The sequence below is a fragment of the Lactuca sativa genome, chromosome 9 (genome assembly GCF_002870075.4).
Source record: "Lactuca sativa cultivar Salinas chromosome 9, Lsat_Salinas_v11, whole genome shotgun sequence".
Classification (NCBI taxonomy): Eukaryota; Viridiplantae; Streptophyta; class Magnoliopsida; order Asterales; family Asteraceae; genus Lactuca; species Lactuca sativa.
The window spans coordinates 39,271,011-39,343,099 of NC_056631.2; positions in this window are offsets into that span (position 1 = coordinate 39,271,011).

Genomic DNA, 72,089 nt, shown 5'->3' on the forward strand with positions numbered 1-72,089 from the left:
GTAAAAGATGTTTACTGAAAACCCGGTTGCCCTTGTGAGTTGTAAAGTTTAGTTATCTGGTTTATTACACAAATCTGGTTATGTACAAATGCTTCCCCAGGAAAATCCTATATTTTCCCAAAAGTTGGTTACCAATCCGAAATCTAATGTAAAAGATGTATACTGAAAACCCGGTTATCCTTGTGAAGTTTATGTTAGTTGTAACACGTATATAAAACTATCAACATAGTAAACTAATTTCAAAGTTTATTAATTTACTATAATCATTATTACTAACAAGTAAATCTCTGTTGTCCAAATTGCGAGTTCCATAACCATACGATAGACTAGATATGGCAATAAGTAGTCCAAATCATTTTATGACCTTCGTCACCCTTGAACCTTTCGGTTCGGCTGTAGCTAGCAGCCAGGTGCGGGGTAATCAGCACCGTATAGATCTATACACTCAAGTCACGCTCCCTATCTAAGAGATTCTGGTTACAGAGGCGATCCCCCACTCGCGTATTTCTATGGAGTGTTCTCCGAGGACGTGTCTCCAATTTATAGGAATAACAAATCTTCAAGTAATAATGTGGAAAATCCTATATAAATTCTATTTATAAAGACGATCCTCCACTCACGTATCTCTGTGGAGTGTTACCGAGGACAAAACATATGTACTAATCTAATGCTTTTAACAATAATGATATGGAACAAATCATTTGTGAAGTATATAATATAACTTTATGTAATAAAATACGAAATCAGTATATAACTGATTTTGCAAGTCAAACAGTTGGTTAATACGGTTTCAATTGTTAAAAGCAAGTGAAATATGAAACATTTCAAATGAAATAATAATGTTTAAGCACAAGATATTCCTATACTTTTGCCTGTATCCCCCCCCCCCTGAAAACATTGAAAAACCATTGAAAAACGGTATGGGTATGAACTCACCGGACGAGGAAATGTGTCGACTAGGATGCTAAACGTTGAATCGAGGCTTGAATACGAGTGAGGTTCCTATGTAATATTAAATAATACACAAATGTATCTAATTAGATTTTAAATCACTAATTAGATATGATTATACACTCCAAGACGCGAAAACACTTCAAATCAAGTGTTTGGAGTGACCCGGGTGACATATAATGAAGTATAATGAGTGGATATGAAGTTTACTCTTCAAGAGTAAACTCCCAAGGGCGTTCACGGCCCTAATGACCACTCCCCATGATTTTACGCCCGTAAACTCATGGTGGGGTGTTCTAAAGTGCTAAATCGCCTTGTAACATTTTAGGGGTGATGCTAGAATTGGTTTCAAGGCATTGGAATGAATTGTGAACATGATAGGGACTAATTGAGGTGTTTATGGCAGTAAACTAAGTGTTTACGGCCTTAAGCTTCCTTACACACATTCATTTGATGTTTTGGTGGCCTAAAATCAATCACATGTGATTCAACTCATTTTTACAAGCCAAGGGGTGAATTTAGGGCACCATTTAACCCATTTTTAGGATTTTACGGCCCATGAACCCATTCTTGGGGGGTTTATGGCTGTAAACACCTAAGGGAAGGATTTTCATCATGTTTAAGGCTTCTAACTCGATTGTGGTTGCTTCTAGATTTTAATCCAAGGCTATTGGTGTGTTTAAATGACATTTTAACACTTTAACATGAGTTTACTACCCATGAATTGGAGTTTACGGCCCAAGCATGTTCTTGGGAAGTAAACTCTTGTTTACTCCCAAAAAATTGAGTTTAAGGTGTTCTAAGTCCAATCCAATAAGTCCTTAAGCCATATCTAAGCTCCAATGGCGTTTTGGAAGGGTTTTAAGGCTCAAAAACCCCATTTTTATGTGTTCACAGCCCAAGAGTGTTCTAGGGATGTAAACACATGTAAATGGTCCTAAATCATGATTTGAACTCGAAATTGAAGGCTAAAGATGATATACTAGGAGTTAGGATAGTTAGCTTGGTGATTTGAAGCTATAAATGAGTGATTTTGGATCAACAAGTTGGATTTGAGGAGAGAGGTTAGAGAGAGAGAGTGAAAAGGTTTCAAATGAGGCTTAATCCACTTTAAATATGGTTTGAATTCGAGACACGGTGGAATTCTACCCGATACCGACGTTAACCGGGGCTTTTGGTCGCACCCGATTAAGTTGTCGTAACCCGATATGGTCGAAACTAAAATTTTTCTAATTATTAATTTGGCGCGTTTTCATGTGTTTCTAACGTGTTTGGATGCTTACAAGGTCAAAATAAAAGCCTTAAATTAAATGACCTTATCCAAATACGAAATCGGAACAATTCTCTTAAGACAAGTTTTACGGACGAAACGGGTTACGGCGATTGAACAACTTTGGGTTGTCACAATATCATGAGTGGTTAGACTGTGAATTGAAGTTGAGATTGAATGGTGGTTTGGTAAACTGCTAATTTTTTCAAAATGAGGTTTGTGGTAATCGATTGAATTGTTGACTAACCAGGGCAATGTCATTTTGGAATTCTTCTTCATCATCCATTTCAGCATCTACTTCATATGCCTGCGGTGGGTTGTCATATGAAAGTGGGTAGGATGATTCGGTAGGATATGAGTACTGTGAGGTTTTGAGTTATGGGGTTTGAGCTGTTAGGGCAAGTGGACCACCGAGATCACCACAAACTTTCAGCACAGTTGATTCTTGTGCCTGCAGTTCTCCGTATAGCTTGAATAAATACAAAGTATGAATCTTTCTATCTCCTTGCACAATCATCTTTGCGGTAGACCAATGTCTTCCCAAACCATTAAGAAACTGTAGATTTGTTTCATGGTTGCTTCGAACTGTACCGACATTTGATAACTTCGTGATGATTAGATTAAATCGTTTGAACGAGTCATCAAGACTTTCACCAAGAAGAGCTTTAAAGTTGTTAAACTCATTGAGAGCAGTGCTGAGTTTCTTATCCTGAGCTTGTTCAAAACCTTGATAGAGATTTTTGAGCACATCCCAAATCTCCTTAGTAGATTTGAAGTTGATGATGACGTCAAAGGTGTCTGGAGCTACGCCGTAAGATATTTCATGCAAAGCTATATCATCATTTCCATTTTTTTCAAGATCATCTTTGGTTGGTCAATTCATTGCAGCTTGACCTCCACCCAGTCATTCTTGAGCACCATCTGTTTGAACAGGAGTAAGAATAGGGACTCGGGGTCCTTCTTTCACTAATCTCCAAACATCATTTCCGAGTCTCTTAAGATACCTTTCCATTCTTTAGGACCAATGGTAGTATTCATGTGCAACAAGTATTGGTGCTCCGTTCGAGCCTCCAACACTATTCGAAACGTTCAACGATAAAGCTTGTGTAATTTTTCCTTTGTTTTTTTTTTTTTGTTTTTTAAGAATGAGCTTTAGTGGCATAGATGGCTTTTGAAAATCAGAGTTTTGTTTAAAAAGCAACCACTTTGGATCTGATACCAATTATTGAGAGAAAAACTTTTGAGAAACACTTGAAGAAACATTTGTACAAGGTAATGGTTGCGGAATAAGTTAATATCAAAGGATCATGTAAGCTCAACAATAATAAGTTAGAGTTGTTAGATAGTTAGTTGTGGAAATATAAAGTGCTACAAAGTAAAGGAAATATAAATGACAACAAGTTATATGAAGTATACACTAAACTTATTCATAACGAGGTTTGCATTCAAACACAAGTTAGTATGTGTGATCAGTTTAAAGTGAATAGGATCTCGAATATTAGATAAGATAAGATAGAGATATGATAGATTGATCTTAGTATCTCAAAGTGAATGTTCAGAAAGATTGTTATGGTTGGTGAGATTACAAGAAGACGAAAACTCTATTTATAGAGTCTCAAAAAGTTACATCTTGAATAAACAATAATAAACTACTGACTTAAGTGACCATGCAAGGTTCACAGGACAAAGTAAAGCTAACATGTTAAGCCAGTTGATGTAACAAAAAGGTCCGCATTGCGGTAGTAGTAGTTGCGGTTCACTCTGATTTCAGAATAACTTCTTTATCTTCAGACTGCAGTAGGCACACATCACCGTGGTAGTAACATTGGTTGTGGTAGAAAGAAAATATGATTGCAGATCCTTCAAGTTTAAGAGGGTCACTTTATGTAACAATAGTTCCAGGATCCCTAGGGTCCCAAGATCCTCCTTCCTCAGTCTCTAATAAGGAACTCTTCTCCATGATGAAGTTTGTTGACACAACAGGTGGCTCAGCAACAGGAAGACAATATAACACTACTTAAGGAAGTAAAACGGATAAGGTCAGAGATCTGTAAACCCCAGGAGACGACACCGTTAATTTTACAACCAAGGATTCTGAATTTCAACAATACAGGATCCATAGGCAAATATCAGGAATCAATAGCTCCAATATCTTTTACTATCCCAAACGAGGGAGCGATCCCAAACATCCAAACTCTTGTGACCTAGGATCTTAACGAAACCTTCTATACCCCAAATAACAGAAATATCAGTAACTTCTTCAATACTAACACTATTAATACTAACTCTTTGGATCTTGATGCATAAATAAGTCTATTCATGGGCAAAGAACTCCAACTACTAAGACAGATGATCTCAAGTGTACCGGGGGTGGTCCAATTTATACCGGAAGCATCCCCGACCAGTCACATGATATCGAGATTCATCCCCTCGATTGACGACATTGAAGTTTGAAAGCGCTTCCCAAATCCTAGCATGAAGCCTTACGATGTAACCACATATCCCGAAGAACATATTCCACAATATAGAGATAGGATGGAAATCATTCCCATTCCGTCACACTTAAAGGAAGCCTTCTTATGCAACAACATTAAATTTGAGACTTTTAGCCTAAACCAAATTCATAGAGAAGAAAACTCTAAAGCAGACATGGTAGCCAACCTAGGATCCCAATAATCCATGTGATGATCCAGACAGTTGAAGATCATGCCAAAAGACTAGAGGATACTGACGATCATGATCAGATGGCCAACATTGTAGCAATTGAGGATCCTAATCCTTAACCCCGTTTTCAAGATCCTAACAATCGGGATCTTGATCAAAATAATTAGGATCCTTCGAGATGCTCTAGATCCTAGACCAAACCGATTGTAAAATACCTTCGAAATGACACAATCCCAAAAGAGAAAAAAATGACATAGCCTTCAAGATGAGGGTCTCATGCTTTTTGATGATCGAAGGGAAGTTATACAAGAACTCCATGACAGGTCCATGTCTAAGATGTTTAAAGATCACGAAGCTGGAAAAGTACTAAAAGACAATACATGGATGAGATTGCGGCAACCACATTGGGGGAAGATCCTTATGCTAAAAAATATTAAGGATAGGGTACTACTAGAGAACAATGAAAAAGGATGCCTTCTTACATGCATAAAAATGTGATGCTTATCAAATACATAGCAACATCCTTCATCAACCGATGGAACCTCTACACCCTATCATCTCCTCTTGTCCATTCATGAAATGGGGAATGGATATAGTTGGCAAGTTACCAAAGGCTCCCGGTGGAAAGATCTTCATGCTAGTAGCGAAAAAATATTTCTCCAAATGGATAGAGGTTGAAGGCTTTGTTCAAGATAGAGACAAGGAGATAGTCTCGTTCATAAAACATAATATCCTAAGATTTAGATCCCGGCCAAAATCATATGTGATAATGGATCCCAATTCATAAGCAAAAGAACTAGAGGCTTTTGCACGAGTTGGGGAATTAAAATGATAACGTTCACGCCTGCTCAACATCAAGCTAATGGTCAAGCAGAATCCCGCAACAAGACAATAATCAACAATTTGAAGAAAAGGCTACACAAAAAGAAAGGAAGATGGGCTGAACAATTTCCTTTCGTCCAATCGGCAAATAGGACTACATTAAAACAACCACAATTAAGACTCCCTATTATGTGGTCTTCGGAACAGAGGCCATGATCCCAACTTAAGTTGTGATCCCAACGGCAAGATACCAATTCCATAATCAGAAGAAAATCAATGAGATCCTAGCCCAAGATCTCAACACTATCGATGAACTCAGGGATCTTGCCAGGATACACATTGCTGCTCACCAACAAAGGAACTCCAAAGCATACAATAAAAGAAATCAAAGTCAGAAAATTCCAGGTATGTGACTTGGTCCTTAGGAAAGCATTCCAAAATACCAAGGATCCTAATGCAGTCAAGTTGGCATCCAAATGGGAAGGGCCATATCTAATAGATTTGGAAGCATGAAAGGGGGCATATTGGTTGGCTACCCTCGAAGGAGATATCTTGCCAAGATCATGGAACCCTATACACCTAAAAGCATATTTCATGTAAGTTAAATCTTTCATTTTGCAACAAATTCGACGTACACATTCTTGACCCTTTACTTTTGTCTAAATTCTTTTATTTATTTTTCTAAAAATACCATAATTGACTTAAGCATCAGAGGGGCATTAGCTAGGCTAACGCCCACCGCAAGCTAACGTTTGTGATTTGCAGAAATTTAACGATCCCAACCACTACGAATAGAGACAGATCATCTCTCCTCTGACTAAGGGTACATTATCCCCTCTAAGGTTTAAAGAGTTAATGACCTCTTTCTCAGGAGTTTAGATTTTTACAATTCGATTCAAGACATGATATCTAACTATGTGATGTGAATAAGGGTATTATTTCACGCTTTAGTGACTTGGAAAACCTCTTATTTATGAACATATTTTAAGATTCTAATGTTTAATATACGGTTTATAACATTGTCATGTTATCTTAAATTGGGATCTTCCCCGAAATTTCATAAGTTGGGATCTTCCCCAAAATTTCATAAGTTGGGATCTTCCCCAAAATTTCTTAAGATGGGATTTTCCTTAGAATGTCTAATTTGGGCTCTTCCCCAATATTTTTTAATGTATGGATTTTCTCCAGCAAAAGCTAAACATGACTTCCCCCATCAAATTGCTAATTTGGATTTTCTTGAGAGGGATCCTTACCTATAGGAGCTTCAAAATCATTATAAATTGTTGGAAATACAATATGAAACTTCTCCTAAGTCAAAAGTTATCAAAATATCAAAACTAAACCTAAAGTTCATCAGGTTCTATCTATCCTTGTTTCTTGAAAACTATTTTCTTACGTTATAACTAAAAGTTGTTTTTTAAGGATACTAACTGTTAGGGATGGGATCCTGAAACTAGTATAGGATCCTTAAGCCTAAGGATCCTCAAAATCTCAGGATCCTCAAACCTGAGGATCTCAAATATACTTCAAGATCCTGATCGTTCTTATTTTAGTATTTATAATCATTATATATTCCATTATTTTTTAATATGTGAAGTAATAATAGGTCAAAGTCTCAACGAATAGTCATAGCCATGCAAAAGACCTGGAGGACCAAGTCATACAATATCTATAAGCTGATCTTAGAGGATCTCTGAATTTTCGGAATTATTGTTACTAGGCTTTGACTATATAAATCACTTGTATTCATCAAACTACACGTGATTTATTGGCAGAATACTAGCACTTGTACTTGTACTCATTGCATTAAATTTGTAATCATTCATTTCAATCAATAAAAACATCAAGGATGGTGATCATTATCACCTCCCAAGGTTTTATGTCGGAGATGCTAGCAAGGATCAAGGGCTTTCCTTGTAAGCAAATTGTGTTGCTTTGATCTACATTACATACTTGCTTTATACTGAACATCACAGCCTCTCATACACTTTGGTCTATTTTAGTTCGAAATTTTTTTGACCAAAACAATTTGGTGCCCACCGTGGGGCCATGGTGTTCAAATTCCCATAAAAAACCATGTCTACTCAACCAACTCTGTCCTCGTCCTCCTCGATTCCTCCCATTTCCTTCTAAAACCTTCCACCACCACCGGCTGGAGCTTCCAAGAAAGGCCCTGAAGCACCAAAGAAAAATTCCTCTTCGTTCGTTACCCTGGGACTCGAGGATCCCCTTTATAATGATCTCCAATAGTGAGATCTTTGTTATAATGAAGAGGCTGGAACGACAAGTCGCCCAACAGAAGGAGGATAACAAGACACTTCTTAAGGAGGTGGAGAAAATGAGGATGGAAATTAACAAACCTCAGGAAATAGCACCCTCAATCCTACAACCCAAGATCCTTAACTTTAACAGTGTAGGATCCTCTAGGGATCATCGGGAGACAGAATCCTTGGCGCCAACGCCCGTCCTTGTCTGGGATGCGACTCCTGATGAACGAAGTCACATGAACCAGGATCCCAACAAAACCTTCCTTACACCTAACATCAAGGATCCTAGTAAATCTGTCAATAATAATACATTTTCTACTAACTCAAGGGATCTTGATATAGGTTTTAGCCCAATCATGGCTAAGGAGCTACAAGAACTGGGATAGATGATCTCAATCATACCCGAAGTAGTTCAACCGGTACCATAAGTATCCCCCACAAGTCATAGGATCTCCATATTCATTCCAAGGATAGCCGATATTGAAGTTCCCAAACGCTTCCAGACTCCCAGCATGAAACCCCACAACGGGACCATGGATCCTGAGGAGCACATGGCACAATATTGGGAGAGGATGAAAATTATTCCCATCCCCGCTCACTTGAAAGAAGCTTGCCTATGCAAAGGCTTTGGATCCACGCTCATATGATCCGCTCTAAAATGGCTCCTTAATGTTCCTCCTTATCTAATCACATCATTTGATCACATGATTAATTTATTTAATAATCAATTTTCTTGTAGCAGAACATTATACAAGATCACTACTGATCTATATCGATTAGTTCAGGATCCTAAGGAATCCCTTCGGACCTTTGTGAACAGGTTAGGCAGGGAAGCTCTGAGCATCCCTAGCATTGACATGGAAATGGTAGTCAAAGCTTTCAAAATAGGCTTAGAGAAGGATTCTCCCTTCTATTAAGATCTCGTAATGACCATGTGCAAAGGGATGGATGAAGTCCGAAGCAGTGCATTGAGATTAATTAGGCTCAAAAAAGACAAGGATATCCAAAAGAGAAGCAACCCATCAAGCTCTTACAATCGCCCCAATAGGAAGGCCGATTCCTCGTCCCAAAGATCCTATAAATCAAAACCTTATTCCAAACCTGACCACTACAGGGTTAGTGCCCTTGAAGATGAGGGAGAGGAAGAATATTTCCCAACGATTACTAAATATTGTTTTTCTGTGGATGTTTTAGGTGTAATCTTTGCTATGCAGGATCTTGGTGTCACACCCCAAAACCGTAACGGCGGAAACGTTCTGGGGTGGATGACGTCATGTCAAGTATCACAACATATACAATATAGTAATCAAAGTACAACAACCATTGCATTAATAGTAATAATTTTACATAGTTTACATTTCATATTAACATCAAAGTAATACAAGGAATAGTATAGATGCAGCTCGGTTCTAGACTGACTTCGCAAAGCTCCCGGGATGTACCTGTCTGTCACACCCCAAAACCGAGAACGACGGAAACGTTCTAGGGCGGAGGACGTCATGTAATGTATCACAACAATGCAAAGTAGTAAACAAAGCAACAACATCATCCATTGCATTAATAGTATAATTTTAATTACATTTGAGTTCTTTCATAGTATTATTCTACAAAATGAATGTTCAAAAATAAAAGACGAGTCTTGATTTCTCCGTCTTCATAGAATCTGGTAGTCGTACCTGTCTATTCGTATCCTGGGAATACAAGTTATTTTGAAAGCGAGTATCAGCAATAATGCTGGTGAGTTCATAAGTATTTATGCGACTTTGATTTGTAAAGCTGTAAAGAAAACCTGTAGATGTATGAAGGAAAGTTTGTACCAACGAACATGTTTGCAAGTAATTGTAAATGTTTGAAAACCTTAGAAAATCCCATATTTTCTACTAGTATAAATTGTAGTCTGCTACCAAGACTCGATTGTTTTGAATAATTGCTTCAGAAATCCAATATTTGTTTATAAGTGGGTGGTAGTTCAAAAGACCCAAAGATGTACTACCATGATATTATTCATGTCTAAAACAGTAGATTTGTGTACAGTTATAACTGCTAAGGTATATGATAACTCCGTAAATCAACGTGTTTTTAATACTCCATGTGAGTTTTATAACCATGCTATTGACATTGATGGCCTGTAACAACATTCTTCAGGCGTTGGAATGTTATGACATTTGTCACCCCAGACCTGCCGGTCTAACTGTAGCTAACAGTTTAGGTGCGGGATTGTCAATCCCGTATAGATCTATACACAAGCATCACGCTCCCCCTCCAAGGGATTATGGTTTATAATACAGGACTTAAAATGCATACTCGAACGTACGTGAAGCTGAAATGTCTCACAATTCTTAGTATTAAATAGATTTACGTATGAAAGCCCATTTTGTTTTTGTATATGAATATACCTTCTTCATATGGTACTTGTAGTATATAAAATGTTATGAATATCTAGTATACTATATGAATATACCTTCTTGAAGGCGCGTGATTTGAAGAAAACGAGATTTTCCCGGGCGGCACCTCGACCGGTAGGTGACGAGATTTTCGGAAATCTCGGGGCTTCGGACTTTCGTCGGGGCTTGGATATGAAACCGGGAAGTCGGGATGTTGTCGGCACGAAAAACGAGGCGAAAATGAGAGAGAATTGAAGCATTTGTGTGAAAATAGCCGGCACCCTCGCAATCTATTTATAGAGGCTGGAGGTCCTCGGTAGGCGGGGCGTACTCCGAGGGTACGCGGGGCGTTCGTTTGCGTCACTGCTTACTGCATCCTCGGTCGAAGCGTCTGGTCGTCGTGGCTGATCCGGAGCCTTGTATCCGAGTACGCGGGGCGTACGAGGGTACGCAGGGCGTACTCCTTCGGATAAGACTTTGAAGTGCGTGCCAAGAACTTCTAAAATGCGTAACTTTCGCATATGAGCTCCGTTTTTGACGTTTTTTATACCCACGCGAAGGTGAGAAAATACTCTACAACTTTCATTTAGACTCCGTCGGCTAATTTTGAATTATTTTTAATTATATTTTAACTAATAGGTCGGGACACGTTAACTTCGTTAAAAATCCGTAACTTCTTTATCCGAAGTCCGTTTTTATCAGACTTTTTATTGTTATACTCCTATTGTCGGGCTCTCCAACTTTCGTTTAGGTTGTGTCGGCTAAAGATCGCTCGATCTCTGTTTCGAGTTTTTAGCTGTCTACTGCTAGGTTAGAAACTTCGCAAAATCATAACTTCCTCATACGAAGTCAGATTTGGGCGTTCTTTTTATGCATGATCACGGTTTAACGTAATCTACGACTTTCGTTTAGATACCTAAGGCTAAAAATTATTGTATCGAAACTTTGCGTTTTACGTCTACCAGCGTTGCCGGTTCTCGCCGTGAATTTTTGATTGGTCATAACTTCTTCGTTATAACTCGGATTTTAGTGTTCTTTATATGTACGAAAACCTTGATACGAGTCCTACCACTTTATTTAACCCAAATATGATTTTAGGAAAGTTTAAGTTTTGGCTTAAATTTGACTGTCGTTACATTTTATCATCTAAAAATATCGGGTTGTTACATCATCCCCCTGTTAGAGGGAATTTCGTCCCGAAATTCGAGTTTTAAGTAGTATTAACAATCATGCTACAGACTGGAGTTCTATTTGATACTCGTGTTCTTAAGCAAACATTCGTCTTCGCCTGGCATTCCAGTGAATCTTTCACTAATGGGATACGAATTTGGTTCTTTCGTTTGACTTCACTGGTATGATATCCTTTCCTTGTCGAATGTGTGTTGTGTGTTTCCGTGTTCGGTGAGAGTATTACACCTTGTACCCTACAAGTAGTGTCTCCAGATCTTCAGAGCAATCAACGCTGCTCCTGAATCAAGGTCATGTGTTGAACAATCAAATTTTTGGGTCTTAAACTGTCTTGAGGTATAGGTAGTGATCTTTCCCCTCGCATAATAATACAACCAAGCCCTTGGTTATATGTATCGCATTACACCATGCAATATTCTATCCCCTTTTTGGGAGGGATAATATTGGTGCGGTGCATCAGACTTACTTTAGCATTTGGAACGCTCTTTCTTGTTACAGACGAATCCGGTGCTCTTCCAAGTGAGAAACTTGTCCTAAAGAATCCCCTTCTGAGGAGTTTGTTAAGTTCGTTAGGAAGTTCTTGCACCTCGGTTGGAGCTAGACAATAAGGTGATTTGGCTACTGGAACTAAGTCGATTCTGAATTTGACTTGACGCCGTGTTGGTAGTCTCGGTTGTCCTTTCGGAAAGGTGTTGGGAAAAGCCGCGTACTTCTTGGACGTTCTGAATGTCCTTCACTTCTTGGCACGTCTCGGCGATGTGTGCAAGGAATACATGATATTCCTTTCGTAAGCATTTCTGAGCTTGCATACACGAATTTGATGAGAGGGTTTGTACTTGGTTTGTCGCTGTAAATAACTAGAGCTTCGTTGTTTTAGGGAGGTTAGGACGAACTGCTTTATCAAAGCACCTGATGTCGGTTCAATGTAGACTTAACCAACTCTTGCTGATCATGATGTTGAAACCTTGCGGTGGATTAGCTGTCGTGAAGGTCTAAAAGAAGTATGACTACTCATGAATTAGGGGAAAAAGATAGGTATTTCTAAGTTTATTCTTACGGACGCACGATCACTTGCAGTCTTAGGCAGTCTCCGTTCTGAAGTTCATAGTAGAACTCATACCTGGTTCATCCATCACAGTCTCGGTTATACGAGTCGTTTATAATTAAGATTGAAAAGGTAGTCGAATTAATGATTCTTCTTTAAGCCCTCATCCCATCGAGGAAAAAGAAGTTAAAGTGGAATTGTCAATTCCAAACTTGTAGAACCTTGATTATATATCACCCCTATGTATACGTTCATCAGCGAAGTTCAACCGTATGGACCCTTTGGATTTTGAACTTGACGTACTGTACAAGTGGTACTTCGGAGATTCCTTTGGAAAAGAAAAGAACTATGAGGTATTCTGTACATGGGTACTTCGGTGTTCTGGAATGATGGTTTTGCTAGAAGGACGTTTTCGGAGAAGGAGATGTACGTATGAAGCTGTTTTTGGGAGGATCAAATTGTATCAAGTCGTAAGATAATGTTGGAGTCATAAGGAAACTTAAAGACATTAGATTTGAATATGAAACGTTTACAGACAACACACAACCGTGCAACCATCAACAGAGTTACAGTACTTTAGACTACTACAAGTCTATTGCCGTGAATAAGGTATACTATAAATGGCAAGTATACACAGTACGAGCATCCCTATACTGACGGGATCCCACAAAGGATAAGACTCTGATTGTGCTAGTTTTGGATGGTTTATAAGTCGGTTACTATGAAATGCCTAAATTACATTAACGTGGGTTCGTAGTAGGTTCTCCTGCAGCTGTGACCCTGAGAATCCTACCGTCCGTGCTAGAGTTCTTTGTTATAGGACAATCCTTCTTGAGATGCCCTATCTCCCGCATTGGTGGCATGACTGGCTAGTACTTAGCCTTGGTGGCGGGAGTGAGGTGTTTAGCCAGTGTTATGTGGACAGGAGTGCCTTCCTCATTACACCACCTTGGAAACTGCTTCCTAAAGCGTTATGCAGGAGTTGCCATTTGTTGTTTTTCCCGTTTCGGTATTACCATCGGAACTCTCGACTTCTTTGTCAGTCCTGCTTATCTTGCCTGAGTTGATGTGCGTAAGGAAAGTTGTCACCGCAGCTGCTACTGCAGTTTGAAATGAAGCGGCGTCGATATCGAGGATAGGGTTTTTCGTTGCTCGGCGGATCGTTTTCGGATGACGACATGATTTTTGTAATACGAAAGATAAAGATTTTTGTGAGTGATTCTGGTTGACTCTAGATGTACTTCGATTGCTTTAAGTAAGGAGTAAAAGTATGTTCTCGCAAGTTTGACCTACATCCCTATGATGCAGTCCTAGTACGGATTGGAAGTATGTTCATGATGGTTTGATCTACATCCCTATGATGCAATCATAGTATAGAGTAGAAGTATGTTTGTAAAATGGTCTTTCAAGACGTTTGTCGTTCAAGCTGAGGTATCGCTGGTTGGTGGATAACATGATCCCGCCACTAGAAGAGTCATGGAAATGCCTCCGGAGTTAAATTACTATAGTCCAATGACTTGACTAAAGCATATTAACGAAGGTATGATGAGGGTTTTTGAACCAAGGGTGACACGGGAGTTAGCCGACTGTCAATATCATCGATGCTTTACGATGTAAATAGCTTAGGAAAAAAAATTGACTTTGAAGAAGGTCTTATATCATATCCAGAGTAGGAAGGTTTTAGCAGTATAAAGGCCCATCTAAAAGTACTTACAGTACAAGATAGTTTCATAGAAAATGCTGCATCGGGCATAGACAGAAAAATAGTCCATTTAAACAAGGTAGGGAAACAAAGCCTTTCTTTCTGGAGGAGGTCATCCTTCTGGTGAACTCTCAGTTAGCCAGTTAATGTTCCATTATTATTAAGAAGGTGTCCTTCGTACACTCGTTGGAGTTCTTATGACTTCGGCTTGCGTTTCAGCTAATGCTTGCAGCAGGGTCTCATGGTCTCTCTTAGTTCTCTCACAAGTGTTTTCAAGATGATTGGTGTAGATGGTGTGCATTCTTGCATTGGTATTTAACTTCTTTGATATAATGGAGCGTCGTCCTGCCTTGAATTTCGTTTTGATCAACTCTGCGGATCAGTATTGTTATAACTTTGTCTGCTGAGCTCCCTTCGCTTAAGTGGTAGTAGCTTCGGTCTCCTTTTGACGACATAGGTTGATCTTGCTCCGCGCTCCATGTTTCTAGGCATACTACCCAAGGAAGTGTCGGGCCATGAAGGGCTGGACGAGGGTTAGGGTTTGAATTGGAAGTTATCGGGGGTAGGTTCTCCTTCTCGAGTTCAGAGTTATCATCGCCCGAAAGATCTTCAGTATGGTGATCATTCAAAAGGGATTGGATGATCATTCTCTGGTTCTTCTTTGAACCATCCAACACTGCCTTTGTTCGGGAAGTACGAGTTGTCGTGGGGATGGGGTCCAGCTATGTTATCTATACGGTAATTTGGGGTATAAGAATCTAACACATAAGTAGTTTATAGAATACACAAAATACTCCTATAGTATTTTAGGTTTACGTTCTATTGTTCCCATTGTGGTGTTGTGGGTAAGTTTTTAGACTTGTTGCAACTCACAACCACACTTAGGCACATGCTAGTCGACCCTTGGAAAATATAGTTGATCAGGCTATATCACCCCAGTTTTGACTATATGTCTCTAAGTCTACTTGTGTTGCCCAACAATCGTAATACTTTTGTTCCGTCCTAGTGGTACTGATTTTAGTATGTATGCAGGCACGTATACTTACTTAAATATTTTATTATTTAAAAGTATAATCTCTTTATCAGAGTATTTTAATCCCTATTGTATTTATAGTTCGTATATCTTTTATGGGTTGATATACTTGATTCACTATAAACAATGCTCTGATACCAATCTATCACACCCCAAAACCGAGAACGGCAGAAACGTTCTGGGGCGGAGGACGTCATGTAATGTATCACAACAATGCAAAGTAGTAAACAAAGCAACAACATCATCCATTGCATTAATAGTATAACTTTAATTACATTTGAGTTCTTTCATAGTATAATTCTACAAAATGAATGTTCAAAAATAAAAGACGAGTCTTGATTTCTCCGTCTTCACAGAATCTGGTAGTCGTAACTGTCTATCCGTATCCTGGGAATACAATTTATTTGAAAGCGAGTATCAGCAATAATGCTGGTGAGTTCATAAGTATTTATGTGACTTTGATTTGTAAAGCTGTAAAGAAAACCTGTAGATGTATGAAGGAAAGTTTGTACCAACGAACATGTTTGCAAGTAATTGTAAATGTTTGAAAACCTTAGAAAATCCCATATTTTCTACTAGTATAAATTGTAGTCTTCTACCAAGACTCGATTGTTTTGAATAATTGCTTCAGAAATCCAATATTTGTTTATAAGTGGGTGGTAGTTCAAAAGACCCAAAGATGTACTACCATGATATTATTCATGTCTAAAACAGTAGATTTGTGTACAGTTATAACTGCTAAGGTATATGATAACTCCGTAAATCAACGTGTTTTTAATACTCCATGTGAGTTTTATAACCATGCTATTGACATTGATGGCCTGTAACAACGTTCTTCAGGCGTTGGAATGTTATGACATTTGTCACCCCAGACCTGCCGGTCTAACTGTAGCTAACAGTTTAGGTGCGGGATTGTCAATCCCGGATAGATCTATACACAAGCATCACGCTCCCCCTCCAAGGGATTATGGTTTATAATACAGGACTTAAAATACATACTCGAACGTACGTGAAGCTAAAATGTCTCACAATTCTTAGTATTAAATAGATTTATGTATGAAAGCCCATTTTGTTTTTGTATATGAATATACCTTCTTGATATGGTACTTGTAGTATATAAAATGTTATGAATATCTAGTATACTATCTCATGTAATTGTATTCCTTGAAATGGTATGTCTTGAAGTTGTATGCTTCTGTAATTGTATGTCTTAAGATTGTATGCCTTTTTAATCGTATATAATTGTATCTCTTCGCATAGTATGTAATGTATTTGTATTGACTCATGAATAGACTGAATCTTGTATAACGCCTGGTACTTGGAATGGTAAATAGTATGTCTTAACTATACCTATTATAGTTATTGATAATGTGTGTGTATAATTCAAAATGTGCCTTTGCTACTCAAAGGTACTGAACGAACTAACGGAAACTTTTATGTCTATATATGTACATATATATATATATATATATATATATATATATATATATAACTAATATTTAGACGACATTCGGACGAATAACCGATGCCCTAAGGCCACATCCTAATGAGGAAAAGGAAATAAAGCGAGCTAGCCGTCCTAAGTCCTTCAAACATTACTTATATAAGTATACATATATAGGCAAGCACAAAGATATAAAAGAAGTTTTGTAAAACCTTTGAAAAGTCTAATAAATAAGAAATGATGACTTGATGTCAGTTTATAAAATGATTTGAAAGCAGTTTGTTTGATAAGAACAGTTTTAAATATAGGAAGACCTTTGTTAGTAACATGATTCTAACAGCGTTTGAAAGGAATCATAAAGTATGTAAGACAGTTTGATAAAGAGTTTTTATCATGTATAAATGTTTGTCATAAACTATTATAGTTTTTCCAAAAGTTCGTTTCGTTTGTATAGTAACCCTAGTGTAATGCTCACTTGTTATGAAATGTGTAACTTTTTGTGGTGACATGATGAACACTTAAACTCGAGGTATAAATAAACTGTTTGATTCGTATACGTATAACAACATATTTAATTTCGATATATATATATATATATATATATATATATATATATATATATATATCAGACGATATCGTGTTATGTTTTCCGTATGAAAGATTCCACATAATGGTTGTGAATCACATATAATGTACTTGATAAAAATGAGTATTTAGTGAATCTTTGAGTTACACACGATAATAATCGTGTGTAACTCAAAGATTTTCCCGGGCGGCACCTTGACCGGTAAGTGACAAGATTTTCGGGAATCTCGGGGCTTCGGACTTTCGTCAGGGCTTGGATATGAAACCGGGAAGTCGGGATGTTGTTGGCACGAAAAACGAGGCGAAAATGAGAGAGAATTGAAGCATTTGTGTGAAAATAGCCGGCACCCTCGCAATCTATTTATAGAGGCTGGAGGTCCTCGGTACGCGGGGCGTACTCCGAGGGTACGCGGGGCGTTCGTTTGCGTCACTGCTTACCGCATCCTCGGTCGAAGCGTCTGGTCGTCATGGCTGATCCGGAGCCTTGTATCCGAGTACGCGGGGAGTACGAGGGTACGCAGGGCGTACTCCTTCGGATAAGACTTTGAAGTGCGTGCCAAGAACTTCTAAAATGCATAACATTCGCATACGAGCTCCGTTTTTGACGTTTTTTATACCCACGCGAAGGTGAGAAAATACTCTACAACTTTCATTTAGACTCCGTCGACTAATTTTGACTTTATTTTTAATTATATTTTAATTAATAGGTCGGGACACGTTAACTTCGTTAAAAATCCGTAACTTCTTTATCCGAAGTCCGTTTTCGTCAGTCTTTTTATTGTTATACTCCTATTGTCGGGCTCTCCAACTTTCGTTTAGGTTGTGTCGGCTAAAGATCGCTCGATCTCTGTTTCGAGTTTTTAGCTGTCTACTGCTAGGTTAGAAACTTCGCAAAATCATAACTTCCTCATACGAAGTCAGATTTGGGCGTTCTTTTTATGCATGATCACGGTTTAACGTAATCTACGACTTTCGTTTAGATACCTAAGGCTAAAAATTATTGTATCGAAACTTTGCGTTTTACGTCTACCAGCGTTGCCGGTTCTCGCCGTGAATTTTTGATTGGTCATAACTTCTTCGTTATAAATCGGATTTTAGTGTTCTTTATATGTACGAAAACCTTGATACGAGTCCTACCACTTTATTTAACCCAAATATGATTTTAGGAAAGTTGAAGTTTTGGCTTAAATTTGACTGTCGTTACATTTTATCATCTAAAAATATCGGGTTGTTACATCATCCCCCTGTTAGAGGGAATTTCGTCCCGAAATTCGAGTTTTAAGTAGTATTAACAATCATGCTACGGATTGGAGTTCTATTTGATACTCGTGTTCTTAAGCAAACATTCGTCTTCGCCTGGCATTCCAGTGAATCTTTCACTAATGGGATACGACTTTGCTTCTTTCGTTTGACTTCACTGGTATGATATCCTTTCCTTGTCGAATGTGTGTTGTGTGTTTCCGTGTTCGGTGAGAGTATTACACCTTGTACCCTACAAGTAGTGTCTCCAGATCTTCAGAGCAATCAACGCTGCTCCTGAATCAAGGTCATGTGTTGAACAATCAAATTTTTGGGTCTTAAACTGTCTTGAGGTATAGGTAGTGATCTTTCCCCTCGCATAATAATACAACCAAGCCCTTGGTTATATGTATCGCATTACACCATGCAATATTCTATCCCCTTTTTGGGAGGGATAATATTGGTGCGGTGCATCAGACTTACTTTAGCATTTGGAACGCTCTTTCTTGTTGACAGACGAATCCGGTGCTCTTCCAAGTGAGAAACTTGTCCTAAAGAATCCCCTTCTGAGGAGTTTGTTAAGTTCGTTAGGAAGTTCTTGCACCTCGGTTGGAGCTAGACAATAAGGTGATTTGGCTACTGGAACTAAGTCGATTCTGAATTTGACTTGACGCCGTGTTGGTAGTCTCGGTTGTCCTTTCGGAAAGGTGTTGGGAAAAGCCGCGTACTTCTTGGACGTTCTGAATGTCCTTCACTTCTTGGCACGTCTCGGCGATGTGTGCAAGGAATACATGATATTCCTTTCGTAAGCATTTCTGAGCTTGCATACACGAATTTGATGAGAGGGTTTGTACTTGGTTTGTCGCTGTAAATAACTAGAGCTTCGTTGTTTTAGGGAGGTTAGGACGAACTGCTTTATCAAAGCACCTGATGTCGGTTCAATGTAGACTTAACCAACTCTTGCTGATCATGATGTTGAAACCTTGCGGTGGATTAGCTGTCGTGAAGGTCTAAAAGAAGTATGACTACTCATGAATTAGGGGAAAAAGATAGGTATTTCTAAGTTTATTCTTACGGACGCACGATCACTTGCAGTCTTGGGCAGTCTCCGTTCTGAAGTTCATAGTAGAACTCATACCTGGTTCATCCATCACAGTCTCGGTTATACGAGTCGTTTATAATTAAGATTGAAAAGGTAGTCGAATTAATGATTCTTCTTTAAGCCCTCATCCCATCGAGGAAAAAGAAGTTAAAGTGGAATTGTCAATTCCAAACTTGTAGAACCTTGATTATATATCACCCCTATGTATACGTTCATCAGCGAAGTTCAACCGTATGGACCCTTTGGATTTTGAACTTGACGTACTGTACAAGTGGTACTTCGGAGATTCCTTTGGAAAAGAAAAGAACTATGAGGTATTCTGTACATGGGTACTTCGGTGTTCTGGAATGATGGTTTTGCTAGAAGGACGTTTTCGGAGAAGGAGATGTACGTATGAAGCTGTTTTTGGGAGGATCAAATTGTATCAAGTCGTAAGATAATGTTGGAGTCATAAGGAAACTTAAAGACATTAGATTTGAATATGAAACGTTTACAGACAACACACAACCGTGCAACCATCAACAGAGTTACAGTACTTTAGACTACTACAAGTCTATTGCCGTGAATAAGGTATACTATAAATGGCAAGTATACACAGTACGAGCATCCCTATACTGACGGGATCCCACAAAGGATAAGACTCTGATTGTGCTAGTTTTGGATGGTTTATAAGTCGGTTACTATGAAATGCCTAAATTACATTAACGTGGGTTCGTAGTAGGTTCTCCTGCAGCTGTGACCCTGAGAATCCTACCGTCCGTGCTAGAGTTCTTTGTTATAGGACAATCCTTCTTGAGATGCCCTATCTCCCGCATTGGTGGCATGACTGGCTAGTACTTAGCCTTGGTGGCGGGAGTGAGGTGTTTAGCCAGTGTTATGTGGACAGGAGTGCCTTCCTCATTACACCACCTTGGAAACTGCTTCCTAAAGCGTTATGCAGGAGTTGCCATTTGTTGTTTTTCCCGTTTCGGTATTACCATCAGAACTCTCGACTTCTTTGTCAGTCCTGCTTATCTTGCCTGAGTTGATGTGCGTAAGGAAAGTTGTCACCGCAGCTGCTACTGCAGTTTGAAATGAAGCGGCGTCGATATCGAGGATAGGGTTTTTCGTTGCTCGGCGGATCGTTTTCGGATGACGACATGATTTTTGTAATACGAAAGATAAAGATTTTTGTGAGTGATTCTGGTTGACTCTAGATGTACTTCGATTGCTTTAAGTAAGGAGTAAAAGTATGTTCTCGCAAGTTTGACCTACATCCCTATGATGCAGTCCTAGTACGGATTGGAAGTATGTTCATGATGGTTTGATCTACATCCCTATGATGCAATCATAGTATAGAGTAGAAGTATGTTTGTAAAATGGTCTTTCAAGACGTTTGTCGTTCAAGCTGAGGTATCGCTGGTTGGTGGATAACATGATCCCGCCACTAGAAGAGTCATGGAAATGCCTCCGGAGTTAAATTACTATAGTCCAATGACTTGACTAAAGCATATTAACGAAGGTATGATGAGGGTTTTTGAACCAAGGGTGACACGGGAGTTAGCCGACTGTCAATATCATCGATGCTTTACGATGTAAATAGCTTAGGAAAAAAAATTGACTTTGAAGAAGGTCTTATATCATATCCAGAGTAGGAAGGTTTTAGCAGTATAAAGGCCCATCTAAAAGTACTTACAGTACAAGATAGTTTCATAGAAAATGCTGCATCGGGCATAGACAGAAAAATAGTCCATTTAAACAAGGTAGGGAAACAAAGCCTTTCTTTCTGGAGGAGGTCATCCTTCTGGTGAACTCTCAGTTAGCCAGTTAATGTTCCATTATTATTAAGAAGGTGTCCTTCGTACACTCGTTGGAGTTCTTATGACTTCGGCTTGCGTTTCAGCTAATGCTTGCAGCAGGGTCTCATGGTCTCTCTTAGTTCTCTCACAAGTGTTTTCAAGATGATTGGTGTAGATGGTGTGCATTCTTGCATTGGTATTTAACTTCTTTGATATAATGGAGCGTCGTCCTGCCTTGAATTTCGTTTTGATCAACTCTGCGGATCAGTATTGTTATAACTTTGTCTGCTGAGCTCCCTTCGCTTAAGTGGTAGTAGCTTCGGTCTCCTTTTGACGACATAGGTTGATCTTGCTCCGCGCTCCATGTTTCTAGGCATACTACCCAAGGAAGTGTCGGGCCATGAAGGGCTGGACGAGGGTTAGGGTTTGAATTGGAAGTTATCGGGGGTAGGTTCTCCTTCTCGAGTTCAGAGTTATCATCGCCCGAAAGATCTTCAGTATGGTGATCATTCAAAAGGGATTGGATGATCATTCTCTGGTTCTTCTTTGAACCATCCAACACTGCCTTTGTTCGGGAAGTACGAGTTGTCGTGGGGATGGGGTCCAGCTATGTTATCTATACGGTAATTTGGGGTATAAGAATCTAACACATAAGTAGTTTATAGAATACACAAAATACTCCTATAGTATTTTAGGTTTACGTTCTATTGTTCCCATTGTGGTGTTGTGGGTAAGTTTTTAGACTTGTTGCAACTCACAACCACACTTAGGCACATGCTAGTCGACCCTTGGAAAATATAGTTGATCAGGCTATATCACCCCAGTTTTGACTATATGTCTCTAAGTCTACTTGTGTTGCCCAACAATCGTAATACTTTTGTTCCGTCCTAGTGGTACTGATTTTAGTATGTATGCAGGCACGTATACTTACTTAAATATTTTATTATTTAAAAGTATAATCTCTTTATCAGAGTATTTTAATCCCTATTGTATTTATAGTTCGTATATCTTTTATGGGTTGATATACTTGATTCACTATAAACAATGCTCTGATACCAATCTATCACACCCCAAAACCGAGAACGGCAGAAACGTTCTGGGGCGGAGGACGTCATGTAATGTATCACAACAATGCAAAGTAGTAAACAAAGCAACAACATCATCCATTGCATTAATAGTATAACTTTAATTACATTTGAGTTCTTTCATAGTATAATTCTACAAAATGAATGTTCAAAAATAAAAGACGAGTCTTGATTTCTCCGTCTTCACAGAATCTGGTAGTCGTAACTGTCTATCCGTATCCTGGGAATACAATTTATTTGAAAGCGAGTATCAGCAATAATGCTGGTGAGTTCATAAGTATTTATGTGACTTTGATTTGTAAAGCTGTAAAGAAAACCTGTAGATGTATGAAGGAAAGTTTGTACCAACGAACATGTTTGCAAGTAATTGTAAATGTTTGAAAACCTTAGAAAATCCCATATTTTCTACTAGTATAAATTGTAGTCTTCTACCAAGACTCGATTGTTTTGAATAATTGCTTCAGAAATCCAATATTTGTTTATAAGTGGGTGGTAGTTCAAAAGACCCAAAGATGTACTACCATGATATTATTCATGTCTAAAACAGTAGATTTGTGTACAGTTATAACTGCTAAGGTATATGATAACTCCGTAAATCAACGTGTTTTTAATACTCCATGTGAGTTTTATAACCATGCTATTGACATTGATGGCCTGTAACAACGTTCTTCAGGCGTTGGAATGTTATGACATTTGTCACCCCAGACCTGCCGGTCTAACTGTAGCTAACAGTTTAGGTGCGGGATTGTCAATCCCGGATAGATCTATACACAAGCATCACGCTCCCCCTCCAAGGGATTATGGTTTATAATACAGGACTTAAAATACATACTCGAACGTACGTGAAGCTAAAATGTCTCACAATTCTTAGTATTAAATAGATTTATGTATGAAAGCCCATTTTGTTTTTGTATATGAATATACCTTCTTGATATGGTACTTGTAGTATATAAAATGTTATGAATATCTAGTATACTATCTCATGTAATTGTATTCCTTGAAATGGTATGTCTTGAAGTTGTATGCTTCTGTAATTGTATGTCTTAAGATTGTATGCCTTTTTAATCGTATATAATTGTATCTCTTCGCATAGTATGTAATGTATTTGTATTGACTCATGAATAGACTGAATCTTGTATAACGCCTGGTACTTGGAATGGTAAATAGTATGTCTTAACTATACCTATTATAGTTATTGATAATGTGTGTGTATAATTCAAAATGTGCCTTTGCTACTCAAAGGTACTGAACGAACTAACGGAAACTTTTATGTCTATATATGTACATATATATATATATATATATATATATATATATATATATATATATAACTAATATTTAGACGACATTCGGACGAATAACCGATGCCCTAAGGCCACATCCTAATGAGGAAAAGGAAATAAAGCGAGCTAGCCGTCCTAAGTCCTTCAAACATTACTTATATAAGTATACATATATAGGCAAGCACAAAGATATAAAAGAAGTTTTGTAAAACCTTTGAAAAGTCTAATAAATAAGAAATGATGACTTGATGTCAGTTTATAAAATGATTTGAAAGCAGTTTGTTTGATAAGAACAGTTTTAAATATAGGAAGACCTTTGTTAGTAACATGATTCTAACAGCGTTTGAAAGGAATCATAAAGTATGTAAGACAGTTTGATAAAGAGTTTTTATCATGTATAAATGTTTGTCGTAAACTATTATAGTTTTTCCAAAAGTTCGTTTCGTTTGTATAGTAACCCTAGTGTAATGCTCACTTGTTATGAAATGTGTAACTTTTTGTGGTGACATGATGAACACTTAAACTCGAGGTATAAATAAACTGTTTGATTCGTATACGTATAACAACATATTTAACTTCGATATATATATATATATATATATATATATATATATATATATATATATATATATATATATATATATATATATCAGACGATATCGTGTTATGTTTTCCGTATGAAAGATTCCACATAATGGTTGTGAATCACATATAATGTACTTGATAAAAATGAGTATTTAGTGAATCTTTGAGTTACACACGATAATAATCGTGTGTAACTCAAAGATTTTCCCGGGCGGCACCTTGACCGGTAAGTGACAAGATTTTCGGGAATCTCGGGGCTTCGGACTTTCGTCAGGGCTTGGATATGAAACCGGGAAGTCGGGATGTTGTTGGCACGAAAAACGAGGCGAAAATGAGAGAGAATTGAAGCATTTGTGTGAAAATAGCCGGCACCCTCGCAATCTATTTATAGAGGCTGGAGGTCCTCGGTACGCGGGGCGTACTCCGAGGGTACGCGGGGCGTTCGTTTGCGTCACTGCTTACCGCATCCTCGGTCGAAGCGTCTGGTCGTCATGGCTGATCCGGAGCCTTGTATCCGAGTACGCGGGGAGTACGAGGGTACGCAGGGCGTACTCCTTCGGATAAGACTTTGAAGTGCGTGCCAAGAACTTCTAAAATGCATAACATTCGCATACGAGCTCCGTTTTTGACGTTTTTTATACCCACGCGAAGGTGAGAAAATACTCTACAACTTTCATTTAGACTCCGTCGACTAATTTTGACTTTATTTTTAATTATATTTTAATTAATAGGTCGGGACACGTTAACTTCGTTAAAAATCCGTAACTTCTTTATCCGAAGTCCGTTTTCGTCAGTCTTTTTATTGTTATACTCCTATTGTCGGGCTCTCCAACTTTCGTTTAGGTTGTGTCGGCTAAAGATCGCTCGATCTCTGTTTCGAGTTTTTAGCTGTCTACTGCTAGGTTAGAAACTTCGCAAAATCATAACTTCCTCATACGAAGTCAGATTTGGGCGTTCTTTTTATGCATGATCACGGTTTAACGTAATCTACGACTTTCGTTTAGATACCTAAGGCTAAAAATTATTGTATCGAAACTTTGCGTTTTACGTCTACCAGCGTTGCCGGTTCTCGCCGTGAATTTTTGATTGGTCATAACTTCTTCGTTATAAATCGGATTTTAGTGTTCTTTATATGTACGAAAACCTTGATACGAGTCCTACCACTTTATTTAACCCAAATATGATTTTAGGAAAGTTGAAGTTTTGGCTTAAATTTGACTGTCGTTACATTTTATCATCTAAAAATATCGGGTTGTTACATCATCCCCCTGTTAGAGGGAATTTCGTCCCGAAATTCGAGTTTTAAGTAGTATTAACAATCATGCTACGGATTGGAGTTCTATTTGATACTCGTGTTCTTAAGCAAACATTCGTCTTCGCCTGGCATTCCAGTGAATCTTTCACTAATGGGATACGACTTTGCTTCTTTCGTTTGACTTCACTGGTATGATATCCTTTCCTTGTCGAATGTGTGTTGTGTGTTTCCGTGTTCGGTGAGAGTATTACACCTTGTACCCTACAAGTAGTGTCTCCAGATCTTCAGAGCAATCAACGCTGCTCCTGAATCAAGGTCATGTGTTGAACAATCAAATTTTTGGGTCTTAAACTGTCTTGAGGTATAGGTAGTGATCTTTCCCCTCGCATAATAATACAACCAAGCCCTTGGTTATATGTATCGCATTACACCATGCAATATTCTATCCCCTTTTTGGGAGGGATAATATTGGTGCGGTGCATCAGACTTACTTTAGCATTTGGAACGCTCTTTCTTGTTGACAGACGAATCCGGTGCTCTTCCAAGTGAGAAACTTGTCCTAAAGAATCCCCTTCTGAGGAGTTTGTTAAGTTCGTTAGGAAGTTCTTGCACCTCGGTTGGAGCTAGACAATAAGGTGATTTGGCTACTGGAACTAAGTCGATTCTGAATTTGACTTGACGCCGTGTTGGTAGTCTCGGTTGTCCTTTCAGAATGGTGTTGGGAAAACCCGCGTACTTCTTGGACATTCTGAATGTCCTTCACTTCTTGGCATGTCTCGGCGATGTGTGCAAGGAATACATGATATTCCTTTCATAAGCATTTCTGAGCTTGCATACACGAATTTGATGAGAGGGTTCGTACTTGGTTTGTCGCTGTAAATAACTAGAGCTTCGTTGTTTTAGGGAGGTTAGGACGAACTGCTTTATCAAAGCACCTGATGTCGGTTCAATGTAGACTTAACCAACTCTTGCTGATCATGATGTTGATACCTTGGGGTGGATTAGCTGTCGTGAAGGTCTATAAGAAGTATGACTACTCATGAATTAGGGGAAAAGATAGGTATTTCTAAGTTTATTCTTACGGACGCACGATCACTTGCAGTCTTGGGCAGTCTCCGTTCTGAAGTTCATAGTAGAACTCATACCAGGTTCATCCATCACAGTCTCGGTTATACGAGTCCTTTATAATTAAGATTGAAAAGGTAGTCGAATAAATGATTCTTCTTTAAGCCCTCATCCCATCGAGGAAAAAGAAGTTAAAGTGGAATTGTCAATTCCAAACTTGTAGAACCTTGATTATATATCACCCCTATGTATACGTTCATCAGCGAAGTTCAACCGTATGGACCCTTTGGATTTTGAACTTGACGTACTGTACAAGTGGTACTCCGGAGATTCCTTTGGAAAAGAAAAGAACTATGAGGTATTCTATACATGGGTACTTCGGTGTTCTGGAATGATGGTTTCGCTAGAAGGACGTTTTCGGAGAAGGAGATGTACGTATGAAGCTGTTTTTGGGAGGATCAAATTGTATCAAGTCGTAAGATAATGTTGGAGTCATAAGGAAACTTAAAGACATTAGATTTGAATATGAAACGTTTACAGACAACACACAACCGTGCAACCATCAACAGAGTTACAGTACTTTAGACTACTACAAGTCTATTGCCGTGAATAAGGTATACTATAAATGGCAAGTATACACAGTACGAGCATCCCTGTACTGACGGGATCCCGCAAAGGATAAGACTCTGATTGTGCTAGTTTTGGATGGTTTATAAGTCGGTTACAATGAAATGCCTTAATTACATTAACGTGAGTTCGTAGTAGGTTCTCCTGCAGCTGTGACCCTGAGAATCCTACCGTCCGCGCCAGAGTTCTTTGTTATAGGACAATCCTTCGTGAGATGCCCTATCTCCCGCATTGGTGGCATGACTGGGTAGTACTTAGCCTTGGTGGCGGGAGTGAGGTGTTTAGCCAGTGTTATGTGGACACGAGTGCCTTCCTCATTACACCACCTTGGAAGCTGCTTCCTAAAGCGTTATGCAGGAGTTGCCATTTGTTGTTTTTCCCGTTTCGGTATTACCATCGGAACTCTGGACTTCTTTGTCAGTCCTGCTTATCTAGCCTGAGTTGATGTGCGTAAGGAAAGTTGTCACCGCAGCTGCTACTGCAGTTTGAAATGAAGCGGCGTCGATATGGAGGATAGGGTTTTTCGTTGCTCGGCGGATCGTTTTCGGATGACGACATGATTTTTGTAATATGAAAGATAAAGATTTTTGTGAGTGATTCTGGTTGACTCTAGATGTACTTCGATTGCTTTAAGTAAAGAGTAAAAGTATGTTCTCGCAAGTTTGACCTACATCCCTATGATGCAGTCCTAGTACGGATTGGAAGTATGTTCATGATGGTTTGATCTACATCCCTATGATGCAATCATAGTATAGAGTAGAAGTATGTTTGTAAAATGGTCTTTCAAGACGTTTGTCGTTCAAGCTGAGGTATCGCTGGTTGGTGGATAACATGATCCCACCACTAGAAGAGTCATGGAAATGCCTCCGGAGTTAAATTACTATAGTCCAATGACTTGACTAAAGCATATTAACGAAGGTATGATGAGGGTTTTTGAACCAAGGGTGACACGGGAGTTAGCCGACTATCAATATCATCGATGCTTTACGATGTAAATAGCTTAGGAAAAAAATTAACTTTGAAGAAGGTCTTATATCATATCCAGAGTAGGAAGGTTTTAGCAGTATAAAGGCCCATCTAAAAGTACTTACAGTACAAGATGGTTTCATAGAAAATGCTGCATCGGGCATAGACAGAAAAATAGTCCATTTAAACAAGGTAGGGAAACAAAGCCTTTCTTTCTGGAGGAGGTCATCCTTCTGGTGAACTCTCAGTTAGCCAGTTAATGTTCCATTATTATTAAGAAGGTGTCCTTCGTACACTCGTTGGAGTTCTTATGACTTCGGCTTGCGTTTCAGCTAATGCTTGCAGCAGGGTCTCATGGTCTCTCTTAGTTCTCTCATGAGTGTTTTCAAGATGATTGGTGTAGATGGTGTGCATTCTTGCATTGGTATTTAACTTCTTTGATATAATGGAACGTCGTCCTGCCTTGAATTTCGTTTTGATCAACTCTGCGGATCAGTATTGTTATAACTTTGTCTGCTGAGCTCCCTTCGCTTAAGTGGTAGTAGCTTCGATCTCCTTTTGACGACATAGGTTGATCTTGCTCCGCGCACCATGATTCTAGGCATACTACCCAAGGAAGTGTCGGGCCATGAAGGGCTAGACGAGGGTTAGGGTTTGAATTGGAAGTTATTGGGGGTAGGTTCTCCTTCTCGAGTTCAGAGTTATCATCGCCCGAAAGATCTTCAGTATGGTGATCATTCAAAAGGGATTGGATGATCATTCTCTGGTTCTTCTTTGAACCATCCAACACTGCCTTTGTTCGGAAAGTACGAGTTGTCGTGGGGATGGGGTCCAGCTATGTTATCTATACGGTAATTTGGGGTATAAGAATCTAACACATAAGTAGTTTATAGAATACACAAAATACTCCTATAGTATTTTAGGTTTACGTTCTATTGTTCCCATTGTGGTGTTGTGGGTAAGTTTTTAGACTTGTTGCAACTCACAACCACACTTAGGCACATGCTAGTCGACCCTTGGAAAATATAGTTGATCAGGCTATATCACCCCAGTTTTGACTATATGTCTCTAAGTCTACTTGTGTTGCCCAACAATCGTAATACTTTTGTTCCGTCCTAGTGGTACTGATTTTAGTATGTATGCAGGCACGTATACTTACTTAAATATTTTATTATTTAAAAGTATAATATCTTTATCAGAGTATTTTAATCCCTATTGTATTTATAGTTCGTATATCTTTTATGGGTTGATATACTTGATTCACTATAAACAATGCTCTGATACCAATCTGTCACACCCCAAAACCGAGAACGGCGGAAACGTTCTGGGGCGGAGGACGTCATGTAATGTATCACAACAATGCAAAGTAGTAAACAAAGCAACAACATCATCCATTGCATTAATAGTATAATTTTAATTACATCTGAGTTCTTTCATAGTATAATTCTACAAAATGAATGTTCAAAAATAAAAGACGAGTCTTGATTTCTCCGTCTTCACAGAATCTGGTAGTCGTACCTGTCTATCCGTATCCTGGGAATACAAGTTATTTTGAAAGCGAGTATCAGCAATAATGCTGGTGAGTTCATAAGTATTTATGTGACTTTGATTTGTAAAGCTGTAAAGAAAACTTGTAGATGTATGAAGGAAAGTTTGTACCAACGAACATGTTTGCAAGTAATTGTAAATGTTTGAAAACCTTAGAAAATCCCATATTTTCTACTAGTATAAATTGTAGCCTTCTACCAAGACTCGATTGTTTTGAATAATTGCTTCAGAAATCCAATATTTGTTTATAAGTGGGTGGTAGTTCAAAAGACCCAAAGATGTACTACCATGATATTATTCATGTCTAAAACAGTAGATTTGTGTACAGTTATAACTGCTAAGGTATATGATAACTCCGTAAATCAACGTGTTTTTAATACTCCATATGAGTTTTATAACCATGCTATTGACATTGATGGCCTGTAACAACGTTCTTCAGGCGTTGGAATGTTATGACATTTGTCACCCCAGACCTGCCGGTCTAACTGTAGCTAACAGTTTAGGTGCGGGATTGTCAATCCCGGATAGATCTATACACAAGCATCACGCTCCCCCTCCAAGGGATTATGGTTTATAATACAGGACTTAAAATGCATACTCGAACGTACGTGAAGCTGAAATGTCTCACAATTCTTAGTATTAAATAGATTTACGTATGAAAGCCCATTTTGTTTTTGTATATGAATATACCTTCTTGATATGGTACTTGTAGTATATAAAATTTTATGAATATCTAGTATACTATCTCATGTAATTGTATTCCTTGAAATGGTATGTCTTGAAGTTGTATGCTTCTGTAATTGTATGTCTTAAGATTGTATGCGTTTTTAATCGTATATAATTGTATCTCTTCGCATAGTATGTAATGTATTTGTATTGACTCATGAATAGACTGAATCTTGTATAACTCCTGGTACTTGGAATGGTAAATAGTATGTCTTAACTATACCTATTATAGTTATTGATAATGTGTGTGTATAATTCGAAATGTGCCTTTGCTACTCAAAGGTACTGAACGAACTGACAGAAACTTTTATGTCTATATATGTACATATATATATATATATATATATATATATATATATATATATATATATATATATATATATATATATATATATAACTAATATTTAGACGACATTCGGACGAATAACCGATGCCCTAAGCCCACAACCTAACGAGGAAAAGGAAATAAAGCGAGCTAGCGGTCCTAAGTCCTTCAAACATTACTTATATAAGTATACATATATAGGCAAGCACAAAGATAAAAAAGAAGTTTTGTAAAACCTTTGAAAAGTCTAATAAATAAGAAATGATGACTTGATGTCAGTTTATAAAATGATTTGAAAGCAGTTTGTTTGATAAGAACAGTTTTAAATATAGGAAGACCTTTGTTAGTAACATGATTCTAACAGCGTTTGAAAGGAATCATAAAGTATGTAAGGCAGTTTGATAAAGAGTTTTTATCATGTATAAATGTTTGTCGTAAACTATTATAGTTTTTCCAAAAGTTCGTTTCGTTTGTATAGTAACCCTAGTGTAATGCTCACTTGTTATGAAATGTGTAACTTTTTGTGGTGACATAATGAACACTTAAGCTCGAGGTATAAATAAATTGTTTGATTCGTATACATATAACAACATATTTAATTTCGATATATATATATATATATATATATATATATATATATATATATATATATATATATATATATATATATATATTAGACGATATCGTGTTATGTTTTCCGTATGAAAGATTCCACATAATGGTTGTGAATCACATATGATGTACTTGATAAAAATGAGTATTTAGTGAATCTTTGAGTTACACACGATAATAATCGTGTGTTTACTTGTATTCCCCCCCTCAAAAGTGTATATTAAAACAATATTGATAACACATTTAAAAATGTAGATTATAGGGGTATGAACTCACCGATGAAGGCGTGTGATTTGAAGAAAACGAGATTTTCCCGGGCGGCACCTCGACCGGTAAGTGGCGAGATTTTCGGGAATCTCGGGGCTTCGGACTTTCGTCGGGGCTTGGATATGAAACCGGGAAGTCAGGATGTTATCGGCACGAAAAACGAGGCGAAAATGAGAGAGAATTGAAGCATTTGTGTGAAAATAGCCGGCACCCTCGCACGCTATTTATAGAGGCTGGAGGTCCTTGATACGCGGGGCGTACTCCGAGGGTACGCAGGGCGTTCGTTTGCGTCACTGCTTACCGCATCCTCGGTTGAAGCGTCTGGTCGTCGTGGCTGATCCGGAGCCTTGTATCCGAGTACGCGGGGCGTACGAGGGTACGCAGGGCGTACTCCTTCGGATAAGACTTTGAAGTGCGTGCCAAGAACTTCTAAAATGCGTAACTTTCGAATACGAGCTCCGTTTTTGACGTTCTTTACACCCACGCGAAGGTGAGAAAATACTCTACAACTTTCATTTAGACTCCGTCGGCTAATTTTGACTTTATTTTTAATTATATTTTAATTAATAGGTCGGGACACGTTAACTTCGTTAAAAATCCATAACTTCTTTATCCGAAGTCCGTTTTCATCGGACTTTTTATTGTTATACTCCTATTGTCGGGCTCTCCAACTTTCTTTTAGGTTGTGTCGGCTAAAGATCGCTCGATCTCTGTTTCGAGTTTTTAGCTGTCTACTGCTAGGTTAGAAACTTCGCAAAATCATAACTTCCTCATACGAAGTCAAATTTGGGCGTTCTTTTTATGCATGATCACGGTTTAACGTAATCTACGACTTTCGTTTAGATACCTAAGGCTAAAAATTATTGTATCGAAACTTTGCGTTTTACGTCTACCAGCGTTGTCGGTTCTCGCCGTGAATTTTTGATTGGTCATAACTTCTTCGTTATAACTCGTATTTTAGTTTCTTTATATGTACGAAAACCTTGATACGAGTCCTACCACTTTATTTAACCCAAATATGATTTTAGGAAAGTTTAAGTTTTGGCTTAAATTTTACTATCGTTACATTTTATCATCTCAAAATATCGGGTTGTTACACTGTCTATTGCTGACCTGATAATATAAGTTATTTTGAAAGCGAGTATCAGTATTTTATAATGCTAGTGAGTCCATAAGTATTTAGTGTCATTAGTATAAATATGCATTTTTATTCAAAATAACTTTATGAAAGATAGTAGTTTAGAATCTACAGTGTATTAGCGTCCTTTCCAGAAAATCCTATATTTTCTAAATAAAAACAGTCTTCTAAAAAGACCCGACCGATTTATGTTTTAAGGAGTAGTTTTCCCCAAACTACTATCACTACCAAATACCGAATTGACTTTAAAAGAGTAATGAGAAAATTATAAGTGGGAATACTAGGGGAAAATAATATATATACCTCAGCAGTAACACTGCTGACTAAAAACAAAAGAAAACATAGACTCCAGGAGTGTATCGAATGAATGATATGCCTGGATCAGTCTAACAAAAGGAAGTACAGAATCCAGACAGTATCGAGTGAACGATACAGCTAGCAAAGTCTAAAACAAAAAGGGTGAATGTGAACCCGTATGTAACCATGCTGATCGACGATAGAGCATCCGATGACCCTCCAGGTCACGCGTAGAGGTAGTGGCATTAGAGGTAGCGGCATTATGTCACCCATGTAACTAGTAGTCTGGGTGTGGGAGTGTCATTCCCGTATAGATCTATACACATGATGTTCGCTCTCCTTCCCGGAGACTCTGGTTACACGTCGTTGGTGCAATGAAGCATCGTAGAGGGAAAGAGTGTGTCACATTCTAAAGTAAAAGAGAAAGAGAGAGAGAGATAGAGAGAAATAGAGATAGAGATACGGATAGAGATAGAGATAAAGATAGAGATAGAGATAGAGTCTCCTAACTATTCCTATAATAGTTACTAGGGTTCCAGAAACGTGAATAATAGAAGGATGCATGTACTACTCAAGGCGATGAATTGGCTGAGAGAGAGAGAGAGAGAGATTTTATGTCCATACATGTATACATGATATATAATTAATATTTACGACTTGATGTCATTTTGTAAAACAAGCTTTGAAAACCTTTGGAAATCCTTTGAAAAACCTTTCATAAACAACTTTGAAAAAGGATCTTGTATAAAACGGATTAAGTGAAGAAAACCTTTGATAAGAAATCACGACTGGATGTCTCTTAAGTAAACAAACTTTGAAAAACTTTGGATAACCTTTAAGGATCTAAAAAGGGATATTCATACTTTAACAAGATTCGAAAACCTGATTTGGAAATCTTTAATCTAGATAAACAGTTTAACATGCAAAATCTATTTTGCTACACAGTTATTAATCACATGTGATTTATCTAATAACTGTGCAGTTCAACTTGTATTCCCCCCTACAAAAGCAGTTAAAATCATTTAAAAGGCTAATTCAGGGGTAGGAACTCACCTGTCGTGGGCGATTCAGATGAATGGACGGTATATGATGCTAAGTGTCAAGTGAGGACTTGACCACACACAAGAATCCTATTTAACATGTAATGATACATTTAAGTATCCAATTAGTCATTTAATAACTAATTAAACAAGCAAGGATGTCCTACTATATAAAAACCCTTTGTTTCAACTAGGAGTACCAAGGGTTGCATATAAGGTGTGTATGGACTCACATTGGAGTTTACTCCTCAAATAGTAGTGTCTAAGGGTGTTTACGGTTTTGGAACCATATCCCCCATGATTTTATGGCCGTAAAATCATGGGAATGGTGCATTTGAGTGCTTTAAGGCTTCATGCTTGACAAATAAGGGTTCTAGAGTTGATTTAAGGGCTGTGGAAGTGATTGGGGCTCAAAATGGGCACTTTATGGAGTTTACGGTCCTTGGACCACTCCCTTGGGAGTTTACGGCCATAAACTCGTGTTTGTCCATTTCTTTTGTGCTTTTGTGGTTCTAGGTCGTGCATGCAAGGTTCTAGTCATTTATATGAGCATAGGAAGGTATTAAGGACACTTAAACACCTTGGAAATGTGTTTACGGTTTTGGGAGACCTTCATAAATTGTAAACTCAAGTGTTGCTCATTTGGGCATGTTTTGGTCCATCACATTAAGGAATACAAGGTTCTAGGCACTCATGGAAGCTTTTGGAGGTGTTTAAGGGCAATTTTACATCCAAAAAGGTGTTTATGGTCCTTAAAGGTGTGTTTGCGGTCCAAGAATGTTCTTGGGCTGTAAACTCATGTTTACTCCCCATATGTTAGGATTTTGGTGTTCTAAGTCCATTCGTGCAAGCCCCTAAGTCATTGCTAAGCATTAGAAGTGGTTCGGAAGGGTTTTGGGGCTTCAAAACCCCATTTATGAGTGTTTGCGGTCCAAGAGTGTTCTTGGTCCGTAAACTCATGATTTTGAGGGTTTTGGGTGATTTAAACACGAATTTGCAAGTGTGATAAGCTAAACAACAAGCTAGGAGGGTTAACTTACCGTTTTGAAGCTCGAAGGGGCGATTTTTGACCAAAACCCGATTTGTAGAGAGAGAAAGTAGAGAGAAAAGGCTCCTAAGGTGTGAAAAGGTTGGAATGAAACCCACTCAACCCTTATATAGGGTTGAGTTTATAGCCTTGGTGGGGGTCCACCCAACACCAACCGCAAACGGGGTTTTTCGCAACTTCCGTTAAACACGACAAATTTTAAATTCTACCTCTTTATTTTTGGTTCGCTTCACGAATATTATTTAAAATATTCCTATGTTCTCATGCAAACCCTAATACTTGGATCTAGGTTTCTCTATGTTACATGCAATGTATCCAAGACTTACAATCTTAGATCTATCATATTATAAACTGAAATTACGGTTTAGAGACTTACCTCTGATTGTTATGTAGCAATAACAATCTGGAATCCTCCTTGTAATGACTTTAGAAAGCTTAGAGTCACAAGTGTCACTCCTCTAATGGTTCACAAACACCGAAGGAAAGAGGATGAAGAACAAGGAGAGTGGAGGCTGCCCAAAATCGTCCAAAACCCTAGAGGAACTCATAGCCACGTTTTTTGGGGCCTAAGGGTACTATATATACATGTAGGCTATTAGGGTTTTCAACTAGGAAACCCTAATCTGACTGCTTAAGCCCTAAGCAGCCCATGGATTCTTTTGGTATATCCCTTGGACGATTTCTAATGGGCTTCCCCATAGAATTCGTCCAACCTATATATTATTAAGTAATCCATAGCCTAAATGCAATTATCTTATAATTACAGTTCCAATCCCTTAAGTTTAATTAATCTCTTTTAGCCACAAAACTAATTATCAATTAATTCTTGACTAATATTAATTAAACAATATGATTTCTCCTTTAATATATTATTCTCATAATATATTAATAAATCATAATTAATCCTTTCTCTCCATAATTCATCCTATCAAGTTGATTTGGTGAAGGCAACCCAAAAGGACCATGCACCATCGGGTCAAGTACATACCAAAATAGTTATGGAATTAGACACTAATCCAACAGTCTCCCACTTGGATAAGTCTAATAACTATTCTGCGTATGACTTCAGATCCTGATCTGCAATCATAGCTTTCAAAAGTCGCTGTCAACTCTGATCTTATCAGATACGCATGTCCTTTAGATAAGGGATCATATATTCCTCCATTCTAGATATCATATAGATATAAGACATGAATTTTAATCATTCTCTATATACTATTTCCCGACTTCCAATTTATGACAACTGACAACAGACTACAATTGAACCATAAATTTAGTCCCGGCTTGGCCAAGCGCTTAGGTGCCATCACTAAATCATCGAGGGGCCCAAAGATATCGCTTTTATCCTACCTTGGATAAAAGGAACAGATAAACTTTGATTCAATGCTTGCTTGCACTCACACATCTCGGTTTAAAGAATATAAGATATTATCATCTCACCAATCATTCGTGATAAAATCCATGAAATGATCCAAGTGAGCGTGGGTTTAATCCAATGCTCAAATCATATTCATAAGCACTCATGAATGTTGCAACAAACATTTGCTTATATCTAATACTCTTTAGACAATCCACAGACCAATTCACGACAGTCTTCATTCATACCTACTTCCAACATATGAACGATTGTGGCCCGTTCGAATAATTTGACTGTTTTGAACCAATTAAATTATTCAGGAATTCAAAACATGCAAAGTGAAACACAAGAATAATACTAATCCCATATGACTTCAAACCTTTGAGTATAAATAAAAACACCTTTTATTTATCACCATATCGATTACTCATTATTTGTTGTTTCGGGTAATCAACTTCTTATTTGAATTTTTACTACACTTGTCCCATGCTCTTAGCATGCACACAATGTTTACCTACGGTCCTTACTTTGTGAAATAGATCAAATGAACACATTTCCTATCATACTCATTTCACAATTCCCAATCCTTATCACAAGTGTAAGAATATCAAATTCTTGTTACTTATGCTAGATTCTAACATTTCATGCAATGATTCTTTCGTAAAGTCATAGCTCAAAATCATCAAGACTTGGCCTATCTCTATAAGAAACAATTCTATAGATATGATGTCTCTCACTCAAAGTACATTCCTTTGAGCATCCTTTCTTGCATAAAAGTTACTAATCTAGATACAGATTTTCAATATCCAACTCCTAATATGGAAACATTTCCATATTTGTCATATGACAACTCATTCTTAATAGAATCTTATCTATTCATAATAATGTCGATATGGTCCATCCAATATCATAATTTCAACTACTCACAAGAGACCAATCCTTAGCAAGCTTTGGATCGTCCTTTGATATTTGTTTAATTATCTTAGTCAAAACCGATTCTTGTCCTTTTTCCCTCTAAATGCGCTAGACATTTGGAAAAATTTAGAATGCTCAAATATTATAGCATCCGCAATCGATCCTTTACCCAAAGCGTATGGGACACGATGCATAATGTCTTACATAACGATTTGATACTTTATCAATCTTCTGCCATAATATTTTTATGTTTTACGTTCTTACAATTCGAACTATGAAGAGGAAAGCCGTAATCATAATCGAAATTTAAGAACACACTATGTATCATTGACTAAATTTATTAACATTCCACAATCTAATCCTTTAGATTTGAAATGAAGCATAATATTCTCTCCCTTAATTATAGCAAAACAACTATTCAATCCTTACAACTTTGCAAAGCAAGACTCTTGTTTTCTATAATTAATATTGCTAACTTGCAATACTTGCCATAATAATCATACAAGCACAACATTTATGCTCCCACTATGATGATTATTATCACATAAGCATAAATCTTATGCTCCCACTAGCTTTGACATGTATTCAGAAACCAGCTTAACTTCCAGGAAAAAAAACCATACCTGTTGAATTTCTTAAGTTTATATTTCTAATACCTAACGCTTTGATAATCCTTTATCTAAGCTTATACACCTTTGCCGTAGATAGCTCATATGTGTGTTTAAACAATTCAGACTAATTGTCAAATCTCACAATTCGAATCATGGAAAGGGATACCGTAACCATAATCGAATTCGAGAATCCAATTTTCATAATCACTATGTTCTTAAAATCTCTCTTGGTGAAAGTATTTCCTCATAGTCATCTTCATGAAGGGGGGAATCTTATGACACTTAGATTTTGATGGTGTATGTGTTCCTATCCATGTGAATTTGTCCAAGAACCAAAGTTTGCGACAAATCCAAACTCTTATGGACCGAACTTTCTCAATCTTGATCTCTTGCCTTATGGTAACACGGCTGCCCATCATGTCTTCCAAGTAGTTAAGCAGCTCACCCTTTCCTATCAATGTACTGTTCATTGATCAAGGTCCTTGCCTTTTATATATTCAAATGAGAACTCATAGGACTCACATGCATAATTAACTCAATTGGAACGGCACGTAAACAAGATAGTGTCAACACGATAGGTTGTAAATCTCAACTCGTGTGCTAGTGATGATCGATAAGGTTTATTCTAGATTAGTTCTTGAAACTTTTTGAGATCATTAAGACTCCCAATGACTCCTTGACATATAATATTCTCTTGTCAATAAACATTTCTCGACAAACAAATATTCAAGAGTTAGTGTAGCTTTTATCAAGACAAAACACTTCACAAAATTGGTCCTAGTTGGTCTTTGTCTTATCCAAGACATCGCAACTTTCCAATTTCAAATGTGCGAGAATAAGAAAACCTTTTTTCAATTCCACATTTGATGAATGCTATAAACCTTCTTAAGACTTGTCACTCAATGTCACAATCTTAACTCTAAGACTTGTTTTGGAACGAAGTATGATTGACTTCTTGATTTAACCATTTCTTCAATTCTTGATTCCTCTTATCAGTCATACAATTCTACTAAGACTCACTTAGAGGATCAACTGAGATATGGTTCTTAATCATTAAGACCTATCATAAAACATAATAAAAAGTACTATCCCTTCTTCTTAGAAAAGAGAAACTTTTTATCTTTCTGCCTACTTGATTCTTCTTATTCGTTCTGCTAGTTATTTAAACTCTTTCAATCAATTCAGAATTACACTTAATCTTATAAGTATAATCATATTTACTAAACCTTTAGTAAATCATGACAAATATCTTTGTTACTCTTGTGGTGGACTTGATCAACACACAAATTTGTGTACTCGATCTCTTAGTCCTTCACTTGACACTTTTTCAATGAATTAGTCTAATTTCCAAATATTAAAATTTCTCATTCATCATGTAACCAAGTTGCATGATTCTAAGTTTCTGTCCAATTGAAACTTGGGTGATGAGAAACTCTCCCTATTTGGTAAATTCTCGACATTTCCACAAATAACATAATTAAGAATCAAATCCATTTTGCTAATAATGGAAACATTCAAACATCAATTTTCATACACGCCATTGCAAGGATAAATAAATAATATAAAATCAAGATTTCTTTTATTGCGAAAAATTTTGTCCTTAAAATTCAATTCATTGAAAAACTATGTTGATACATATTTCTTAGCAATATTATTCTAACTCTAAGTAGTAGCTCAAGAATCCAATCTTAAAGAATGCAATCAAAATCCATTTATTCACGATTAAATTCCGCTCACTTCTTCCCTTAAGCTTCCTCTGTTTTCTTCGATCCTACAAAACATCAATTGTAATCTTATCACATTATGTATTAAGAATCTAGAATAGGAACTTAAAAGAGTTAGTTAATGGAATTTACCAAAAGCAGAGCCATACGAGTCAACTGACTCTCCCATCTCCAAGATCTCTTAGGTAAATAGGGCAACTTCGTCTCTAATGCCCCTTCTCTTGGCAATAAAAGCAAATTGACTCTTTTGTAACAGAACATGGAACTACTTCACACTTTTCCTTTCTCTTATGATCAAACTTTTCGATCATGGCATGCCTTTCATTGCCATTGCCTATATCCATAGAGGTCTGGAAGGTAGATTCACCAATCAACTTTGCTTTTCCAGTGTGCCAAACCATTGTTGATTCAGCAACAATAAGCATGTAGGTGAGATCTATAAGGGTCACGTTGTGGTTCATCATATAGTACTCTCTTACGAACTCACTATATGAGTTAGGAAGTGATTGAAGAACCCAGTCAACAGCCAGCTCCTCACAGACAACGGATCCCAACATTCTTAACCTATCAATGTGTGACTTCATCTCTAGGACGTACGCACACACTGACTTTCCTTCTTCATGTTTACTTGCCAAAAGGGCTTGAGTGAGCTTTAAGTTTTCAAGCCTTCGAACTTGTGGGTTAGGGAGAATAATTGGAGGAGGTGGAGGAATTAAATCATGATCTCTTGTTCCTCGATCGAATCGTGGAATATCATCTTTATGTGGAAAGCTTGTTCCATGGGATTTAGGAAGACCATAGTTGTTGTACTTTGACATCTAAAAAAATGGGAGAAAATAGTTAGTTGATTGATTGAGTCCTTAATAAATCACCCAAATGAGATATTAAGGCTAGGACCCAACACAATATTACACAACTTGGGAGAGGGATGCCGTAACCCAAATTGCATAACATTTGAAGGTAAGTGAATGACGATTCACTAATTTTCCACCATGAAAAACGAAAAACAGATTAAGTTTTAAATGCTTTGAAAACTCCTAGATCCTTTGATATTCATTGAACTTTTCAATGGCATGTTTAAATCTCGATATGCCCCTCGATTTGTGACTGGGATGTCGAGGATCACAAAACAGGGTGTGAATAACCATGCAAACTTACATGGTGCCCCCACATGTTACAGTCACCTATTCGATGTGCCGGTTAACCACACACGCTCCACCGAACTATGACAAACATTGAGTCACCCTTTGCTACCTTTGCTTAGAACCATTTAGTGTGTCGGTTAACCACACACGCTCCACTAACGTCTTCGCAAGGGTACAAAGTGTAATTTCATGGAATTGCATCAATTCACTTTTTCCTAAAGTAACTAAGATTGGGAATTTGTAAAAACATTTAGTTACTTTTGTACTTCATTATACTTATAATGGAAGGTTTTTGTCCTTTCCTACCCGTTCGGCTAACGACCCTCCACTAGCCAAGAGTGCGGTGGGTAAGAGTGGATACCCATTCAATCGCCATTTTATAGGCAATTTCCTTAAACACCCCTTATAGACCAGCTTCGTGAATGAGGCCTACTAACGGTAAGACTGACTTTTACTCATACATATATATATATATATATATATATATATATATATATATATATATATATATATATATATATATATATAATGTTAGACTTTTAATGTTATATATAGTAAAGGGTGTATTTTACACTTTTAAAATACTATGTGGTCAAATTTAATAATTATACCTTTAATTCAATTAAATTGTAAACCAAAACGTTATGGATTTATTAAATCTCCTTTAATTATACACTTTAATTAATTAATAAAACCATAAGGGTGTGATTTTAACTTTTCAAAAGAATACTAGGGTTTTAGAATTTAACATTTCTAAATTAAACTTTTAATCAACTTTTAAATTCCAAAACTCGAGGGCATGTTTTGAAACATTTCAAAACATTAGGGTTTTAACTATTTAAATTTCAAAACAAAACCTTTAAGTTCAAATTTAAACCATAAAACTTACATGGGCACCAATGAAACTTTTTCACAACACAAGGATCAAATAACAAATAATAGAAATTAAACGATTAATTTTGTCATTATCTATATTTGACCTAATTTCAATTTCTTGCAAGATAAGTTACCTAATTAATACAAATAATCAATCTTTAATCATATAAGGAAGTTATTATCTAATCAATTGGTAATTATCTTGTGTTTTGGCAAGGATAATCTTTTAGAAACATTAAAAATCGTATTTTATAGGTTTAAAATGAATATGGTAATTATCCTAAAGCAAAACAGCAACAAAATCCGAAATTCCCTCTCTGTGACGCTCCGACTCGCCGAGTCACACATTGGAACTCGTCGAGTAGGGCTGACTCGCCGAGTCCATGTAGTGACTCACCGAGCCAATTCGAACAGAAGGCCCAAATTCGATTTTCAGTTAATAGTTCAACATAGCATCACATACAATAGAAACCAATCAAGGCTCTGATACCACTGATGGGTTTTAGCCATAAGAACATCCTATGTTCTCATCCAAACCCTAATGCTTGGATCTAGGTTTCTCTATTGTACATGCAATGTATCCAAGACTTACAATCTTACATCTATCATATTATAAACTGAAATTAGGGTTTAGAGAATTACCTTTGATTGTTATGTAGCAATAACAATCTCAAATCCTCCTTGTAATGACTTTAGAAAGCTTAGAGTCACAAGTGTCACTCCTCTAATGGTTCACAAACACCAAGGGCAAGAGGATGAAGAACAAGGAGAGTGGAGGCTGCCCAAAATTGTCCAAAACCCTAGAGGAACTCTTATCCACGTTTTTGGGGCTTAAGGGTACTATATATACATGTAGGCTATTAGGGTTTTCAACTAGGAAACCCTAATCTGACTGCTTAAGCCCTAAGCAGCCCATGGATTCTTTTGGTATATCCCTTGGACGATTTCTAATGGGCTTCCCCATAGAATTCGTCCAACCTATATATTATTAAGCAATGCATAGCCCAAATGCAATTATCTTATAATTACAGTTCCAGTCCCTTAAGTTTAATTAATCTCTTTTAGCCACAAAACTAATTATCAATTAATTCTTGACTAATATTAATTAAACAATATGATTTCTCCTTTAATATATTATTCTCATAATTTATTAATAGATCATAATTAATCCTTTCTCTCCATCATTCATCCTGTCAAGTTGCTTTGGTGAAGGCAACCCAAAAGGACCATGCACCATCGGGTCAAGTACATACCAAAATAGTTATGGACTTAGACACTAATCCAACAGGACAACACTTTGTCCAAGCTGGAGACGCGAAAAGACCATTGTGGAATTTATGGAATTCCAAAAGTAGTCAAGGTCTGACAAGGGTTGGACCAATTCTTATAAAGAATCTCGGATGGTCATAAGCTCTTGGAAAGATAGAGCTTTTCGGTTCTAAGAACATTATGTACATCTATGGTGGGATCATCACTGGCGTGATCACCATTTTGAAGTTCCAAACGTTCTCTGATACCGGGGGTGTAGTTCTTCGGGTTGATTCTTAGAAGGCTCGGGTTATCCTTAGATTCGTGTTTCCTACTGATTGGCTTTTCGATGTTTTCTGGACCATCGGATGAATTGGATGTCTACTGGTATCTATTTGTTGCAGGGTGTCTATCTCAATCTTGTGCAAAAATGGACCTGCACTTCTGATTCCTGAGATGTTTTTAACGGAAACTCTCAGGGTCGGTGAGATAGGGTTTTGACCAGACGATTGTTTAGAAAGTTTTTAACTTCTCATCATCGTCTAACAGATGCTTTCACGGTATGATTCTTAACGGGAAAGAATCATGCTCTTACTTGCTTTCCTGTTTCATGAATAGCAGTCTCTACTCAGGGCCAACTCAGTCCTTAGAGATTTTCTGAAATGTTGGACTATCTCGGGAGGTGGTTCTACTATTTCTGTGTGAGATAGTATTCTTGGAACACCTAGTAGTCCAATGAATCTCTAAGACATGCCCTATTCCCTAAGGCGTCGGTTTATTTCAATTGCAGAAAGAGCGTGCTCTTGTATAACCCATTGACTAACACCTAGACTGGTGTCAAGTCTATAATCTCTTTGGGATCGGGGTTATAAGGCTTGACGCAACATACCATTTTACTTTATTCAAGTATTTCTTGGTTGCGAGGTTTATCATGTGGTTCTTGGCAGTTTAGTGTTCACTTCGGAGAATGTAGTCTTTCGTCTACATGGCGATGGTGACTATTCTCACATGAGGAGGCGGTGTGTCCTAGGCACTACTTGTCGGTAACGGGATGGACGAAGTGCCTGAGTAGTGTGAGTATCTTTGGCAACTACTCTTCCTGTGTTTCTGAGTTCCCTTAATTTAGATTATGTCTAGAAGTATAGGGTTCCGTGACTCGAAGCTTCTAATTTCCTTATCCACTCTTCCCAGGGTTTAACTTATCGCGGCTTCCAGGTTTCCGGGATATCCGCTGATCTGCTTAATTCGTGGGATTAACTGTGATTGGATGGTCGTAGTCAATGTCCTTGACTCTTACGACTCAGATTTCTTTACCAACTGAGGGTGTTAGCTACTATATAGGCTTAACCGGGATTACAACAAATTTTGGATTTGTGGTCATTATAGTAGCTCAACCCGCAGTGGTTCTCTTGAATCTAGTTTCTATTCTATGGGATAGGATGAAGGGTTTTTCTATGAGGTTTGTGGTAGAGCTCATACTTGGCTTAACCACTAATACTTGGTGTATGCAAGTCGTATATAATTGAGATCGACGGGATGCTCAGTTGTCCGACTCCACCCCAGACCCACAACCCAACGAGGAGCAGGGAGTAGGGAGGAAGCACACATCTTAAATCTTTTTATCTCAGTTATTTGCCACCCTTATGCATATACTTAGTTATAGTAGTCAGTCGCATGAGTTCTATCCTCTTGATTCCCGAACCTGATTGTGAGGTGTGAAGGGTCTTTCTGGGGGATCTACGGAGTAGGTTTCGGGTTGTTATTGTCTTCTGGAACACCTACAGTGTCTTTTGCTTCGGGTTCTATCTTTACTTAAGGAGAGGTTGGTTAACAGCGCGCGATACCCTTCTCCTGGGTATTTCTGAAAGTTTTAGATAAGAGGGACGACTTGCGGATCGCATTGGGTTTTATTATTAGGTTTGGAAGAACCCTTATTTGCCGAAATGGCTATGGTGAAAGTTCTTTTTACACAACACTATGAATTTACACATGGTTGCTCTAAGTCGAACCATGATTGATAGGGGCATCGAAGTTGGTATACCTTGACATAACATAGAATGAGGGTCGATAGGGCCATGTGCTGAACGGGCACACAAGCTTCTTGGTGTCTCGGGTTTCGTCTCGTGTATCACTGTCGCGGATACATGGACCGATAAAGTCGACGTGGAACTATAGAGGGTCCTGAGTGTTTCGGAGTAGTGTACCTTTCATGAATGGATTCTCACGAGACCTTTCTATAATCGCCTTGCACACACTAATCATGTATAATTAAGGTGGGGGGGACTGTTGACTAAGCGACTTCGCCCTAAATCCACAACTAAACGAGGAATAGGAAATGAGGCAGCATCACTCACTCGAGGTCTATCCATCTTAATTATACATGGCTTTAACGTATATACCGAGCCATTATAGCTTTACCTTGTGAAATTTTTAGTTTTACCAAAGTGTTGCGACTTTTAACAGAGTTACAGTATTAGATTTAATACAAGATTAATGTCGTCAACTAGGTGTATTATAAAAGTAAGTATTCGCAGTACGAGGGTCCTTTTACTGATGGGATCCCGCAAAAGATAAGGCTCTGGTCGCACTAGTTCTAAACAATTTACGAGCCTGATACAACGAACACTTAGAATACTTTAACGAGGGTCTGGAGTAGTTTCTCCTGCAGCAGTGATCCTTAGTATCTTCCCATCTGCGCCGGAGCTCTTTATTATTGGGCAGTCTTTTTTGAGGTGTCCCATCTCGCCGCACTGGTGACATGTCTAGTTCGTACTAGTATTGGTGTTGGGAGTGAGGCGCTTAGTCAAAGTTACGTGGACACGGGTGCCCTCCTCGTTACTCCACTTTGAAAATTTTCTTTAAAGAGCCCGGCTTTATCATCACCTTTGCGGGTAGGTTCGGTCCCGATCCCAAGGACTTGTGAAATGGGTTGTGTCGATGCTGAAGGGGTCGGGGTTGCCGCTTGCTGCTGCGCGGCAAGTCTTTGGAGTCATTGGCGCTCCTTTCTAGCTCAGCGATTTCGTTTCCTCTTCTTGGTTTTACAACTTTGCATGTTCGTGACTGTTGTCATTCGTTGGCTTCCTAGATCGGTACAACGATCAGAATTTTCCATTCCTTTGCCAGTCGTGATTGCATTGCTAGCGTCGAGGTTTGCAAGGACAATTGTCGCAGCAGCTGTTACCGCGGCTTGGAAAGTGGCAGCGTCGATATGAAGGATAGGGGCTTTGTTGTTTGGCTGACTGTCTCTGGATGACGACATGATTCTGTAACACGAAAGACGAGGGGTTCGTGCGTGACCAAGGTTGACTCTAGATTATTTGATTCTGACTAAGAGATGAGTTATTATACGTGAGAACTTAGCTTATACACGTTATGATATAATCAAGATTAGGCGGATAGTAAAATGTGTGATTGTATTTCGGGTTCATATCCCGACGAGGAATAGAAACTAAGTCAGCAACCTCACATTTTACTGTCTACTAGGTCTTCGTTATATATAACTTGAAAATGTATGAGCAAGGAAATCATACTAATAACCTTCTTACTAACCCTTCATAATTGAACTAGAATTCTTAGTAAGGGCTATCTTTGGATCTAAATGTATTTTAATCATTCACCAATGGAGTAGGAGTATGTTCTCGAAGGTTTGACCTCCATCCCTATGATACAGTCCAGGTATCAAGGTAGGGGTATGAGTATCTGAAAGCCATAAGATGGGGGTCGTTCCTACTAAGTTATCTTTATACTGGAGAGGTTTACTCTCTGGCTCTGGAAAGATCTGAGGGCAGTTCAGAACGAAGACCGCGGGAAGAAAGGCTCATGAAGACTTATGGCTAAACAATCTCAATTGAGGTTTTGGGATACGATCTAATCGTTTTACTTGCGACGGGAAAAGGCGATTTACTTAACACATAGTGTGAGTAGTGTAATCTCTAACTCACTAAATTGCATTATTTTATGGGTGTATTAGCGCGACAATAATGAGTAAAAGACACTTCTCGGGTTCCATGTATTGGCTCCCTCTGTCTACCTCTTATCCGTGACTGGGAACGGCGTTGGTTTTCTTTGGGTAGTTACCTAGGGTTCTCTTCTCGTGAAGACATATTGAATTTCTACTCCGTCTTACTTCCAATCCTGACTCTGAGTGTCATCGCTTCATGATGGATGACTGGAAATCTCGGAAGTTCAGGCGGATTTCCCACAGGTGTCTCTAAAAGGTATAGGCACTTAGTGGTTTCAATAGTCTCGTCCTGGTTCATTTATTTCCGAACTGGAAATCATCTCAATGATCTTCTTCTGGGTCTAAATAAACTCTTTGGTCGAACACTGAAGTGGATAGGGTCTTCTACAGGGTTCGTGCAATAATGGAAATGTTTATAGAATCCTAAGAGATTATTAACATTTCACTAGGTGATCCATATCGAGTCCTGCTACAATTACATAGGGTACACAAATTATATATATAGCTTAGATACGGTAGGCCTTCGAATAGGTGATACTACTCTATATCCACATCCCAACGAGGAAAAGGAAGTAGAGCAAAACCAAACATTCTTAGTCTATGGGATCCTTAATATATATAACCTTGGAAGTATACCCTCTGTAATCATAGGTATATCAATAAGGATCTTTTTAGTTTTTCACACAAGGTTTTCTATGGATCCAAAAATACCCCTATGGTATTTTATTTACTTGTTTGATTCTTAACTTCTGAATATGATTCTGGGATTAATGTGAGTCTTTTAGTATTCCAAAATACTCCCAGAGTATTTTAAACTTTATGTTTGGCTCTAGCATTCCTATTTAGTAAGTTTCAGACCTGTTGCAACACCACTATCACTCTCAAGCACACGTTCATCGCATCTCGAATAAATGTAGTTGATCAGGTTACATTTATTCTAGCTTACGATTACATAATTGCGCAGGTTTGACGGTAATGCTCAACATTCGAAGACTTTTGTTCTTGTTCTTCTTGTGATACTTTGTTCGGGTGTTTAAATTTTTGGTGTTCTTATACTTTTGTAAAATATGGTTATATTTTAAAGTATAATTCTTTGTCAGAGTGTTTTATCCCTATGTATTTATAGGTTGTATATCTTTTATGAATTGATATACTGAGCTCACTATAAACAATGCTCTGATACCAATCTGTCACACCCCAAAACCGGAACGGCGAAAACGTTCTGGGGTGGATGACATCATGTCAAGTATCACAACATATGTAGTATAGTAATCAAAGTACAACAACCATTGCATTAATAACAATAATTTTACATAGTTTACATTTCATAGCAACATCAAAGTAATACAAGGAATAGTATAGATGCAGCTCGATTCTAGACTGACTTCGCAAAGCTCCCGGGATGTACCTGTCTATCGCTGACCTGAGAATACAAGTTATTTTGAAAGCAAGTATCAGCATTTTATAATGCTGGTGAGTCCATAAGTATTTAGTATCATCAGTATAAATATGCATTTTTATTCGAAATAACTTTATGAAAGATAGTAGTTTACACTTCTAGAAAAAAGGCCTTTTACGACGCGTAAATTACGACACTCGTTAATTTATGTTACACAAACGAGAGTGACATTAAAAGAGTGTCATCTCTTCAGAAAATTTAAGGATTTAGGTCACGCATTATTGCGTGCCTTTAAATTAGTGTCAAAAGAAAAAAAAATTAAAAACACGGAGGGCGTTGTACCTTAAATGCGCGCCCTCTATATGTGTCGCTTTATAATTTTAATGAACGCGCGTTCCTTAGTTACAAGCGGGAAAAGAAAAGCCAAAAAATTAGAAAAGCCCGCTACCCTCCCTGCCCTAAGCATTTTCACGCATCTTTCATTCTCCTTACACTGTTGTGCAACTTCTCAATCAAAGATCGAAGGTTACAATTTCATCTCCATCTCTCGACTTCATCATCTCAATCAAGAAAAAGGGCTTCTGATTTCCATTCATCTACTTCATCGTTGCTATAAATTCACCTTCTTCATCTCTCTGCTGTTATTGAGAATACTCGCCAATAGTTTTCTTGCACTATTCCTTGACCTGCTTCCTTTTAGATACGCTTCTGATCGAGAGATTCAGGTTAGGGCTTTCAAGGCGCCGTGGAAACTGTAATGGTGTTCATTGTGGCGGAGGGATTAGGGTTTCTAGAGTGAGAGACGAAAGAGGAAATTGGGGTAAATGTCCGCAGAAGGAAGCATGTAATGTTGTTCTCTATTAACTGATGACTTAGGGTTTTAACTTTCACCATTGCTGCTGCTTCGCCACCTAAGCAAATCGACACTCATAACGCACCTTCCACTCCAACTCTTTTCATAGATTTCTTCCCAGCTGATTTTATGATTTCTGATTTCTGATTTCTTCCATCTGATTTTAATTTTAGATTGAGATTTCTAAATGTCAGTCGCCAGCAGCCTATCACCGAAACCAAACTGAGACTCGCTCAATCGCTAAAAGCCTGGGATTTGCTAAAAATCTATTACTCAAACGTGGGATTGACTGAAAGTCTAATACTCGTTGAAAAACGAATGCCTGATTTCCAATTAGGATTTTGTATTTATGGAATCCAAGTTCTTGATTCCTGAATTTGATTTCCCTTGACCCTCCTTACAGATCCGTAGAAAATTCAGAAGAGCCGCCACATATCTCAAGCACACGGTACCATCTCTCTCTCTCTCTTTCTCTCTCTCTCTCACGCACCTTCCATCTGATTTTATTTTTGCTCATCTATTCTGGATTGTATTGCTTTCGAAAATAGTGGTTACTTATTAAGGGGCATTTTGGTCAGCTTGTTAATTTTGATAGAATTCGGTATTACTGGGAAAAAAAATGGGTGCACCCCTGTTCCTTTTTATCGCAGTAGCCTCTTCTTTGATATTTTTTTCTTCTAATCTCCTTGGTTTGAGAAGCAGGGGCTGCTTGATCAAAAGTTTTTTTTGTTATTGGTCCATGATTGACAAATTTATGGAAGGGTTTCTTGTTCTTCATACTGTTGATTTTGATCCTAGTCAAGACTATTGGGTTCATTGTTATGTCATATACAAAGGGCAATACTAGAATCTTCTTGTTTGGTTTGCGGTTGATCAAAATATTTTTTTTTTCTTTTGAAAATGTTGCTGCTGAGTTTGATTCTTGCCATGGCTGCTGGGTTAACTTTAATTTTGAAAGGGGCAATTTTGGAATTTTAAAAGGGTAAAATGGGATAAACCCCAAATCTCATAGAGTTGACATCACAGATGCAGTGGAACTAGCTGTTTCAACATCAGAAGCATTAACAATCCACACATGTATGTCTATTTTTAGTTTCATGGATCAGCTTCAAAATGTGGCCTTTAAATTTGCACGCTAAGTGTTTGTGAAAAGTCCTTATCAATGATTTGGCATTTAGAGGCACCTTTTGGGATTGAGAAAGATGGGCCTTCTTGAGTTGATCTATTATAATGTTAGAAAGGGTTAGAATTTAGAAGAATGAACTCAATTTATATGAATGTTTAATTTTATAAAAAAATATGAATGTTTTAGCTTTGTTGTTTCTCTCTCAATTTAAGATGATTCATTATGTAAAAAAAAAAGATAGAAATTAAGTTTACAACAAAACTGTTCCTTTTTTTTTTTTGCTTTTATGTTTATCTGGTTTTACATAGAAGTTTCAATTCTACCGTATAAACTTGCCATGCAAATGGCTCCTAATATATTTCCTCTTGATATAACATAAGAATAAAATTAATTTTTTATATTATTTGATATGCTTATTTTGCTTACATAATTTTTTTATTTTTATTTTTGGTATTGCAACGTGTTGGATATGCATTCCAGCAAATTTACTGGAGTGGGTTGGGCGCTTGGGCTGACGGAGTTCTTGGGAGGGAGGTCATGTTAAAATTATTTTCTAAAGAAAGAGATGAAAGATTGATACACCATCTCATGGCTTCAAAGGAGCTTCATCCATCCTTAATATCTGCCCAGAGTGAATATAAGGTGTAAGATGAGAGTTCTGATGAAGATTATCACAATCTTCATTGATGTTTTGTGAATACTTTCATTAATGGTTCTTATCTTGTGGTTTGTTAAGCAGATTATGGGAGTACTTTTGGCTGCAGTTCTTAGACCACAAGAAGCTCAATGCCCTTTAGTTCAATACATTACACGAGAGCTTTTAACATGCTTAATAATGGAACATGTAATGAGATTCGCAAGCCCCGAGTGAGTATTCAATTGCTTTTTTATTATTCGGGTAATTAATATCTCTACCTTTTTTTATTTAGTTCACTAATAATATCTATACATATACATCTATATAAAAAAACCTTTTTTTCTATATTTTGAAAGTATGCACCTGTTCGTAGCGATTCGGTTGTTGGTGAGCTGAAGTTGTCAGAGCCAACTGATGTAATTCTCCTAGGTATTACTTTTGTATTTTTCAAGATTTATTTTATATACTTTTCTTAAAATGCAAATTTGTTAAATATTATGTTACATTTAAGAGATTACAAGAATTGAGATGCTTGCGGTTACTGGTAAGGATTTTAATCCTTCTACATTATAAAACTTACTTTGTTTCATATTTTCAAATATTAAATACTTATTTTATCATACCGTATTAAAAAATAAAAAAGATAGGTACATTTGTTCAGAAGAGAACAAATCCTTTAAGCCATTACAATCATAATGTTCTTGCCCATATAAGTTGTGATTTGATAACATTGGTGATTTCTTCAGATGTGAATTCATTGTAACAGATACATTTGGAAGATCGAGTCTTCTAGACTTATCTGGAACTGCCTTGTTTCCCCTGGTCTTATCTTCTAGACTTGACCTTATTTCTCTTCTTATCTGTCATTTTTGTTACTTTGTAATTTCAATTAATATATAAACAGGTTTCTTGGATTTTTTTTCAGGAATTCCTAAAATAGAGAAGCTAGAAATTGAAGGGAAAGCTTTCCATACAAACTTATATGCAGTTCGTTGTAATTATAGTGGAGGAAAAGAGGGTAAGAGTAAAATCATGTGGCTTAGATCAATGGTTGGAAGTCCAAATCTTATTTCCATTCCCGATATCTTTTTTCTTTTAAAAAATTTTACCACTTTATGAGAAACAAAGTTAAATGTGGGTCTATAAATTGTTTTTTTTTATTGTAGGTGAAACAGAAAGGATCATCAAACATATGATCAACCTATTTGGGCTAGTATTTTCTGTGGCTCCTTCTCCTGCTCCTGCTCTTCCCCCATCATTTTCTTCCATTATGCAAAGATTTAAATCTTCCTAGCTTTTAATCTTTCCATCATGACAAGAATTTTGTATTCTTATCTTGCTGATAGGTCCAAAGAAACTTGAATGGGATTGGACCATTGTGCTTCCTGATTTGCTGCTATCAATGGAGGTTGTGTGAATCCTCATTGAAGTCTTCATTTTGGTTTAAGAGAACAAGGTGGAGAGTCTAAAAAGAGACAAGTTAGCAACAGAGAATCTCCTCCAAGAAACAAGTTACAACAGAGAATCTTCTTCCCCTTTGTTCACACTTTACATAATCACTTTCAATAATATTATCTTCAGTCTTCCTATAGTTTCTTCATTATTAATTTTTCTGGAATCTTTTCTAGGTAGTCTTTGGTAATGGAACCGTGGACGTGGTGGTGGTGGTGGTGGATATCGTGGTGGTGCCCCAGTCAACCAAATCCAAACCTTAATTTAGCTGCTGCTGGGCTTACCCCTGGGTAAATGAGAGTCAAAAAGACGTTATTGCCCCTCTGTTGCTAGGTAACCTTTTCAACAACAACATTCTACTTAAGCAGGTGAGTAATCAAGATTAAGGGAGACTTGTAATCATGTTTGGCATTCCTTTCTAGTAAGAAACAGAGTTGTATGATTATTTGTTAGTTTTATAGGAATGTATAACACATGTTAGCAATGTATTATTTTTGTTTAACATTTGAATTATTTTTTGTATGACATTATAATTTGTGCAATTTATTTTATTTTTTGAGTATGAAATTTTATTTTATATTATGAAATGGATTGTATTTTTTGTATATTGTATTTTATTTCTATTATAAGAAATTAAATGCAAATTTAATTTAAAAATTAATAAATATATAAATTTATTTTTTTTAAACATTTAAATTTACGATACGCAAAAATGTGTGTCATCTTCATTTATGACATGGCCTTTCTCGACAGGGGCTTTCTTGATACGCATTGTGTGTCATTAACACGCGCGTCGTAAGATTACGACACGCGAATGCGTGTCGTCTTCCTTTATGACAGGGCCTTCCTTGATACGCATTACGTGTCGTAAACGTGCGTCGTAATTGCGCGTCGTAAATGAGCGTCGTAAATGCGCGTCGTCTATAGACGACGCGCAAAAGCGGGTCGTCTCTCTTTATGACAGGGCCTTCCTTGACGCGCATTTGCGTGTCGTCTGAGCCTTTTATGACGCGCAATGAGCGTCGTAAAAGGCTGTTTTTCTAGTAGTGTTAGAATCTACGATGTATTAGCATCCTTTCCAGAGAATCCTATATTTTCTAAATAAAATCAGTCTTCTAAAAAGACCCGACCTATTTATCTCTTAAGGAGTAGTTTTCCCCAAAGTACTATCATTACCAAATACATAATTCACTTTAAAAGAGAAATGAGAAAATCATAAGTGGGAATACTAGTCAAAAATAATATATATACCTCAGCAGTAACACTGCTGACTAAAAACAAAAGAAAACATAGACTCCAGGAGAGTATCGAATGAATGATACGCCTGGCTCAGTCTAACAAAAGGAAGTACATACTCCAGACAATATCGAGTGAATGATACAGCTAGCAAAGTCTAAAACAAAAAAGGTGAATGTGAACCTGTATGTAACCATGCTGATTGACGATAGAGCATCCGATGACCCTCCAGGTCACGCGTAGAGGTAATGGCATTAGAGGTAGTGGCATTATGTCAGCTATGGGCCTTAACGACGCGGACTGTAGCTAGTAGTCCAGGTGTGGGAGTGTCAGTCCCGTATAGATCTATACACATGATGTTCGATCTCCTTCATGGTGACTCTGGTTACACGGCGTTGGCACAATGAAGCGTCGTAGAGGGATATAGTGTGTCACATTCTAAAGTAAAAGAGAAAGATAGAGATAGAGAGAAATAGAGACAGAGTTTCCTAACTATTCCTATAATAGTTACTAGGGTTCCAAAAACATGAATAATAGAAGGATGCCTGTACTACTCAAGGCGATGAATTGGCTGAGAGAGAGAGAGAGAGAGAGAGAGATTTTATGTCCATACATGTATACATGGTATATAATTAATATTTATACGACCTTCGGACGGATAACCGATACCCACCAGACCACATCCCAACTAGGAAAAGGAAATAGGGCGAACTAGCCTTCCAAAGTCTTTTAAATATTATTTATATAATTATACAAATGTAGGCATGCATTTAACGAAATAGAAGCATAAAAGAAGAAAACTTTGGTAAAACCTTTGGAAAACCTTTAAAAATAAGAATTTACGACTTTATGTCATTTTGTAAAACAAGCTTTGAAAACCTTTGGAAATCCTTTGAAAAACCTTTCATAAACAACTTTGAAAAAGGATCTTGTATAAAACGGATTAAGTGAAGAAAACCTTTGATAAGAAATCACGACTGGATGTCTCTTAAGTAAACAAACTTTGAAAAACTTTGGATAACCTTTAAGGATCTAAAAAGGGATATTCATACTTTAACAAGATTCGAAAACCTGATTTGGAAATCTTTAATCTAGATAAACAGTTTAACATGCAAAATCTATTTTGCTATACAGTTATTAATCACATGTGATTTATCTAATAACTGTGCAGTTCAACTTGTATTCCCCCTATAAAAGCAGTTAAAATCATTTAAAAGGTTAATTCAGGGGTAGGAACTCACCTGTCGTGGGCGATTCGGATGAATGGACGGTATAGGATGCTAAGTGTCATGTGAGGACTTGACCACACACGCGAATCCAATTTAACATGTAATGATACATTTAAGTATCCAATTTGTCATTTAATAACTAATTAAACAAGTAAAGATGTCCTACTACATTAAAACACTTTGCTACAAGTGCTAGGAGTACCAAGGGTTGCATATAAGGTGTATATGGACTCACATTGGAGTTTACTCCTCAAATAGTAGTGTCTAAGGGTGTTTACAGTTTTGGAACCGTATCCCCATGAGTTTACGGCCGTAAACTCATGGTAATGGTGCATTTGTGTGCTTTAAGGCTTCATGCTTGACAAATAAGGGTTCTAGAGTTGATTCAAGGTCTATGGAAGTGATTGGGGCTCAAAATGGGAACTTTATGGAGTTTACGGTCCTTGGACCACTTCCTTGAGAGTTTACGGCCGTAAACACATGAGTTTACGGTCATAAACTCATGTTTGTCCATTTCTTTTGTGCTTTTGTGGTTCTAGGTCATGCATGCAAGGTTCTAGTTATTTATATGAGCACAGGAAGGTGTTAAGGACACTTAAACACCTTGGAAATGTGTTTACAGTTTTGGTAGACCTTCCCAAACCGTAAACTCAAGTGTTGCTCATTTGGGCATGTTTTGGTGCATCACATGAAGGAATACAAGGTTCTAGGCACACATGGAAGCTTTTGGAGGTGTTTAAGGGGCTATTTAACATCCAAAAAGGTGTTTATGGTCCTTGAAGGTGTGTTTACGGTCCAAGAATGTTCTTGGGCCGTAAACTCATGTTTACTCCCCATATGTTAGGATTTTGGTGTTCTAAGTCCATTCGTGCAAGCCCCTAAGTTATTGCTAAGCATTAGAAGTGGTTTGGAAGGGTTTTGGGGCTTCAAAACCCCATTTATGAGTGTTTGCGGTCCAAGAGTGTTCTTGGGCCGTAAACTCATGATTTTGAGGGTTTTGGGTGATCTAAACACGAAATTGTAATTGTGATATGTCACAACTGGCATTTTGCTAGGAAATTCTATTCCCATGTAAGCATCATCCATTATAAAATCCTATACTCTATTCTCGTTCAAATACATCTCATATGTTCAAATAGGGGTTGGAAACCCTAGAAAGCCCGATTCAAGTTTAATATGTTCTAGGATTCTCTTCTTGGGCCTAATGGACCAATAAGTATCCAAGTTAACTACTTTGGGCCTAAAAACCCTAATTATGTTCTAATTGGACCCAATTTATAAATCTATAACATTTTGGGCCATGATGGGCCATAAAGGATTTAATTAGCCCTAATGGGCCCTAAACTAATTTCTTGTTGCCATTTTGGGCCGTGAGCCTCCCTAAGAGACCAATGGGCCGAAAGATTTCTTATGGGCCTCACAATATCGAGCCAAGGATAGAAATGGGCCAAGTTAATCCACCACCTTTCTCTCTAGCCCATATTCAGCCCAAAAACAAAACAAAAGAAAAGGAAAAGAGATGAATTATCCTAACTTTGCCACCTCAATGTTGCATGGTGGTCATCCATGCACAATAACCACCATACATCAAGGTAAGTTCATGCATCTAGGCAAGAAAAATCCTTTCTTCATCTCCCTTCTTCAAACTCACGGCCATAAGGCTTCCTCACCACATCATTCTCTTTCCAAAACCTTTCAAGAACACCCTCTCTAGAAAACCTCCTCTCTTCTCCAAAATTTCGAAGATCTAGGGTTGTTCAAGGAGATTTCCACCAAAAATCGTCTTTCCTTGGTAAGTCCTTCCATATCTAAGTTTTATAACTTCATTCTTATGATAAGATCACTTCTTCTAAGCATTTTTGTGATCATACAATTAGAAAACCCCCATAAGTTTGAGATCTATTCAAGGAAGGCTTGCTAGAACCGAAACCTCTTCCATTTCTTCTTCAAAACCGAGAACAACAAGCAAAGGTGAGTTCATACCCCCTTGTTTTTGGTTTTTACTTGTTTTTGGGGGATAATACAAGTTGATTTGTGTAGATCTATGTGTATATGCATGACTATGTGTGTTTTCCATGAATTATTTGGTGATTACGTGTTGATTGCTTCACTAATCTAAAAATATGTTAAGAAACTTGAAGTTTATCACTAGGATCTTCATATGAATCTTGAGAAACGTATGTTTTATCACAAGTAGTACATGTAAACATGTAGATCTGGGATTCGTATACTTGATATAGCAAAAATAAGTGTTGTGTTCAAAGATCTATAAACTAAACTCACAAAACAGCCCTTGACAGAAAACTTTTGGTCCAATCTCGGACTGCTTTAACCATCCAAATGGAAGTATTTTTGAAAACTATTTTACATGGATAAAGTTCAGATTTATACCTTTAAAATGACTACTCTCACGTTTTCATACGATTTTTCTACAATGTTTGGTGAATTTTACAAAACTGCCTATCATATTTCAAATAATTTCGGACCAACCTGTAAAGATGAGTAATTTCACACTAGTTTGAAGCCAACAAAAATTATGAGAAAAATTGTGAACAAAGTAGACAAAATTTAAAAACTTCCAAAATTTACGGATCCAAATTTCGACTTACGATGAATTTTCTACAAATTTTCTAAAAACTAGTTCGGAAAAGCCAAAAACCAAAAAAATATGTATTTTCCCAAAACCAAGCCAAAAATGATATTTTTGACAAAAATGGGTTTAAAATGCTATTTTTATCAAAAAGTAGTCATCAACACAAGTTTTTAACAAAATTGGAGATTAAAGTGTTATTCTTACAAAAATTGGGCCTTAATTGTAAATTTTTGGCTTATTGGGCCAAGAATGTCATTTTTACAAAAAGTGGGCTTTAGATATCAATTATGTAAATAATCAAGCTAAAATAAACAAAACAATAACAAACGGGTTAAAAACAACATTCATATCCTTATTGGGCCTGGAAATAATATACATGTTTAGTGGACCTTAGTGTCCTTTTACATGTATATTGGGCTCGAGATAGATATTCATATCCTTATTGGGCCTGAAAATAATATACTTGTTTAGTGGGCCTTAGTGTCCTTTTACATGTATATTGGGCTTAGGATATACATTCACATTCCTTGAGCCTGGAAATAATAGACACGTATAGTGGGCCTTAGTGGTCCACTTACATGTTTATTGGGCCTAGGAATGGGTTTTATATGCGGTATTCTTTTTATGCTATTTTAGTGGATACTATTTGCATGCTATTTGGGTCTATAAATACCTTACCTGTGAAATGGGCCTTAGTTGTCCTTTCACATATATTTTGGGCCCATGTTATATAATCTCATTCCCTTTAGGTCTTGAAATGATTTACATGTTTAGCGATGCCTTAGTGGTTCACTTACATGGATCATTGGACCTAGAATGAGTTTATACATTTTTCTTCACGTAAATTCGATTAAGGATCTAGCGAGTTTTTATCGGTTGGCACCTATTAAGTGTACGATTGTAGCCTGTAGTTATAACCAGAGTCTCTTGAAGGGAGAGCGGGGATTTGAGTATAGATCTATACGGGGATGACACCCCACACCTGAGCTGTTCGCTACAGTTAGACTAACTCAGTCTAGGGTAACAAAAACCTTATTCTATTTTCCGTCGACGTCCAACGATGCCAAGACAGGTGAAATTGTCATAAATTAGTATGGTTATGATGGCTCGCTTGGAGGAATTAATGTTATGAAGTTTACGGAAGACCTTTCTATTTAGGCAACATCGGGTTGTCTGGGAACATTCTCGTTACATGCTCTTACATTCTCTCTCTACAATCTATTTACCTTTTTAGTCAAATAACAATAACATACATGCATTAATACAAGATCTAACACAAACACACTAAACAGTTTTCAGAAAATATCGGATTTTCTGGTGGTTTTCAAAGTTATACAAATCATTTTCACAAACATGCTTATGAACTCACCAACATTTTTATGTTGAACGTTTTCAAAATAACTTGTATTCTCAGGAAATCTTTGAAGCAGGATGAACAAAACAAACTAATGGATATTGTGTTATATTTTGTTTCATCATACTCTTACTATTTTGGCATGTAATATTCAAATACAATACTCGATGTAAACAATGAATGTTGTAATATTACATGTGTGATGATGATGATGTTATGTTTCAATTATATTCACTGTGATGATATTTCAAGATGAAGTCACGCACAAGCCCCCGGACGTTTCCGCCGTCTGGTTCGGGGTTGTGACAGATTGGTATCAGAGCATTGTTTATAGTGAACTAGCATATCTAATCATATAGGATATGCAACTATAAATACAATGGGACTAAACAACTCTGAACATAATAATTAAAATACATACCTTTGTGTGCATTTTAGAATAATAACATAACAAGAATAATAAAAGTCTTTGGAGGATTTGGACATCGCTATTAATCTCGGGCAATTATGTAGTCGTATTGGGGGTGAATGTAACCTGATCAACTACATTCATTCAAAATACGACGAACATGTGTTCGGGAGTAATTATGATGGACAATGAATCAAAAACTTACCATTTAAATATCCAGAGATCTTATAGAACAAAACCTAGACAAAATTAAAATTACTATAGGAGTAATTGATATGCTATTTGTTTCTAGTATTTATACCCCTTTGTAAAATACACTATTGACGAGTATCATTAGCCAAGGAACCCCTATCTCCCTAGTCAGGGAATAGCAAGGTGGCTCAACTTAGAGAAGGAACCACGGGAGGAACACGAAGTAGAACTCGCAGATGGACCCGCCGAGTCAATAGTGGGCCTCGAAGGGGAAGAGCCAGAGGGCAATGGTGATGATGACTCGGATGCAGAATCCGATGTCATCAATCCTCCATGTAAAGCTAGAGTATTGGCTTATCGTGTGAGTCCCGGTGGCCCCATGCCCCCTTAGGCATACGATATTTGGAGATAGAGTCACCAGCAGGGGATACGACCACACTACGATAGGAACCGAGGTCTCTTCGATCTTAGTCATAGAGGACCAGCTGATCGGGCCTTCCTTGCTAAACAACCATTCATTTCAAATAAAATTTAATGCCAGTAAATATTAGGAGTTTTGATGTGATAATCGGCTTGGTTGGGTTAAGCCCCCACCGTGCTGATACTATGTGTCGCGAGAGGGCCGTTTACCTTCACCTTCCTAATCACGAAACTCTAATAACCCATGGTTATAAACCTAGCGCCAATCTTCTTCCTATCTCGTGAATCAAGGCACAGAAGTGCCTGCACGAGAAGAACCACGCTTTCCTCACTCTTGTTGTGGACAAGACCAAGGAAGAAGTAAGCATACAAGGTACTCTAGAAAATATTTATGTTCAAAGGTTTTACAAATCTTATTTTATGCTTTTAAATTATAAATTGCATGCCTCTATATGTATAGTTATATAAGAAATGTTTAAAAGACTTAGGAAGGCTATCCACCCTATTTCCTTTTTCGCTTGAGATGTGGTCTGGTGGGATATCGGGTACCATCCGAAGGTCGTTTAAATATTAGTTATCTATCATGTGTACATATATAGTCATAAAAGGTCTTTCCAGTTCATCCAATGCCCATGGATAGCAAGGGTATACATCCAGGTTCATACGTACCAGTTATATTACTAGTAAGCTACCATATGGGTAGTTTAGGAAGATACTAGAACTAATACTAGAACTATTACAAGAACACGATATCACACAAGGAGTCAGTTCATTCATGAGTCAATACTTGCTAGATAGAGAGAACTTACATTACAACTAGTATACATAGTACATTACTATACAATTACATAATTACGTTTACATAGAGATTTTGTTATAAGCATGCCTATATTTGTATAGTTATATAAGTAATGTTTAAAAGACTTAGGAAGGCTATCCACCCTATTTCCTTTTCGCGCTTGAGATGTGGTCTGGTGGGATATCGGGTACCGTCCGAAGGTCGTTTAAACATTAGTTATATATCATGTATACATATATGGACATAATAGTTCCTTTCAGTCAGTTCAGTGCCTTTGGGTAGCAAAGGCATACGTTCATATACTTTTACATGATTACGCTTACATAACTACATATACATGAATATGTTAACAAAATTGTGATCCAATGTATCGGAGCATGCCTTAAATGTCATGGCCCGAGTTGTAGCCAGAGTCTCTTGGAGGGAGAGCGTGAGTTTGCATATAGATCTATACTGGATTAACTATCATACACCTTGCTACTAGCTACAGCCGGACGTGCAGGTCTGCGGGTGCCAAACGTCATTCCGTTATTATGACCATTCGTATGTCGTTGTTACCAGTCGATAGTATGGTGCAATTAATCACATGATGCCTTAATATAAATCTGGTTTGAGGTAGTTAGTACAGTAGTAGTTCTTATAGAACTACGTTTTAGTACTACATTAATTTTCCCTGTACATATATTTAGTGATCCTTTCACTTAAACTATAAATGTAAAAACTATATTTTGTTAATAATAGTTACACTTGGGAAAATTACACTCTTTTACAAGAAACGAACATATAGAACAGTTAAGTCTTGGTAGAAGACTACATAGAGAATCAGTTAAGTCTTGGTAGAAGACTCCCAGTTATAATAGTGGGAATCATAGGGATTCCTAGGGTTTTTCAAACGTTTAAAGTTGTTTTACAAACATTTTCATACTTACAGTTCATATACAAATTCTTACATACAAATACTTACGTACAAATTAAGACACTAAAATACTTATGAGCTCACCAGCTTCAAAGCTGATACTCGCTTTCAAAATTACTTGTATCCTCAGGTCATCATAGACATGTACTGATGCAAGGAGAAAGGAAGATGGAGCTTGTTCAAGACTCATCTTTCATTTTGATTTATGCTTTAGTGTTATCAAAATTTGACAGAACACATTTGTATAATAATTATATTATTAATGCAATGGATGATGTTGTTGCTTGTTTACTACTTTACATTGTTGTGATATTATACATGACGTCCTCCGCCCCAGAACGTTTCCGCCGTTCTTGGTTTTGGGGTGTGACAATCTTTAATGCTGATAAACTCTTTCAAAATAACTTGTATTCTCAGGTCATCAGTAGACAGGTACCGAGGCCAGCTTTTGAGATGACGAAGTGCATTCAAGACTTATCTTATATTTTGATTTACATTTTTGGTGTCTATAATTGTACAGAACACACTTGTATTAAAATTACATATTTAATGCAATGGATGATGATGTTTACTTGTTTGCTATTATACTGTGTTGTGATACTTTACATGACGTCCTCCGGCCCAGAACGTTTCCGCCGTTCTCGGTTTTGGGGTGTGACAGGGCCTAAGTCATCCAATTAGGGTTTTGAATGAAACCCTAGAAGCTCAAGTATATAAGGACCCCTAAGGCTAGCAAAATCGGCCACTTGATCCCTTGGAAGCTTGGAGCCGGCTTTTTCTCCTCATCCTCCCTCATGTACATCATTCTCTTGCTTGTGGTGTTTGTGAGCCATTAGATGTGTTACACTTGTGACACTAAGCTTCTCGAAGATCAAAGGATTCTTGCAATCATAGAAAAGGTATCATCTAAACTAGTTTATTATAGATTTCGATTTCTATGTATGCTAGATTAGGGTTTCAAGTCTTGGATGAATTGCATGTAAAATAGAGAAGCGTAGATCCAAGCTTTAGGGTTTTTTGTATAAGCACATAGGATTGTTCTTTTGTCTAAAACCCATCAGTGGTATCAGGGCCTTGATTGGCTTCTATTGTATTTGATGCTTTGTGTTTTCATTCTTGGTTGAAAATCGATTTTTTGGTCCCCTTACTGACAGACTCAACGAATCCCAAAGGGGGCTTGACGAGTAGGATAAACTCGATGACTCCATAAGGGGACTCGACAAGTCAGGCCTTTAGACAGAGGGGTTTTCGAGATTTTATACCTAATTTGCTATGGGATAATTACCAGATCGTTTTTAACTAATAAAATACGAATTTTATTAATATTGGATGATTATCCATGCCAAAATAAAAGATATTTTCAAATTAATTGAATAATTATTTCCTTATATGATAAATGTTAATTATTTGAATTTATTTGATCATTATCGTGCATAAAATTGGATTAGGTCAAAATTAGATAATCACCATAATTAATTGTTTTATTATTTATTTGAATTTTGATCTACTTATTTTTTAAATGTTTCAAAACTCGCCATCAAGTTTTCGAATTTATTTTTTGAATTAAAAGTTCAGTTTTGAAATTATTAAATTCCATACCCTAGAATTTTACAAACTTAAAATTCACCCTATACTATTATAATATTATAAGAATAATTATTATATATGTATAACCTAAATGCTAGTCTTAGCGTTATTAGGCCGTTTAATGGGTGTCCATTCTCACCAACCGCTTCCTTGATTGGTGGAGGGTCGTTAGCCGAACGGGTAGGATAGGGCAAACCTTTCCTCATTAAAAGTATAATGAATTTATAAAGTAACTAAATGTTTTTAAAAAATTCCCAATCTTAGTTACTTTAGACAAAAGTGAATTTGATGCAATTCCATGAAATTACACTTTGTACCATTGCTAAGTCGTTAGTGGAGCATGTGTAGTTAACCGGCACACTAATTGGCTCTAAGCGAAGGTAGCAAAGGGTGACTCGATGTTTGTCATAAATCGATGGAGCGTGTGTGGTTAACCAGCACGTCCATTAGGTGACTGTAACATTGTGTCACACCCCAAAACCACGAACGGCGGAAACGTTCTGGGGCGGAGGACGTCATGTATGCATCACAACAAATGTAAAGTAGTAAACAAGCAACAACATCATCCATTGCATCAATAGTATAATTTTAGTTACAAGTGTTTTCTTTCATTGTACAAGATATGATAATAACTTATCAAAAAAAAAGACGAGTCTTGACTGCTCCGTCTTCTCTGAACCTTGTATCGACACCTGTCTATTTGTAACCTGAGAATACAAGTTATTTTGAAAGAGTAGATCAGCATTTAAGCTGGTGAGTTCATAAGTATTTAATGTCATTGCTTTGATTAGTTGATATGAAAGACTGGTAAATGAATGATGAAACATTTAGTATAAGTACGAAAAGCTCTAGAAAATCCCATATTTCCTACTAGTATAAAAGTAGTCTTCTACCAAGACTCGAATGTTTTGAAAGTAGTCTTTTACCTAGACCTGACTGTTTTGAAAGTACGCATCTCTTGAAAATGTGATGGTTTTTCCTTGTTTAACTCTTATTAGTAGTCTCTTAAGTATACCTGAAATGGTATCAACCTAGAACATCCGTAGACTGTTCATTTACCTTTGTTGCTAACAGCCGGGTTTAGGAATAGTTAGTCCCTTCTGTATACCCACGATGGTATCAACCTAGAACATCCGTAGATTGTTCATTTACCTCTGTAGCTAGCAGTGGTTATCGGAATGGTTAGTCCCTCAAAGTATGATGTGGTACTAGGAGATAAAGTCCCAGTCTACCTCGTCGATGATGTGATTGAATCACAAGGTAAAGATAGAAAGGCGAACAATATAACCGTATCTAGACATATAACATGTAATATTAAATTGCCATATGATGTCTATGTAAAAGTATCCATGTACAAGTATTCATGTATAAGTATTCAGGTAAGAGTATTCCTTCGTATAACATGTAGTAGTAATTTGCCATATAATGTTTATGTAAAAGTATTCATGTATAAGTATTCATGTAAAAGTATTCCTTCATATAACATGTAGTCTGGACTCATGAATGAACTGACTCTGGTGTAATTTCTTGTAGTAGTGAAAATGTTTTGTTTACTCTAAACTATTCCTATAATAGTTTACTAGAATGTAATTGATGAGTGTCCAAGTAGGTTTATACACCTTTGCTACCCAGGAGTATCGAAACTAAATTAACTGGTGGAACATTTATGACCATATATGTATACATGATATATAACTAATATTTAAACGACCTTCGGAGGAGTACCCGATATCCCACCAGACCACATCCAAATCGAGGAAAATGAAACAGGGTGGATAGCCTTTCTAAGTCTTTTAAACATTTCTTATATAACTATACATATAGAGGCATGCAATTTATAATATAAAAGCATAAAGAATTTTTGTAAACAAAACATATATATGTATATGGTTATATATATGTATAAATTTTAAAAGATGATTTGGTATGTTTCGTAATTGTTGTTCATATTCTTACGTTTTTATTAGAAACTTTGCATGAAATAATCCTTAAGTTTGATACTAAAGACCTTTTTGTACTTATCACTTTTGTAAAAATGGTAATTAAACATATTTAAATGATTGTTTTAACTTCCTTAATGTATAAACATTGCTAAAAAATGTTAGAAGGTGTTAATAAATGTATAAACCACTTTTGACAGTTTTGCCCTTTACTGTCCCTGTTTTTAGAAAACTCATAGAAAAATCCTCGTAAGTCAAAAACTGAATCCGTCACCTCTGAGAGTTTATAAAATGAGTCTACTTTGTTCCTAATTTTTATTATGATTTTTAGTGGTCTCAAACTAGTGTGAAAATGAACATCTTCACAGACTGGTCCGAAATCACTTCTGAAATGACAGGCAGTTTTATAAAAATCGCCATAAATTGTAGAAAAATCGTATGAACGCGTGCGAGTAGTCATTAGAAAGGTATAAACTTGAACTATTTGCATATTGTACAGTTTTGAAAGATATTAAGTTTAAGATGGTCAAAACAGTCCGTGAACAGGACTCAACTTTTCTGTAGAAAGCTGTCATTTAAATTTGAGTTATGTTTAGTGTTCTAACTTGTATTCCCCCCCTTAAAACTTGAATAAAACATGAAAATGTAGGGGTATGAACTCACCTTATGTGAATACTTGAAGAATGGAAAGTTGAAGATGAACTTTTGGTTGTTGGTTTGATGCTCCAAAACAGCCACTCTTTTGGCTATGTTGCTGTCACGAAAATTTCACAGCAAAAGTGCAAGAAAAAGGGTAGTTTACTCACTGTTTTCAATCAATAATTTTGAGTATCAAAACAAGTAACTTCCAGGGGTATTTGGTGGTAAAAATATTAAGCAAAAGGAAGGTGTAGATGGGTGAAATGGTGGCTGAAACACAAAAGGGACAGCAGCCCTTTAGTTCATGGTTTTGATGGCTTTGGAAGGAAGTTCTTGTGCTTGAAAATGAGATGAAGGTTGAGAGTAATTCCCTGGAGTATTGGCTGGTCAAATGAGGGTAAAATGAAGATGAAATTTCGTGATTATGAAGGAGGAAAGAGTGGAAGAGGATAAGGGGACAAAACCTAGACTAGCTTGTGATGGGATGTGAGTTTAAGTGATGTGATCTTGTCTAGCCACTTGCTTGGGTGGTTGTTTAGAGATAGAGTTAGTTAACTAACTAACTACTAGTTATTTAGTTAGTTAGGAGTTCTAGTTAAGGAGAGGGAAGGTCTTAATCTCGAAAATTAGAAGAGGGATTAATAAGCATTCTTAGTAAAATGTCTTAAGTGATTAAGCACTTATTAGTTAAGTTGGCACTTATCTCCACCAATTCTCTTATCTTAATTGATTTAGACATCATAAAACTTACATGAAATCATTTTAATTCATGACTTATAACTAGTCATTCACTAGATAATAATACATATATACAAATACATACATGTATACTTAGTATAAAATAACAATGTAGTTTTTGTGTATTTGAACTTTAATGTTTATGTTTTATTCTTTTTATTCAAAAACACTTAAATACATTTTAATTATACCTTATAATAATTCATTTTATATTTTAATTTATTTAAATATAAAATTTATTGAGCAATGTATAATTTCGTGACATTTAACCGGTTAACCATATCGTTAAACACGTTTTGTCACTTTGGTTCGTATATTTGTCAAATTTAGATCCTTCACATCTATTAAGCAAACGATTTACATAGAACCTAACTTACTTATCAACTAGAGACATGTTGATACAAAAATTAAGTTTGTTGCATTTAAATGATGTTATATGGTAATTTCACAAACCGGTGATGGTTCGATGTCATACATCATAACGAAATTTATCAATAGTTACTTGTTTTATATTTCACAATAACTTATTTAAATAAAAGAGGTTAAATTCCTTCAACCATTCTTAATAAAATACTCATATTGCTTAATAATCAAAAGATAGCATCGTACGATCGTTCCTATTTTTACCAATTGTTACATTCTGCCCCCGTTAAAAGAATTTCGCCCCGAAATTCAACTTGTAGACGGGATATCACTAAACAATTGGGGGTTTTTCTTTTTTTTTTTTTTTTTATTTGATTCGCGCGTTCCCTAGTGAATTCAGGTCCTCGCTTGGCGTTCCAACGGGCCTTCACTATGGGTATGCGGCTTTGTTTCGTCCTTTTGACCTCCTGATCCATGATTTCCACCGGTTCTTCGATGAAGTTTAGACTCCCGTTGATTTCAATTTCATCCAGTGGAATAACAAGAGTCTCATCAGACAAGATCTTCTTCCGATCCTGGGATGCCTTCAATCATTCACGGGTTTGAACAATCTTCTCTGTAGTTTCTCGTATGATCTGGGGGCTGGTGAAAGTGTTGTTAGGAACTTGCCTATTAGCTATTTGTGTGTCACCTACCTCATCCCATCAAAGAGGTGATCTACACTTGCTTCTGCAGAGAGCTTCGAATGACGTGACCTTGATGTTAATGTAATAGTTGATGTTGTATAAGGATTCGATGAATGGTTCTTCCTCTTTGTCTTTCAGTTTGAGGGTGATAAAAAGGACTTCTTTAACGACTATTAAAAACACGAGGCGAATCGCCTGTCCCTTATCCAAAATGATAGACAGTGGTATACTATGCAGTCTCGCAATTTTCTTTGTATATGCTCCTGTTAGCTTTTCTATTTTTCTTTTTATCCTTGGTCGGTAGAAAGTGTGTGGGTTTGGTTGATTTGTCTACGATCGCTCAAGTGGTAGCATGTCCATCCACTGTCCTGGGTAACTTGTCATGGAGTTCATGGTATGACTCATAACTGATTCATCTATCATCTCTTTGTGTTTATAAGTCGTATATAATTAAGATTGAAAAGACAGTCGAATCGGTGATTCTATTCTAAGCCCACATCCAAACAAGGAAAAGGATTTAAAGCGGAATTACCAACCCTAAGTCCGTAGAATCTTAATTATATAGGGCTCCAATATATACACTTAGTAATCATAGATTCACTAGTATGGGTCCATAGTCTCTACTTGAGTGGGGTGATTAACTTGGGTGAGATGGCATTTACCACAACCCTTTTCCGCAACTACTACACTTACGTTGATTTTTGAACTCGGGTTACCGTATGGATGGTATTCCCAGGAGATCTTCTCGGAATATATCGAGAAGGTTACGGGCTTTTTCAACATCCATGATGTCTTTCTCTTCTTGTTTCTTATCCACAGCACAGGCTAGGACGGCGTGGTGCCTCCTGTGTAGGTACTTCTGAGTCTTGTTGCAAAAGGTGAGTCGGGGGATTGTGTCCGGTTTGTTGTTATAGACAACGAGGGTTCTATTACTCGATGGGTTTAGGCGAATGGACTTTTCGTAATATATGATATCGGTATGGTGAGGAAACTAACTAATACGTTGTTAAAATGAAAATGTCGTAAATTTTTATTGTGACCGGTTTTAGGATGATTTGAATGAATTGGTTGATTTAGTGTTAGAGTGCACCCTATGTACACGTCTCTAGTGCTTTTGATTATTCCAATTCTACTGTAAATATTTCGTTTAAGTTTTTGAGGTTTTTGGTTGAGAAATTGATTAAATCTACGACTCACAATACTCCTCTCCGCGTTGCTATTATATAGTATCCATGCATATGTGCTATCGGGAATGAACGTACCGGAATCTCAGCGGGGTCTATTACTGCTTTCCCACGCTCTGTTGCTAAAACACTTCCGATGCTCTTGACATCTTTGTTTTTAGTCTCCGGGAACTTCTTTATGAAATGCCCTACTTCTCCACATCTGTAGCAAGTCCGACTCATCCCAGTTTTTGTGCTCTGGTTGGTCTGTTGAGCCGGCACCCTACAGAACTTTGTGGTATGCCCCTTTTTCATTATAGTTCTTGCAATGCATTTCCCTGCACTTTCCTTTGTGATGAAAGCTACACTTGGTGCATTTTGGCAGGTTTCCAACATATGGTCTTGTTGGCACTGAGGTAGTAGGGATGGTGGTGGTATGGAATGTCACTGTTTGTTGTACAAGTTGAGGTATAGTGGATTGGTGAATAATAAAATCCAACCACTGAAAGAGACTTGGAAATGTCTCCGTATCTAACTTGCTATGGTCCAATGACTTAACTAAAGCAGGTTTCAGATAGACTCCAATGAGAGTATGATAAGAGTACTTGAATGATGGAAATGACACAAAAGTTAGCCGGCGGTCAATATCTTGGATATTTACGGCGTAAAGGTTCAGGAAAATGGCCTTGTAAAGGTCTTACATCATATACACAGGAGATAGTTCCTGACAGTATAAAGACCTAACTAAAGTACTTACGGTACAAGATAATTTCATAGAAAATGCCACATCAGGCATAGACAGATGAATACGATTCCTCTTTTTGTAAGGGATATAAAGTAAAGCGTCTACTACTGGTGACGGTAATTCCTCTGGTGAATTCTTAGTTCAACCAATTGACGTTCCATGTCAAGTAGGTGTCTCTATTACACCCTCTGGCGTACTTGGAGCTCTATGACTTTGGCTCGGGTTTTCAGCTAGTGTTTGCAGCAGGTTCTCATGGTTTCTTTCTGATCTCTTGTGAGCATCTTCTAGATGAGTGGTGTGGAGGGTATTCATTCTTGCATCGGTGACAACTTCGGCAATCTGATGTTGGGCTGTCCTGCCTTGAATCTCATTTTGGGCCACTCAGCGGACCATGAGTGGCAAGATTCTACCTGCTGAGCCCCCATTGCTCAGGTCGTAAAAGTTTCGGTCGCCAATAAATGGCATGGGCTGATCTTGTTCTTGGCTTCATGTTTCCAAGCATTCCACCGAATCAGGCGTCGGGCCATGAAGAGCTGGACGAGGGTTAGGAATTGGAATGGGAGTTGCTCGAGGTAGGTTCTCAACCTCTAGTTCGGAATTAGCATCGGCTGAAAGGTTTTCATCATGATGATCATCCAAAGGGATAGGATGATCATTCTCTAGTTCTTCTCCAAACCAACCAGCTATGACTTCATTCGAAAGATACTGGTTGTCAAGGGGATGGAGCCCAACTATGATTTCTATGCGAGAATTTAGGGTAAGTGGATAATTATTAGACGAACTATCTAGATAATTATTTAAAAAACCCTCATTAGTTACATCACTATTTATGAAGTGCATACCAGCTATGTGTAATCTAAACAGGATAGACCTTCGAATAAGTGACCTTATTTCCAAATTCACACAGAATAGGGGTAAGGCAAAATTATCGCTGATTCTAAGTCTATAACATCCTAATTACATGTAGCCTTAGTGTATCCACTTAGCAACTATCAACTTAGTAATGAGGATCCCGTTTTAATTCTCAAGTATAAAGTACTTATAGTAACACCAAATACTCCTATAGTATTTTAATTTTTATGTTATGTTCTATTGTTCTCATTGTGGTAGGGTTGGTAAGATTTTAGCATTGCTGCGACTACACACTTAAACTTAGGCACATGTTAGTCAACCCTCGGATAATATAGGCGATCAGGCTATATCTTCCCAGTTTTGACCATATGTCTCTAAGCCCACTTGTGTTGCCCAACAATCGTAATTCTTTTGTACTGTCCTAGTGACACTGATTTTAGTATGAATGCAGCACGTATACTTACTTAAATATTTTATTATTTAAAGTATAAACTTTAAATCAGAGTATTTTTAATCCCATTGTATTTATAGTTAGTATATCTTTTATGGGTTGATATACTCAATTCACTATAAACAATGCTCTGATACCAATCTGTCACACCCCAAAACCACGAACGGCGGAAACGTTCTGGGGCGGAGGACGTCATGTATGCATCACAACAAATGTAAAGTAGTAAACAAGCAACAACATCATCCATTGCATCAATAGTATAATTTTAGTTACAAGTGTTTTCTTTCATTGTACAAGATATGATAATAACTTATCAAAAAAAAAGACGAGTCTTGACTGCTCCGTCTTCTCTGAACCTTGTATCGACACCTGTCTATTTGTAACCTGAGAATACAAGTTATTTTGAAAGAGTAGATCAGCATTTAAGCTGGTGAGTTCATAAGTATTTAATGTCATTGCTTTGATTAGTTGATATGAAAGACTGGTAAATGAATGATGAAACATTTAGTATAAGTACGAAAAGCTCTAGAAAATCCCATATTTCCTACTAGTATAAAAGTAGTCTTCTACCAAGACTCGAATGTTTTGAAAGTAGTCTTTTACCTAGACCTGACTGTTTTGAAAGTACGCATCTCTTGAAAATGTGATGGTTTTTCCTTGTTTAACTCTTATTAGTAGTCTCTTAAGTATACCTGAAATGGTATCAACCTAGAACATCCGTAGACTGTTCATTTACCTCTGTTGCTAACAGCCGGGTTTAGGAATAGTTAGTCCCTTCTGTATACCCACGATGGTATCAACCTAGAACATCCGTAGATTGTTCATTTACCTCTGTAGCTAGCAGTGGTTATCGGAATGGTTAGTCCCTCAAAGTATGATGTGGTACTAGGAGATAAAGTCCCAGTCTACCTCGTCGATGATGTGATTGAATCACAAGGTAAAGATAGAAAGGCGAACAATATAACCGTATCTAGACATATAACATGTAATATTAAATTGCCATATGATGTCTATGTAAAAGTATCCATGTACAAGTATTCATGTATAAGTATTCAGGTAAGAGTATTCCTTCGTATAACATGTAGTAGTAATTTGCCATATAATGTTTATGTAAAAGTATTCATGTATAAGT